Source organism: Nelumbo lutea, chromosome 4 (genome assembly GCF_056320005.1).
Source record: "Nelumbo lutea isolate HS-2025 chromosome 4, American lotus-T2T, whole genome shotgun sequence".
Taxonomy (NCBI): domain Eukaryota; kingdom Viridiplantae; phylum Streptophyta; class Magnoliopsida; order Proteales; family Nelumbonaceae; genus Nelumbo; species Nelumbo lutea.
Window position 1 is genome coordinate 20,035,551 of NC_142687.1, and position 68,873 is coordinate 20,104,423.

Genomic DNA, 68,873 nt, shown 5'->3' on the forward strand with positions numbered 1-68,873 from the left:
TCATCTTCCCCGATGTCAAATCCTGAAATACACACGAAGAAAAAAAAAAGTCACTGAACAATTCAAGGAATGAGTAATACTGCTAATGGAAAGTAAATTGATAGGTAATTTAAGAACATGCAACACATTAGAGAGGGTAAGACTAAGAGGAAGGGAGATGGTTCCTTGACCGGCTATGGTGGAATAAGACCCATCAGCCAGTCTCACCTTATCTCTCCCAAATAGGAGGTTACATGCCTGAATAAATTTGACTTACCAGTCATGTGGTTTGAGGCTCTAAAGTCAATTATCTAAGGGGAATCAGATGTATGAGATGACACATGGAATGCAGTGGCAATGTCACCTAATGTAGACATAAAGGAGGTAGAAGGAGTAGGGCCAAAATCCATCTGGCAAAGTGTCCTACCATATAATTCCAAGTGATCACGAAAGGAGTTGATGATCTTTTCCTTGGGGTCAGAACCAGAGTGTCACTCTTGGGGTACCATGGGACTTGTCTCTTGAGATGCCACATTTGTTAAGTTATATATCTTCTGACTCCGTTGGGTTGGCTTCTTACTCGGATTAGACTTCTTACTCAATTCCTGAGTCCATTTCAGCTTGTCATGAAGATCCCAACATGTCTCTAGTGTGCCTGGACTTTTGAAAGTGAGTGCACCAAAGTTTGTCTTTGTCATCCACTCTCTTCTGTGAATCTCCCTTTTTAAAAGAACCTCCAACATTTGAACTTGTACCCACTCAGACAGCTAGTGCAATCGGTTCCCCTTCTATACAATTCATCACACTTCTTCTGCTCTCTTCAGACTAAACTAGGGCATAAACTTCTTGGACTGAAGGTAGGTTCTTACTTCCTAAGATTTGTACCCTCATGGATTCATATGCAGGATTCAGCCCCAAAAGAAAGGAAAATATCCGTTGCTGGGAAACAAGTGATTTGTAGGCCTTTGCATCCTCATCACACTTCCAATTCACATTTTTAAAATAATCCAGTTCCTTCCAAATTGATGTCAAGTCTGAATAGTACACCGAGAGACTCCTCTCCCCTTGCTTGCAAGTGGAGGATTATGCTTGTAATTAATATATCTTTGCATAGTGTCTCTGTTTTGAATAGGTAGACTTTGCTTGTTCCCATACTTCACAAGCTATTTCAATCCACATAAAGGTTTTCCTTACTTGTGGCAGCATGGAAACCAAGAGTCATGGCATCACCATGCTATATTCTTGGTCCCATCTGTTATGTTCAGCACTACCAATCTTTGGTTCCTTGATTTTACCATTACCCAATTTTTCCTCTAGCAGTAATATAAAGTTTAATTCCCCTACATCATTCAAGATGGTTCAGTCGATTACAACCATGGGAAAACTCATATCCATCCCCTCACTCATTCCATTTTGACCTCCTGAAATTCCTGAAGTTGCAGAATTCTCAGAGAACATAATTCAAACACCTTTCAGACCTTACACACATCTTATGATCCCTCCTATCACCAAACAAACAGTCCTAGAAACACCAAGGATGAAGCCCACATGCACACACTACAATCTGGACACAATCTGACCACAAACTAGCCTAGATTGTCCGAAAAAGGCAAGATTTTAGGGTGATCTCAGAGCTGATCTGACTTAGCAGTCATACTCCACCAACTTCCAGACACCCCAAACACATCAACTGCTAGGAGGGGTCGTAAACCAGTATGGTTACACCACAAGGGTTAAAAGATCAGGTCATCCACGACCTATAGATCTGAATTCTCAGACATGGGATCACACAATCCATAAAAAAAAGAGGTTCGAACCTCACAGCTTCTCAGAAAGCATTCAGCGGTCTGGAGTCATATAGTTTCTTCTTGGTACACAACCAAGGAAAAGGAAAAAAACACTAAAAAAAATCTATACCAGTCGTAGGTCTAAACTTTTTTTATCTCAGTTGAAGAAGACAGCAGGTTGAAGCTTGTTCAATCTGCTCACAGGCCTAGCAGAACAGCTCTGATACCATATTAACAGCCGAACAGAGGAGAAGAGAGGTAGGAGAAGAGGAGAGAGATTTGGAGTATGCTACAGTGCCGCTACAGTGTTGGCGGCGCCAGCTTATATTAATATATATAGGGCGACCATAATTAGAAGGGAAAGGACCCTTATGCCCCTACTTAAGTTACAGCATAAAAAACAAAAAAAAAATGCTTTAATTTGTCCAAACGGACCCTAACTCAGCAGAATAAAACATAATAAATAAAGTTAACATTCCAACAACCTATTCGATTTTTTTATATTTATAATGTATATATTATAAATATATATACATAATGCATATAAATATATAATATAGAATTATAGATAATATATGATATATATTAAAATATATAATATACATAAAAATATATATACTAGTCAGTTCGGCTAACTGTTGATTTTTTCTAGGTTAACCGAAAACTGAACCGGTCCTTCGGTTTTCAAAAATACTGAACCGATCAGTTCGGTTTTCCAGTTTTTTAGTTTTTATGAGCACCCCTAGATTTAATCATAAAGTTGTGAAAACAAACACATACATATCCAAAGAATGGAAAGGAAAACTACTCAGTTTAACCGATGTCTAAATTTCAAATCCTAGATGTTCAACTCCCTTCAGTTCTTAAACACTTCTTGCTATTTAAGTCACGTGCTTTTGAAGACACATATGCTCTAGGCCTATCAATGATACACAAAAATCCAAGGCCCTCCGACATCCGATCCGATTATCTTGGATTCGGATGTTACAATCAACATTTGATTAATAATCGAATTCGGATTTGGATTTGACCCCATCCGATCCTATTAAAATTTGAATCTGATTACATTACAATATTTATTTATTTAATATATAATTTTTATATATTATATTTAAAATTATAAAATATATTTTATATAATATATTAAATATGAATTTATATATATAATAAATTCAGTATGTTATACTTATATTAATCTATTATATATAAAAGTTGAAAAGTAATTAAATCTTTTATTTTTGGTATTTTAAGAAATTAAAGCGGAGTTGAATTAAATCCGAATCTGGTCCAAGTCCGTTAGGATTTGAATTCAAATCCAATCGAATCAGATTCGAATCCGATTTTGCTGAATCCAATCCGAATCTGATCCAATTACAGCCCTAATATGCTCTCTAAATCTAGAAAAACTACTAGTTTCATGATTGCCTAAACCTCATACTTCACAAGTTTAACTCCCTCGTAGTTCTTTTTTTTTCTGTTTTTTGAACAGTAAAGGAAATTCTATTTAGTTAAATCATGAACATTACAACCAAATGTTGGAAGAACTTCCAACAACTATTATGTAATACAGAATGTGTCAATTACAACTTTTCCCAAAACAATTGCTGCTCATAAACCTAACTCCCTCATAATTCTTAAAAATTTAAGGCTACTTAGTCATGTTTGCTCTTTGAAGGTAAATATATCCTTTAGAGGTTTTAGAAAGGTTAGGTATGATACACTCTCTTGATAGCAAAATTTGGAATGAGGATACAGGACGCTCTATTTTTTTTCTTACCTTTCCTTATTTTAACAAAACAATAAGCTCTCTATTATCATAGACTTGGCAAAGTTATAGAAAAATCAAGTTTTGTGATCACAATTACATTTTCACTTCTTTATTGAACCTCAGTTGAATTAAACATAAGTTCTGCTCAGTGAATAAGTTACATGTGCATACCAACAGGGCAATTAAAGGAAAATCTATGAACATGCAGTCTTACAAAAGTTACATGTGCATACCAATGTTCAGAGATTTTTTAGAAAAAAAAGTGCTCTCTATCTATTCAAAAGTTAGCAATCAAGAGATGAGAACAAGTAAATGCATTATATACATATACCTATAAATTTTTTGAAGAAAGGTAAAGTATAATGAATTAATAGCAAATGAAGTTTCACTAGGTTTTGAAGTTCATACCTGATACACATTATTGTTGTCTAAGCAGAGGGACTTTAAGTATACAAGATTGCAAATTGATGACGGAAGATCATCAATTAAATTGCCTGTAAGCACAATTCAGAATCTTGAAGTTGAGGATAAAAAAAGAGGGCAAAAATATTAAAAGTCACAAGCATAACACCTACAGAAAACATCTGAAACCACTCATACCAGCAAGAGTTAATAGAACATTCGTTAAGTTAAAATATAATGATTCCATTGAAGCATTTCTTTTTCAAATACGATATGGTTCAATGAGAAAATGTAGACCAGGATTGGTATTTTAGGGGCTGTTTAGTTCCATAGCCATTTATCAGAAAAACGTTTTGTACGATTTTTCCCTTGAAAATCGGGACAAAATGTTTTTTATTGCTTTATGACGGCTAGGCACCATTAGGAGCCACATAATCTGAATAGGAAAAAACGCTTACCATTGAACATAAAAAATGATGTTTCCTCCAATGATGGCTCTCACACAACCCAAGAAAAACATTTTCTCAATAAATGAATTAACCAAACAAAATTTCAAACTTCATTGGGAGAAACACCTATGTGGCACTGAGTTGGTGCCAATTATCTGATAAACAGTAATGGAACCAAACACCATCTTAAAAATCTGATCAAACTGAATGATCAACCAGGTGAGGTTGTTAAGAGACATAATTATCAATCCAATCCATTAATTAAACTGTCCTTACATCAAAATCGGACAGAACCATTTGAACCATTTTCCATCTATGAAAATTTGGGAACAGCTCAGGTTTTTTTTCCACCAGTTCAGCACAACAGCTTAAAAGATGAGATGCAAGAAAAAATAAGAAGGTTTTTGTCACTTCTTTGTTTTCTCTCTTATGATCCATTAATTTCCTTTTTGAAGTGTGCATGCCATTTTCTATACAAAGAAGGGTATAGAAGACAAGAACAAGGGTATACAAAGGAAGGTGGAGGGTTTTTCCTTGATATCAAAGGGGAAGAGATGACACATGAGAGACAAAGACAAGAACAAGTTGGAGGGTTTTTCCTTGAGAAAGATGATAACAAGGTGGTGATCATTTCAAGTGTAAGTGAGAATGCAAGCATGTGCACATGCACGTGTGTGTGTGTGTGTGTGTGTGAGAGAGAGAGAGAGAGAGAGAGAAAGAGAGGGAGAGAGAACTAGCTTCTAAGAGATCCAGCAGCCTGCAGTGGACATGGTAGGCATTTAGCCTTTGATTGGTTGTGCAGAATTAAAGAAAAGGAGGTAATTTGCAAGAAAGAATTTACAAGAAGATAACTAAGAAGAAATTATAAGGTGCTGCAACGGTGGTTTTGTTGGAGGGTTGTAAGGTGCTTCTTTGGTGGGTCTGCGGGAAGATCTTTTAAAAGGAACTATAAGGTGTTGCACAAGTGAACGAACATATGCTTATGATGTATTGACTATCATTTAGATAAGACTGAGCTGGGTTGGTCAAACCATTTGGAAATAAAATGATCCAATGCTCAGTTTGGTTTTTAAAACATTGGCTGGGACAACTTAAAAGTCAAAACCAAATTTAATTCTCCAAATGCTGTACCAGTCAGCTGTCACACCAACAAATGCAATTAAAAGGCAAAAGCAAAGATTCCAGCCACTATAAGTCTCTCTCTCAGACACACACAAGCATGCAATTCTACAGAAGAACCCAAGCTATTTTAGAAAAACATATGCATATATTGTAGATTAATTAGGTTAAGTAAATATTTCAACAAATGAAATTCTAAATGAACAAGAACAATCAAAATAATCAATTGTTTTTCATTATGTCCACGTGCATCATGCATGCTATCTGAGAGCATAATGATATATGGAAGCTGAAAATACCATTGGCTTGTAATTCTTCTAAAGAGAAGCAACTCCCAATTGATTCTGGTAGGGACTTTAACTTGTTATTTGACACATTTAATAACAATAACTGCATTGTCAAAGAATCCACATTAGGTCCTGCAACATCATATTGAAAGCTAAGTTCATAGAAACTCAAAGAATGTGAATGACAGTATAGTTTGTCTCCTCTGTACACATGGCATCAAAATTAAAAAAATGGAACTGAACCAGGATTGAGAAGGAAGAAATGTTACCCAAAGTATACAATTGGAAAAATAAATAATGTAAAATGACAGCTAAAAACTCCTTCAAGACACATTCACTATGACTATACAATTGTACCCCAATTTTCTACTAAAAAACAATATATCAAGCAATGCTATTGTGGTGATCATAAACATAAGTTTATTCATGCGGCCACCTTAGTTTCATGTGTCTACCCAATGCAAACCTCTTCCACAGTTTTCAGTTCCTCCTCCAATTATGCAGTCAATCGAAATATTAAGGCTCGTTCAAATGGATGCCCAGAACAGCTAACACCTTAGTTGCTTCCCTTGCAAGTAATGGAGTAACCAGGGACCAACTTCGTTGGGTAACACCTGTTACCAGGACCAGGTATTGATGTAATTCTCATTTGTAGTCTTCTCTTTATCCCATCCGGAGATTGATTAGTCTATTTTAACATCAAGGTCAACCTCCTCCCTTTAGGGACATTCCAGTTACATATTTATCAATAAATATTTTTTCTTTTATTAGAATAGTTATAGTTTGAATTTTCTTCTTATTACATTATTGTTTCCATTAGAATTGTAACTTAAACCATAGCTAGATCCTAGCAATTTAGTCATTATCTTATCCCATTGACAATATTTAGACTAGTACTAAAACTCAGTCTGGTTTGATGTGCACATACAAGTAAATAAATATCAAAGTTATCAAAGAGAAGCTAAATATTCCAATCCAAAACAGTACAAATCATGCATATTATCAACGCATATTTCACAAGACCCAATTCACAAAAACATCAAAGCTACAAATATCCTCCAACTTTGAGTCCATTTTATGTCTCACTATAGGAAAAGGTAACGTGAGAAAGGTCATCCAGTGCAATTCACCAAGTGATCAACCTGGCCATTTGCATCAACTAAGCAATCCCGCATTATCAATTTAAGTGCATCGCCACCTCAGATACTGCATAGGTATTATCATGCTAGGGATTGACCCAGAGCCTTCTGGTATAATATGTTCCATCTCATTGACCACACTAAAATACAAGTTTAACATAAATAAAAAGTTCTAGAAGTTTCATTCATATGCCTTATTATGTGTTAGAATGGTATCATGAAATCTTAAACTAATAAAAGGGACTCCACAACCAATAAACACATTTAGAAAAAGACCTAAACTAACAAAGGATCTTCTAGTTTTTGTTCAGTGGAGAAGTTAAATTGTTGAAAGTCAAACAGAACAAGGAAATATTATTGGAAATGTTTTTAAAGGTGCTTGAGGTATACACATGGAGGCACACCCTGAGACGTATTCTGGAGGCATGGGTGCCTCTGAGCCAATATACCATTTGCCCATGCAGAGAGGAAGAAAGAAAAAAAAAAGGAAAAGAAAAGAAAAGGAGAACTCCTTCCTTCTCTTCCTCCTCCTCTTGAGGAGGCTTAGGCCTCCTTGTAACAGGAGGCTAACACTTCTTGCATTCTGTACTACACCTCATACCTCCAGATAGTGAAACACCTCACATCATGCCTCCATATTTTCAAACATTGATTATTAGTTAATGATTTATTCTAAACTAGAAACATAGACCAAAACAATTTAGGCAAATTCAAGTAAGCAACCATCTGAGATGAATGTAGCCTCAATGACAAAGAGTGCAGAGCAATTGGACATAACTTGTGGCTGACTAAACAATATATACTCACATTGCGCAAGCTACCTATGGTTCCAGGCAAGCAAGTTAGCAAATTCCCAGAGACAGATAATTGCTCAAGCCTCACCAGCAACCCTACTGGACAAAGAAAATTCATATATGGTCAGAAATAACAGCAATATCATAAATCATAAGAAGTAAAGGCCCTATTGAATAAGACTAGTTGTCAACTAGGAGAGAAGAAATGACCATATAAGACTGTCTTCATGAAAATATGCATTGAATGCACCAAATTACATTATACATGACAGCATAGTACTTATTTAGGGCAGAAAATTACACTCATCAGGCAATGTGGTAATTCGATTCTCATCAATAATGAGAAATTTTAGGTACTGGAGTTTCCCCAGGTTCTCTGGAAGTCGTTCAATAAGATTATCTGCTAATATCTGAAAACAAAGAGTTTTCTGTCAGGTTTTCAGGCCCCTTGTTTCATAATCCTGTCAAAAAATTCTGTGACAGAAATCCAGATCTTTCTTAAAGGGTCCAATACAGGTGTATCATATGCAAATGAATGAGCACATACAACAGGAGGGTATAAGAGATAGAAGTCCTATTTGGCCCCTGAGCCCACAGTATGGCACAATCATGGGATGGGACATTGGGCCAACAAGCTAGTAGTTGAAAGCAATGAAATTCCGGATTCAAAAAAGTTGAGCTCCAGTGATGTTCCTAGTGGTATTTATTTATCCTTTGGACATTAAAAAAAAAAAAAAAAAAAAAAGAGTGAAGCAAAGTGAAAGTCAACCATGGAAAACTCTATTAGTCAGACATCTAGTAAACTTAAGATAAACTTTGGACCTCAAACTCCCTTTGATAAACCCATCAAAAAGAAGAATCCAAGACTCCCACCCCTACACCACTTGACATGAATACTTTTTTATTGTATTTTACACATAAACATGAAATTGCTTGATTCTTACCAAGCGCTGCATGTTGGTTAATTTGATGATCGCCACAGGAATGTCAACTGCAGAAGTAAAACATCAGTTGCACTAGAAATAAGTCTTAGAAAAGCAAGATCACTCAAACAAAAGTATTTAATGTCAATCTCTATACTCTAATCATAGCATTGGGACCTATTTAATCTTGTAATGAGCCATCTATGTGAGTTACAAAACTATCATATATGGAACTTTGGGCAAAGAATAGCATTATCTATCTGCCTATATGGGTGTCTAAAAATGTATCTGTAGGTTTTCAAGACTGCTATTCAGTCTTGACCACTAAGAGATTTCAGGTTCGATGAGAAGAGAAAGTGAAGAAGTAGAAGAAAGAGTGGTGAAAGAGCAGTAGAACACAGATTTTGAGGAGAAGAACAGAATGTCAATATTCTACCGCTGCCACTTTAAGTTAATATATATAGGTTATGCTAGTTACATGAAAGGACATATCTGCCCTTGGTGTTTACATCATAACTGCTAACAAATAACAACCAATATAAAATTGAAACTAGAAATAACAGAATATCAAAATAACCACAGCTGTGACTAGATACATTCTACCCTACGGACAGAGTGGGACCACAGCTGTGGGGCCCACATCAATGTTCTCTACACTCCCCCTCAAGTTGGGAGTATATGTTCATCATTCTCAACTTGGATAGATCTGCCTCTAGCTTCTTTCTTGATACGGCTTTAGTGAGGATGTCTGCTAGTTGCATACTGGATGTGATGTAAGGGAGGCATACTTCTTGAGATGAGACCCTCTCTCGCACAAAATGGCAGTCAACTTCAATGTGTTTGGTTCTGTCATGCTGTACTGGATTATGTGCTATATTAATGGCAGCTTGATTATCACAGTACAACATCAGGGGCTTCTCATACTCAATACCCAACTCCTCAAGTAGAGATCTTAGCCATAGGATTTCAGCCACTCCATTGGCCATGGACCTATATTCTACTTCAGCACTTGACCGAGAGACAACACTTTGTTTCTTACTTCTCCAGGAGACAAGGTTTCCTCCCACAAGGGCACAATATCCTGAGGTAGACCTTCTATCATCAACACTCCCAGCCCAATCTGCATCAGTATAGACCTCCACCTTCATGTGATTGTTGTTCTTGAAAAGTATACCCCTACCCGGGCATCTCTTCAAGTAGGCTAAGATTCTTTCTGCCACAAGAAGATGTGTGGTTCTAGGAGAATGCATGTACTGGCTGACAACACTAACAGCATAAGTAATATCTGGCCGAGTGAGGCAGAGATATAGGAGCTTTCCTATTAATTGCTGGAACATAACTTTGTCTTCAAGAAGCTCCCCACTCTCGGCACTAATCCTGTGATTCTGTTCAACTGGTGTATCTGCAGGCTTGACACCTAACTTTCCAGTTTCTGCCAACAGGTCTAGGACATATTTCCTCTGAGATATAAAGATCCCTTGTTTGGATCTAGCAACCTCAATACCCAAAAAATACCGGAGTACACCAAGGTCCACCTCAAATTCTTGGTGAAGAAGCTGTTTAAGAGACTCAATCTCATGGCTATCATTCCCTGTGGCCACAATATCATCAACATATACGGCCAGTAGTGTCAAAGAGGACTCCACCCTCTTGATGAATAGGGTATGATCTGACTAGGCCTGTACATATCCAAACTTCACAAGTGCTAGTTTGAATCTATCGAACCAAGCCCTAAGTGACTGTTCAAACCATACAAAGCCTTGTTGAGCCAGCAGACCTTCTTACCTATTTCTGCATCATAGAATCCAAGAGGCAATCACATGTAAACTTCTTCCTGCAGATCTCCATTCAGAAAGTAATTTTTCACGTCCATTTGGTATAAAGGCCAAGTGTGACTTGCTGTAAGGGACAATAGAACTCGAATAGTAGTAATCTCGGCTACCGGTGCAAATGTCTCCAAATAATCTATGCCATAAGTCTATGTAAACCCTCTTGCAACTAACCGAGCTTTATACCTCTCAATAGATCCATCTGCATTATGCTTCACTGTAAATACCCAACTGGTTTCTTTCCTTTTGGCAAATCAACTACCTCCCAGGTGTTGTTTTTCAACAGGGCATCCATCTCAACTTGCATTGCATCTTTCCATTCAGGGACGGATAGGGCTTCTTGCACTGTTCTTGGAATAGGGACATTGGAAATGGAGCTAAGGTAGGACCTATAGGTAGGAGATAGGCGATCATAGGATAAAAAATGGGAAATACAGTGGGCTGTGGATGTGGTACAATGTCGTTTCCCTTTATGGACTGCAATTGGAAGGTCAAGATCATCTGTAGGGGAAGTCTTTATGGGCTCTGGGACTGAAGTATCTGGACCTGGAGCTGCAGATGAGATTTGAGTTAGTCTGAACTGCTGATGATCAGGATCAACCTACCTGCACCGCCTGTGATAAACCCTCAACTCCTGATCCCTCTAACCACCCTCACCATTGTAGCTTTCCCTCAACTCCTGATCCCTCTGACCACCCTCACCATTGTAGTTCTCATCACCCAATGGAATAGGTAAAGGAACTGCCCCACTCTCACTACCCTCCCCCTGAAGACAAGAACTCAAACCCCCACTCTCACTACTCTCCCCTTGAGGGGCAACCCGAGGATAATAGGGTGTCCCCTCAAAGAAAGTGACATCCATGGAGACAAACTTCCTCCTGGAGATAGGATCATAACAGCAATAACCCTTTTGAGTTTGTGCATAACCAAGGAAGATGCATTTGGAGGCTTTGGGTTCGAAATTGGAGGGATGGGGTCCGAGAAGCTGAACAAAGCAAGTGCAACCGAATGTCTTAAGGGGAATAGAAAACAAGTCCTCACGTGGGTGTAGAAGCGAAAAAGGAGATCACATATCAAGGACCCTGGAAGGGACCCGATTAATAAGGTATACTGCCGTGAGGATAGCATCCCCCCATAAGCGAATAGGGACATTGGAAGTAAACACGAGGCTTCTAGCCACTTCCAAAATGTGCATATTTTTCCTCTCGGCAACTCCATTCTGTTGAGGTGTATGAGGGCAAGAGCTCTGGTGGATAACCCCATGATGAAGAAGATAAGATGTCAATGATTTAGCAAAGCATTCCTTTGCATTATCAGATCTGAGAACTTTGATCTTGGCATCAAACTGGGTTAGGATCATTTGGTGAAAATTTTGGGTCAAGGAAGGTACCTCATCTCGTGAACGCATGAGATAAACCCAAGAAAAACGGGTATGGTCATCAACAAATAACAAAAAGCATCTGTACCCACCCATGGAAGGGATATGATATGGTCCCCAAACGTCAGTATGCACAATATCAAAAGAATTATCACTCCTTTTATTACTCAATAAATAAGGCTTTCTACAATGCTTAGCAAACTCACAACTTTCACACTGTAGCTGAGACAACTCAATAGACTCAAATAAAGTAGGAAACAAATTCTGTAAAGATCGAAAAGACAAATGACCTAATCGGTTATGCCAAAGCATAACCAGACTCACACTCTGAGAAACAAAAGACAACTTCTCTACTGACTCTCCCTGACGGAACCGCTCCCCGAGCAGATAGATCCCATTCGTCTCACAGCCAATCCCAATCACCTTCTGCGTCTCCAAGTCCTGAAAAACACATCGGTCAGGGAAGAAGGTTACTAAGCAGTTCATATGCTTGGTAATACTACTGACTGAAAGAAGGTTAGTATCAAGCTTAGGAACATGCAAAACAGATGATAGGGAGATAGTATCTGAAAGCTTGATGTCACCCTTCCCAGAAATAGAAACCAGGGAGCCATCAACAATAGATACCTTATCCCTAGCAGAAGACAAAGGGTAAGTAGTAAACAATGAAGGCAAGCTAGTCATGTGATCAGATGCACCTGAGTCTATTACCAACAAGGTTCAGCAGTACCTGGAGCTGAGGCATGATAGACTGAAGCTCGAGTACCTAAATGGGCGAAGGCAGATGTGACAGGGGCTGATGGAGACTGCGGTAGCTGAGCTGAATTTCCAACCTCCTTTTCTAGCTGTATTAGGGCAGCCCGAACTGCAGCTAAGGTCTCCAAAGATGTTCCTTTTGTGCCAACTGAGGATGCGGAATCAGTGTTCATGGCTACATGAGCAGTGCCCTTCTTGTTTCTTAACTTCGCAGGAACCAAGTGGGGATGCAGTTTCCAACATGTCTCTTTTGTATGTTTGGGTTTCTTACAATGTTCACATACTACATCCTTCTTGTCTTCCTTCCTCCTGTCCTTCTCTGAATCACCCCTTGATTTTGGTGTAGCCGCTACAAAGGCTGATGTGGGTTGCATCATAACCTTCCTTCTGGTCTCTTCACTGTGTACAAATGAGTAAGCCTGAGAGAGAGTCACACTGTCTCTAGTCAAAATCTTCTGCCTCACAATATCATATTCTGAGTTCAGTCCTGCCAGGAACTCAAACACTCTGTTTGTCTCGATGTGCTTTCTATGAGTCTGAGCATCTTTGGAACTCTTCCACTCAAGAGTCTCTAAGTGATCAATCTCATGCCACAGGGACTTCAAGGTAGAGAAGTAGACCGACACCGGTTTCTCTTCTTGTTTAAGGATGTTCACTTCACATTTCAATTCATATGCTCTGGCAACATTAAGGGGTTGGGAGTAAGTTTCTTTCATAACATCCCATATCTCCTTGGCTGTCTTTGCCCACAAATAATTCTGGCTAATATGAGGCTGCATAGAATTACACAGCCATGTCATAACCAAGTAGTTTTCTTGCATCCACTTGGTATATGTCGGGTCTCCCTTGGAAGGTTCTTTCATATCTCCCAGGAGGTACCCTAATTTACCTCTTCCACCAATAGCCTTCATGGCTGATTGGGCCCATTCCAAATAGTTTGGTCCATCAAACTTCACAGTCGTAATCTGACCACCCATCTCAAAAATACCACTATAACTAATGTTCCCAAGACTGCCTTCTGCCTGAATTTTAGACTCCATTTTTGTCAAGTCTCAAAACAGCACTTGAATCACCAATCACAATCAAAACAGTATAGGCATGATCTGTATTCTCAGTGTATGTGCACAAAACCGAAATAATTCTGATCTGAAGCCAACTAGCCAACACAGCAGTAGTTGTCCGTAGATCTCTAACTCCCTTAGAACTCTGAGAACATCTTTAAAAAAAAAACTGATATGCTAGGGAAAGTTAGGGTTTTAATCAGTCCTAAAAGGGAGCAATTCAGTTGCACAGTCCAAACTATATAGATGAGCTTGCAGTAGGGTTTTAATCAGTCCTGAAAGGAAGCAATTCAGTCGCACAGTCCAAACTGTATAGATGAGCTTGCAGTAGGGTTAATAAGAAACCCTAGAATCTAATCGGACCTACCAATAAACTTAAGAGTAGCTCTAGGTAGATCATAGGGTTCAGTCAAACAATAGGGCTTGCCGCAGATCACTTTCAAACCCTAGAGTAGAGAGAAACACAGTTCGGCCAGGGTTTGCTGTAAAACCCTAGTGCATCTAAGAGAGAAAGAACTAGAATGATTCAGCCTTCCCCTCCAGATAGGTCCAACCTATCTTCTCGGATAGAACTTCTCTTAAAAAGTAAACAACTTACAAGGAAAAAATAGTTCGCTGCCTTCTAGGGTTACCTAAACCCTAGTCTTCTCAGATCCTTCCTAACCACCAACACTCTGCAACCCTAGCAAGTTTCCAACAGCTGCTAGCACCTCTGGCAATCTCCAAGAATCAGTCTGCGAACTCCTCCTTTTCAGCTTTCAATCCTAGGGAATTCTCATGTGGTCGGCTGGTATTAGACTCACATGAAAAACCCTAACTTGGCTTTGATACCATGTAGGTTTTCAAGACTGCTATTCAGTCTTGACCACTAAGAGATTTCAGGTTCGATGAGAAGAGAAAGTGAAGAAGAAGTAGAGGAAAGAGTGGTGAAAGAGCAGTAGAACACAGATTTTTAGGAGAAGAACAGAATGTCAATATTCTGCCGCCACCACTTTAAGTTAATATATATAGGTTATGCTAGTTACATGAAAGGACATATCTGCCCTTGGTGTTTACATCATAACTGCTAACAAATAACAACCAATATAAAACTGAAACTAGAAATAACATAATAGCAAAATAACCACAGCTGTGACTAGATACATTCTACCCTACGGACAGAGTGGGACCACAGCTGTGGGGCCCACATCAATGTTCTCTACAGTGTCTGCATAAACTCTCTTTGTAGAAATAACTTAATCAATTTATTTTTGAATTATTTCTTGAGAATGCTTCAGTGCTCCACTAAATTTGATATGATGGTTGCATGCAAAACAACCACAGACACTAGATAAAAGTATACTTGGGAATATATTAATGGACCATCTAAGTGTTTCTCAAAAGTGTTTCCACAAACTTTGCACCTTTTACCTGGAAGGATCAAAATTACAAAAATAGAAAATACAGAGAAACAGAAATTTCATGCATTTAAGGTTTGCATAAGTAAATGCTCCAGACCAATCATTGCATGTTATGTACTGTTCTGTGGAAGATAGCCTGGCCAGCTAAAGCAAGAAACAAATGAAAGCAAGGGAAAGGACAAGAAAGTAAAAGAGAGATAAATAGATAAGAATATAATTTTACCTATTTTATTGTGTGTTACATCAAGAGTACGTACAGATTTCTCCAAGTCAAAAATTTCATTTGGTACTATCTGTACAATCGGAGGTTTCATGGTCAGTTTACCAATAAATGGATGGGAAAAGAGGAAAAGAAGTAGAAATGATTATCATCTTCGTGGTTCCCTTATAACTGACAACCAACCCAATTGTTCTAATATTTTTCATCACCATAACAAACAATTAAAAAAAAAGTTTCTGTTAGTGTGTCCAGAACAATGAGGCAAAACCAACCATAAAATATATTCTAAATCCTGAGGAGATTAATTTCACCCACAACACTGAGATAGATCTAATTAATTAAAATCTGAATACAGTACTCATAATACAGATGGTGTCATTTCTCCTCAGGCTTAGTTTGGTAAGAGTACAAATACAAATATGTACGGTGCAAAACCTTGTAATATTATATTTCTAAACCTTGTATTTGCACTGTACATATTTGTATTTATACTCTTCCCAAACTGAACCTCAGATATTAACAATTTTTACTACTAGCAACCCAAAATTTATTATAACATTTTTTCAGTTTAGTAAAATATAACACTATGCAAATGCTTTCACCAGAAAACAGCAAAGTACAATTTCTCTGAGAATAGAAGCAAGGTGGCTCAACTGAGAAGCAAAGCCAGAGAATCTGATATTAGCATGCCAACTACCTTCAAATGTGGCACACCAAATCATTTCAACAATGAGGCAGCAAACATTAAAGTTCTTCACTTGATCTCCAATAACCAACAGAACCACTTCCCCATCAACTGGAGAAAGAAAACTAATATTGAGTTGTGACAGCTTTATGTGAAAAGGGCCTCAAAACCAATAAATTGCACATCATTTTGAATCAATAGATTTGAGCATGTAATCGATCAAACTATTTTGCTCCATCTTGTTGATCTCTCCCATTACCCATACTATAGCTAAATGCAACTGAACTCGACGAGCTATCCTCATTCGAGACACTGCCAAGGCAGCACCAAAACCAAGAGCTAAACGCAAGTAATCTAATCCATGTGGTTTCTCTTGAGACATAGTGCAACTAAACTTAACCCAAGATTTACACGCCAGTAACATAACTACAATTCCATATTTCGTCCTAAGTAACGGGAATTGCAACACTTTCTGTCAAAAACGAAAATAAACAAAAACATTGAAACCAAGCGCTTCTGTTTGCAATACTGCGCTAGAAAGTTGGAGTATGGGTGTGACTGCTTCTTAGGGGAGGATAGAAAGGAGAGGGAGATGCAAGCTCAAAGACCATAAACACGATTAAATATAAAATGGACAATAAACACTAAGTTTTAAATTCAGCTCATAAATTAAACAGAAAACTGAAACCATAAGGGGATGACAATTCTATTAGTGGATAAAAATAGTGAACCAAAATTTACAATGGAGAAACAAGACGATCACTGCAATTGAAATTCAAGTATTACCAGACAGAAATTGTAGTCCAAAGTTCCAACAGTCTGGTCTTCACGATGAGGATGAGATAAGTAATAAAGTTCTCTAAAACACTAATTCATCAAATGCAACAAGCAAAACATAGAGAATGAAATAAACTAAACAAAAAAATTAACCGACAAACAGCTCGTATCAACCGATTTCTTTTCTTAATCGAAAAACAAGTTCAAATCTAAATTAAAAAAAAAAAAACAGTAAAAGTACGAGATACGAAACGAACAGAAATAAATCCGATAAAAAGGGTAGGTAAAGGCTACCTTCAATTTGGAATCTCTTAGAGCGACAATGCCCGTCGATCGCCATCTAGCGATCCTATTGGCAGTCGACTCCCCGCCTTTGCTGTTACAGCATCCCATCTTTCGAATTTTGATAGAAATAGAGGAATATTCAAATAAATAGTTTCGTTGATCGCTCAGAATCCTGAATCTCGCATAATCGAACCGGAGAGGAGGAATTCAGAATGGAATTGTTTGAAAGAGTCGTCGTCCTTGAAGACTCGCAGGCCGCAGGGGTAGCGCGTTGGATTCGATTTGCTGTGTGTTGTAGACTTCGAAATTCAGGCGAATAGCTCAGACAGAGAAACACCTTCGTGTTCGATTTAGGTGGTTTGGTACGTGTGAAGGAGCAGATCCCAATTCCGTGTAAAGTAGTAGTATGGACCGTAGTACACGCCAGCAGACCAGCACCTAGACTTGTTAACGGGCCAGGGTCGGGCGAATCCAGATCCGGATCCGGAAAACCGCACATCTCTATGGTCCCACTTTTATGGTGGTAGGGGTGGATTCAAGCCAAGCCAAGCCCGAGCTTGAGCTTGAGATTGGTTCGAGCTAGAATATTGAGTTCAAGCTCAACTCGAGTAAAAAACTCATAAGCTCGAGCTCGGCTCGGTTTGAGCTTGATTTGAGGAAAAATATTTTATAAAAATAAAAAATTATATATATAATTATTTTTTATTTGATATTAAAAAATCAAGAATTATAATAATTTTATTATATATATTATTTTTTATAATTTTATTATACAAATAAATAATATATATATATATATATATATATATATATATATATTCAAGCTCAGCTCGTTTTATTAATCAAGCCTATAAATTGGGCTCAAGCTCAGTTGAAACCAAGCCGAGGTCGAGCAGCTCATGAAAAGCTCGACTCGTTGCCACTCGTAATGGTGGGTTCTAGACTAATGATGAGACATGCAATGTCAGATGATGTTGGAAGGGTGTTGAAACAAACTATGTTGGTGGGAATCAAAAACATCTCCTTGCACCAACCTCACAGTCCCATCCCACTGTATATAGGGCATCTCAAAACACAAAATACAGAAGATGTTCCCAATGTGCGGCTGAAACCATTGTAACGTTAGTGTGAGAAACGCTCTATGGGGAGCACATCCAAACTCTCTTGGTGTTGGCAAGACTGTATCTGCTCCTCACATGACGCCTCACACCAACCTCACAAACACATCCGACTATGCATTAGGAATATCTTCCGTACTTATATATTATTATTTATAGAAAATATTTCCAATGCATGGTGAGGTATACCTGTGAGGTCATTGTGAGATGCCTTATGTGAGGAGCAGATCTCTCTCTCTCTTGGCGGGAGATCCCAACTCAGGTCAAGTGGGTTTTGCTGCGTCAAGTAAAATCGCTGCACACACCTGTGGGGGTCTAACTGAATATATCTCTATAAATTTAACAGACATGTAAAGGAAATATTCTCAATGCATAATTGGATGTCATATAAGCAGACTTTTTTCTTGAAAGAGATCTCAACAATCCAGACTCATGTGAGAATTGAGAAGAATACAAATACAAAAAGGTTGAGTATAAATGCAAATATATGCTAGTTTTTGTATGATATTTTCATACTATTTCCAAACGAATGTTACGTTGATTAACTTTTATAATGATAATTCCAAGATTGGAACCCATCTTCTATAAATTGATGAAATTTGAGTGCAAAAGTTTTCTCCAATTTTGAATACAAATGTTTTGGAATCTGTATTTGCTGTGATTTTCAATACATAGATTCATTATTATCAAACGCCTACAAAATTAAACCAACGCATGCACTCTTTCCATATAAAGCCTTACTAAAAACACAATATTTAAAATATAAATTTTAAGTATACTACCATAATAACACGACAATGCACATGTTTAACCGATGTTTCCAACCCGCGATTCGATCGTTCTGTCACCCGGTTAGAATTTTAGGTACAATTCAATGGTTGACTTTGTCAAGAATCATTTGACTTAGCTGATTCGACCATTAACTTATTCGACTCGGTGACCAGGTCATAGATTGTAAATTGAATATATGTAAAATTTCAGAGGTCATAACTTTGCACTCCGATGTCCGATTGAGTTGATTTTTTTTTTATTTTGGATAATTTTTTGAGATTTGTGTCCTAAGCTGTCATTTCATATGTATATATCTATATATATCTAAACTGTTCCACCCAGTCAATTGAACCAATAACCCACAACCCAAAGACAAAAACAATTCGGCCTCTAGATCAGTTTTTAAAATATTGTGTTTAACCATATATGATATATAGTATTTCAACTTAGCTTTTACAACTTGTATAAAATCAAAAGCAAAAATATGTGCTTTATATAGTATAGAGAGATACACATTTAAACGAAATTTAAGCAGATTATATGGGATTGGATAAAGGTGGATTCATATCTGTTGTAATTATAAATAAATTGAATTCGGATCATCCTCAATAGGACAAATCTAAAATAGAATCCGGATAAATAGATATGTTTTATAGCCCTACTACTTTCCTAGTTGGTCTCCACTAACTCATTCTGTTTACCAAAAACATAACACGTTCCTGACCCATACCTGGTTCTAAACTCTATCTTAAGTGCACTTTTCTTTCTTTTATTTTGATGTATTTCCAAAGTACATGTTTGAACAAAGTCTGAATTATGATCTGTTTCTCACAGTGTGCTCTTTATACTGATTTTACAGCATGTTTCAATTGCACATCAGGAACATTTTTCATACTTTTGTTTTATTATTCATAGGAGATATTCCTAATACACAACGGTATGTGTCTGTTGGTGTGAGGTGCGCTATGCAAGGAATAACTCCTAATTCGTTTGAACGGCCACTTAGTAGATCCTGGATCTGCAACTCCATTTGGTAGTGTTCAAGATGGCACAGCCCGTTTACATAGAATCTGGATTAGCTGCACTTGATGACTGTGTTAAGAGTTGTTTAACAAAAATATAATTCCCCACCTCACCTAGGGGTGATTATTTTCAGTCCAACCCAGAAATTTCAAGTTTGGGTCTACGTTTTGTATTCATGCATGGCCCACAAAATATATATATATATATATATATATATATATATATATATATATATATATATAATATTTATGTATATTTATACATGTATTTTACGTTAAATTGTATGTTGTATATATAAATATTAATATATTATAATATGACACAATTAATTCATATTTTATATAACATTTTGTATTATATAATGTATACAAGAATTTTTCTACACATATTATATATATAATATAAAATATTATATATTTAATGTATGCATATAAAAATTATAGGGCGAGCAAAACCAAGCTAGCTGCAAGGCTGTTGAAATCTAAACACCTAAAAACTTATGAGAATGATGGATATACTAGTGAAGATTGGCATAGGGCTGCAAATGGATCAGATATTATCCGATTTGAATTTCAATCCAATTCATTTAAATTGGATTTGAATATCTGCTTAGCCATAAATAGATTGAATCTGACATGAAATTATTCAAATTGGAATATTAATTGATCCGATCTATTATAATCTGATCCAATCTATTGAATACATAAACACAAAAGAATATTTTTTAATACTAAAGTTTTTCAGAATTAAATAAGATTTAGATATATAGATTTTTCTCTTTATAACACATTTATTGCTTTACACTTTATTTTGTAAATTTATGTTGATTTTGTACAGATTTATCATGTTCTGATTTAAACAAATTTAAATTTATTACCTAAGGGGGTGTTCCACAACATGGTCGGTTTTGTTTTTGAAAACAAAACAATTGCCACATCAACAAAAACAATGCAATTTTGTCAATGTGGAAGTTGTCTTTGTTTCCAAAAACAAAACCAACCATGTTATCGAATACCCCATAAATATATAAACAAACCAAATTCCAACCTATATTTAAGACTTACTACTAAATGTGGAGTCAAGGGCAATAAGGTAATTTTTAAACATCCGAGGCCAACAGGTCCAATCTGAGAGAAGAAATATGTTAGAGGCCCTAGGAGTTATCCCAAGGGCGAAGACTCCGACAGTCAAGTTAGTTGAGAGCTATGAGGGGTCGAACCAAGCAAGAGAGGAAACTTAGAGCTTATCTTCTAGTTGGGGGTGGCCAAGAGCCAAGTTCTTCACGAGCTACTCGAGCTCGGTTCGGCTCGGTTTCAACCGAGCTTCGATCCGAGTTCAAGCCCAATTTACAAGCTTGATTAATAAACAGGCTGAGCTCGAGCCGAGCCTAATATTAATAGAGTTTGGCTTGTGAGGCTCACGAGCTGAGCTTGAATATATATATAATAAAAATATTATATTTCTTAATTTTTTAAATATCAAATAAAAAATATTTTTATAAAACATTTTTTTCTCAAATTGAGCTCAAGCCGAACTGAGCTCAAACTTATGAGTTTTTTACTCAAGCTGAGTATACTACCTTGACGAACTGAACTCGAACCTCACACTATTTGGCTCGGCTCAGCTCGAATCCACCCCTGCTTCTAATGTGTGTTTACTTTAATATGAGAGCCCCTTTTTATAATTGGAGTTGCCTGAGGAAAAGAATAGTTGAGAATAGATAGCGGCATTGGCGGTGGTTGGTGATGGGTGGTTAGGATACATCCATTCGATGCCACTATTAAGATCTACAAATTGGCCAAATACTCCTACATCAAATACATCCAAAATGGAATTGAATTCATATCCCCGGAGATCAATTTCGAGAAGGAAGCCAAGAAAAGACATTGAATGGCTGAAGTCAATGAGGATAGCCATCATACTTGTATTATGTAACATCCATTCTTTGTATTACCCAAAAAATCTAAAGCCTGTGTTGCAGTCAACAGAGGACTCACACACAGAAAAGGGCTCCTTAGTGCCGTTCAAAAATTCTGAAATAAAGAGCCATTCGGAATGCTGGATCACCCCGTAAGCGACTTCTAAGAACCATCCAAATTCGATGATTGTGTTGAGGGCTAGATACAGTAAAGCAGGCCTAGTCAATGGGTTAGTGGCTAAGTGATAGGGCGCATAACACACCACTAATAATTCCTTTTTTCAAAGTCAGTAGAAATCGAATCTATATTTATGCTGTCGTAAATTGCGTTTGTTTGGCATTGTTGCCGTTGCTCTAAAAAATGGTGATACATCATCATTATGTTAAAAAAAAATGGTGTTCCAAGAAACGCCTATTTGTTTAGAACTGTTTTTTCATAGAAAACGGTATTTTTTAGAGCTCTTTAATTTTAAGAAACAGTATCCACCAGAGAAAGAAATGATATGTTAAACTGAAAGTGGCTAGGCTCTTAGAATAGAATGCATATTTCTTGGTAATGACAAATTTGTTCATTATTCACTTGCTAGAAGAGGGGAAGTTCAATTTACAAATTTTGCAATATCCATTTCAACTTCCTGGTAATGCATTTCAAACTGCAACACAAATTTTTCATTGAACTAGCAATGGAAGAAAAAGGTTGTACTGAATTTCATATGGAAGAATCAGGTGGTTGGGAGCCGGACTAGCGAGTTGGTCTGTGTGAACATTCCATGGATTTGATCACCTCAGCCTACCCAATGTGTTGAAGTCCATACTAATATTCAGGATGCTGTTTCCAACCCAAACCCAAACCAATCAATGATATCAGATTGATTATGTTGAGTACGATTGGGAGCAGTGACCAAATTCACAAACACATGCCAACTGGCTTGCTAGTAAAGTCTTTGACTGGTTATGACAATCCCTTTTCATGGAGTCTCACCTTCACCAGGATTAGGGTTTAGGGGTGACTAATAATCCATTTTGTGTAGACAATATCCATGTAAACGTATTTTGTAGGGGTGTAATATGGGTTGGGTTAAAGCATTTTTCAAATTTGAATGGGCCTTGACGCAAACCCTAGCGGGATGTAATTGAAATTCTTCAACTACTCCCACAACCACCTGAGTTGCACTCCTATTATTTTACAGTAATATATCAACATCATCATCATCTAAACTACATAAATGTTCTGTTCAGTACCATATTCATTATTAAATCATATGGTACTTAAATAATTTCTTATAACTTTCATATATATATATATATATATATATATTGTATAATAATACTTTACAGTTTTATTTTTTTAGGGCAAAGATACATCATCCTTTCTATTTTCTCTCTTCCATTTACTCGTAAGAAATAAGTATAAACAGCTGCATACATATAATCTTCCATATATGCAGATATCTAGATAGAAAACTACACATATAACAAATAAGAAATATCATTTGGGTCGGATCTGGTTAGCCTAGGCCCCAACCGAATGTTTTGAATCTAACTTCTCACTATGATATGATCATGTGGGTCCTAATTACGATGGTTTTCTTAAATTTTAGTTACAACTAATATTAACATGTTAGATAGCATATTTAAACAGGTTTTATCTCATAAAAATATGTAAAAGTTTGATTTTCAATTCACATAATGACATGTGCCCCTCTTCTTTTTTGAGTTATAGGGATCTACGATTTAGGTAGAATGATGATGATGATGCATTATACCATATATTACAAGGAAAAACACAACTTCCATTGGCATATGCCACATAGGACAAAGATGAATCTCCTGAAAGCAAAATGTGTGTGAATAGCATGAGAGTATGGCATCCAATTACACATAGGGTCATTTTTCTATGAATTTAACATATTAATATAGGAGATATTTTCGATATCCAGGTAGATATTGTATTCTCAGCGTGTTTGTATGCTGTTATTTATTTTATTTTTTTCTTTTCAAGCAAGCCAAGGCTCCACGGGACAAATAGATGGATTTATTCCTAGGGGTGTAAGTTGTGCAAGCTGGACCAAATTTAATGTCAACCCAGGCTCAAGCCTAAGCATTGCGCTTAAGGCCTGAGCTTGGACCAAGCCGGAGGTCAAGCTTGATATGTCCAACCCATGTTGGCCTATTAGGCTCAATGTATTCAAAAATTGCATGCACTTATTTAATATTGATAATTTATACCTTTTGATGGTGTACGATCTGGTTATTCTTAGTTGGACGGCAATCCGAACTTCAATTGGGCGGCGGATTGGATCAATCTGCAAAACAGTGGATCAAAGAACCTAGGGTAGCTAACTCGGCAAGGTCACTCCGAAGCTTAAGTCAGTACTTATACCGTGAATGTGAACTGAATGTTTGAGAGCTTAAGTGCTAGTGAGTAGAGTAATCACGCGTACCTTTGCCTTGAGTTTTCATGTCTTTATATACTGGAGTAGTTGTGGGCCTTACGAAAGAGCTCCGGGGTCTTTGAATTGCGGAGATAAGGTTTATTCCGTTTCTGAAGGAGAGTAATGGGTTGATAAGATTTATCGTTTACCTCCGATTCAGGCGGAGCCGAGACAAGTTCTCATCGTGATCTCGAGAAATTCAGGATCTGTTGGCTCATCGTGATCTCGAGAAATTCGAGATCTGTTGAGGAGGCCTTTGGAGTTGGTTATTTGGCGTTTCGGCTTATTAGCTCCGACTTGGCACTTCAATTCTTTAGTCCCGAACTGTATTGGGTGTCGAGGTGCCTCTACACCAAGGTGGTTTTCTGGGCCAAGATGGCTGAACACCTGAGCTCCGAATGTTATGAACTAGGCTTGTTTGGCTGAATTGTCACCCCTCAATCAAATCGCGCCTATGTGTCCCCTTCTTGCTAGGTCGTGTCAAATCACCCTTTAATAGTAATGAATACATACATGTGTGCATATAGTTATTCATAGTATATATAAGTATAAAGTGTATAACTAGGTTGGGATGAGGTCAGACTTGAACTACCTAAAGACTAGAAGCCCATCCTGAGAAATAGGAAAGCCTAGGATTTTGGGCCCATGCCTAATTGAAGAACTAAAAATCCAAGCACAGCCGTCCAAAATTGCAGTATGGGTCTCTCCGGGCTCGAGTTGGACCCACCCAAATTGCACTTGTAGGTGGATGGTCTGTGGTACTGAGGGGTGTCTTACTGAAAGATGGTAGATGGTGGTGGGATTGTTCTCTGTGTGGCAAAAACCAGGGAGCAAGGGAGTGGGAGAAAGCTAAGGTTTCAGGGTAACAAGAGTACAAGACTTACATAGGGCTTCAGTGATGCATGTTTGAGGAGCTTCTTCCGAAAAAGATGGAAGATCTCCCTCTTTGGAAAAGCAATCCCAAACTAATTGGGTCCTAAAACTAGTAAGTGGATTAAAGTTTTGCCACGTGTTCATGCCGATAAACCAATATCGAAGAACTCTTTTCTCTTGAAATCTGCAAGTGAGCACGAGTATAGCTACTCTCCTTCTAGAAGCTTAATTTCAGGCTGGTTGCTCATGGAAACTTCCCCGAGGGCCTCTGAGCCTCTCATTGCAAGTGGGCTGGTGCACAATTCCATGTACTTACAACACCCATATAGGCTCCCCAATGTTTGCAACATGTCTCAAGAGTCAACACCCTCCATCTGAGAAGCCATATCTCATAGATCAGCTAGGTCAAAATTTTGTTTGCGGAAAAAGATTGAAAATCCTATGGTTTATCTGGATTTTATTGAACAAGGGAAGTCAGAATAAAGATCTAAAATTCATTTCGAAATGATATGGTTGACAGTTAATCACTCGTGTGATTGTACTGACATTTGGCAATCAATGTGGAGCCATCAAATGGTAGCCCTAAGTCCTTCAAGCATGTGACAGGTGGCAAGTTATGTGATCCCCAGATCCATCCAGGGTCCTCTGTCCCTTGACCCAAGAGCTCAGACTTTGTGCGCGGGTTGTCCTCTTGAAATTTTTATGATTTGATACAACCATTATTTTAAAAAAGGCTTAAGCGTTGAGGTGTGGGGTATACAAGGTACACGCATTTTTATTCAAGGCTTAAACCTTACATAAAAAAGCCTCATAAGTTTATTATTATTATTATTATTATTATTATTATTATTATTGATGCAATCGGTTCTGGTCACGTACCTTTTTTTTTTTTTTTTGTTAAGTATTTCGTCATTTGACCTGCTCTCAGGAGAGGATGGTGGAGCTCCCTGGTGGTGAATTGTCTGGGGGAGGGCTATGCCGAGCCCCCTGATGGCGAATTGCCTGGGGGAGAGCTATGCTAAGCTCCCTGATGGCGAACTGCCTGGGGGAGAGCTATGCCAATTTCCCTAATGGCAAACTGCTTGGGGGAGAGCTATGCCGAGCTCCCTGATGGCAAACTACCTGGGGGAGAGCTATGTCGAGTTCCCTAATGGAGAACTACCTGGGGGAGAGCTATGTCGAGTTCCCTGATGGCGAACTGCCTGGGTGGACTCGTCATTTGCTCTGCTCCTAGGCGGCCTGTGACTCAGAGAATGGTGGAGCTCCTTGGTGGTGAGTTACCTTGGTGGACTCGTCATTTGCCTTGCTCCTAGGCGACCTGTGACTTAGAGAATGGTGGAGCTCCCTGGTGTAGCGCAACCCGACTGTCCTCCACATGAGGTGATCTTCTCTCCTTTGTAGGCGGTGGGAGTCAAGGGACCTGCGAGAACTCCATCTTTTCCTCCTCTTTGTAGGCGGCAGGAGCTGAGGGACCTGCGAGAACTGAAGCAGGGGACCTGGGGGAATTTACCCGACGGGGACTCTTCGACGTTTAAGTTAGCACTCCAATTGTAGAGAGCTTGAAGATGATATTAAAGAAATGAGAGAGCTTGTGAGCAGGGATTACCTCCATTTTTCTTTTTTTTTTTTTGTCTTTGGGGGTTGGATTCCTTATATAGTGGTGTCTTGTCAAATCAGGCGTAACAGCCTCTATCAAGCCAGGCATAACTGCCTCTGTCTCTCTATTGCAGCCGTTACTGCTAGAGCTAAAGTGGCGGGTGCAGGCAGCTGTTGTAGAGTACAACTCTGCAAGGCAAGGGACACTCTCAGGGCTGGCAGGCATGGCGCCGCCTGGCAAGAGACATGGGTGCAGGTCTCTGGATCTGTCAGGTACGGTTGTCAGACAGGAGATCTTCCTGCGATATGCCGAATTGCTCTTCTGTACCGAGCTACCCTGCAAGTGGTGAATTGCCTGGGGGGGGGGGGGGGGAGCTATGCCGAGCTCCCTGAGCTATGTTGAGCTACTTGTGGCAAGCTCTGTCGAGCTGCCTGTGGTGAGCTATGCCGAGCTGTCTGTGGCGAATTGTGGCAAGCTTTGCCGAGCTGCCTGTGGCGAGCTATGCCGAGCTGCCTGAGCTGCCCAGTTGTCAAGAGGCTGCACTTGGCTTGCATGAGGTGTTAGATGTCACAATTTCACTGGAGGGTCAAATCCACCCTCATCAATTATTATTATTATTATTATTATTATAGATTAAATCAATTAAGTTGTTTACTTTTTTCTAAATTGGTTTTTTACATGAAATATAAAATGTTTATAATTGTTAATTGATATTTTTTTCAATATTTAATGACACTCATCACTAATAACCCCCCTACCCAAAGTCGGTGATTTATGGGAATAGAATCTGTGTTAATGCTGAAACCAATCAGCTAACGTACCAATTGAGTCACCCCACGGTTGGTAATTGTTAATTGATTAGTTATTATTTCATTTAATATTTAAATACCAAAACTTTTTGCTTATAAACTTCTAGTTTATATATACGTATACTTTCTATCATTTTAATTTAATATATTATATATTATTTTTATCAATTTATAAACTTTAATTAATTTTTTCTTAAACTTTAAGTTCAAATTTAAAGCCTTGCAATGCCTTCAAATTTACACCTCACCTTTTTTAAGCCATTACACCTCAACCAAATCTTTAACCTTTTAAAACCTTGAATACTAAGCCATTACTCCTCAACAAAGCCTTTATCCTTTTAAAACCTTTGAATACAGCAAATTGTCTAGGGTGGTAACTTTGAGGGTAGATGAGATTATGAGAAAATGGACTTCTCAATGAGGGAAGATAACATTATAGACAGGAATAAAAGAATCATTAGAAAGGATGTCTTTTGTCTATTCCACTCACTACTATACTACGCGCAGTCGGTGCCAGACCTTCACCTGCTTGGATTGTTTGGAGACCCAGTTTGGTTTCCGTGGGCGTGGCCCCATGGATTTCAGTTCAACTTTTAATGCGACTATCAATGACGCGGTTGGAGCAGCAGAAAGGCTTTTCTTAGTGGTTTCCTGGGGCTGTCGTCCTCTTCCGTCCGTATTATGATTGGGTCAAGACCTAAAATCACCAAAAGTTTGGTCCCAGTGATGTTGAAATCTGAAACCGTCATCACTTTATTTTGTCTTTGAGCCTAACTCTGGTGAATTGAGTCGAGCCCAACAAAACTGAGTCAAAGTCTGGCAGCTAATGGGCAGATGCCGGTTATCTTTACTTCGGCCTAACCTAACACAAACGGCAAGGCAAATTGGCTGGGCTAATGTCATGGTCAAGGAGCAGGACTCCAGTCCCAGGCTGGCCAAGCGACGTGAATTGATGGTGAATTTCATCCTTTGGTGTTTTCTTACCGACTCAGCTAGATGAACAGACTAATCAACCACTGGTGGAAATTTCGTCATACAATGAGCAGTGGGAATTTGTCGGTGCAAACTGCAAAGCCAAGGGACTATATTTCTTAATATATTCTAGTCTAAGTGGAACAAAACCAGAGAAACCATAGAAGAACAACACATTGCCCCATTGCTCCATAAGGTAAGACTCACATTTTTGGGAGCAGCAGTTTTTCTTAATGCTTCCATGGTTTTATGCATGACACATTGGAAGCTTGAACATGGGGGAATCATTGGTCAGTGGTGGAAACAGCTGGAATGTTTGCGCTTTGGGCCAAACCTGCTAAAATATTGAAAATTTGAATGTATCCCTTCTCTAAAGTCTTCACTGTCAACTGTCAAGAAGAGAATCCACAGCAACATGAGCTGCCAACTCTTTCTTAGAAATTAAAAAGGGAAAAAAGTTAAGCTTAAAAAGAAACAATTCTGCTTAAGATGGGTTAAAGAGAACAAATAAACAACAATAGATGACGGATAGACAAATGATTTCTATTTTCTAAAGCCTCAATGAATTTATCTGTAACAGTTTATTATGACAAGTACACATTGACTCTAGTCATCCAGTAATGGCCAAGTAAAGCACTATCACATCATGGAATACATTGTAAGGAAAAACAGAAAGATTCTTTAGCTTCCTCAGGATGGAAGAATTAGTAACTTCTAGTTGACTAGTGTTCACAAGTAAGAAACAACATAAACCATGACTAATAGCAATAAGCAGAAAACTAAAAAAAAAAGAAAAATTTTAAAGAATCAAACTGTCTTCCTCAGTTTCAGTTTTAACAAAGAGCCGGCATGCGAAGCCCCATTTACGCTTCTCTTCTATGCCATAGCAGGCATGTCCTTGAGCCATGGATCCAAAGGCTTACCAATCGAATACACGATGAAACCGATCTCCCTCAACTTTTTGACATTCACAATGTTCCTTCCATCAAACACAAATGCAGGTTTTCTCATGTTATCATATATCCTCTGGTAATCAAGAGTCTTGAACTCATCCCACTCTGTCAGAATGCATATACCATGGGCATCCTTGGTTGCCACATATGCATCCCAAACCACACTCACTTGCTTCACAGCAGTGGGGCTCATAGGCTGAAGGTGAAGTGGGTGGTCCCAGTCAAACTTGTTCATTGAAAGGTCCCTCTGGATCTGATCCTCACTGACCTGAGGGTCATAAATGCTCACACGGGCTCCATCCCCCAACAGCCCTTTACACACATCGATGGCAGGGGTCTCCCTTGTGTCACCTGTATCCTTCTTGAATGCAAATCCAAGAACAGCAATCTTCTTTCCTGAGACTGTGTTGAACATGGAAGAGACAACCCGGTTCACAAAACGGTTCTTCTGGTAGTCATTCACCTTGATGACCTGTTTCCAGTAGTTTGCTACCTCAGGGAGGCCGTTGCATTCACAGATGTAAATCAGGTTGAGGATGTCCTTCTGGAAGCAGGACCCGCCAAAGCCAACACTGGCATTAAGGAACTTGGGCCCAATCCTAGAGTCCTTACCAACAGCATGGGATACCTGGGAAACATCAGCACCAGTTGCCTCGCAGAGTGCAGACATGGCATTGACAGATGAGATCCTCTGGGCCAGGAAGGCATTGGCGGCAAGTTTTGAAAGCTCAGCAGACCACAGGTTAGTAGCTATTATGCGGTCTTCAGGTACCCATTGGGCATACACATCCTTCAATGCCTGGATTGCTTTTCGGCCTCCAGGAGTCTCCCGGCCTCCAATGAGCACACGGTCAGGCTTGAGAAGGTCTTGGATTGCAGTTCCCTCAGCAAGGAACTCTGGGTTTGAAAGAATTTGGAAGTGGATCCCCTTGCTGTTGTGAGTCAGAATCTTTTCAATTGCCTCAGCTGTTTTTACTGGGACTGTTGATTTCTCAACTACAATTTTGTTGGACTTTGAGACATCGGCTATCATGCGTGCTGCACTCTCCCAGTAGGTCAGATCAGCAGCTTTGCCTGCTCCAAGGCCCCTTGTCTTGGTTGGGGTGTTGACTGAAACAAAAATGATATCTGCCTCGCTTACATGTTTTTCTACATCAGTGCTGAAGAAAAGATTCTTTCCTCTGCACTGCTTCACCACATCTTCGAGGCCTGGCTCGTAGATGGGGAGCTGGTCACTGTTCCAGGCATTGATACGAGGTACAGAGATGTCCACAACAGCCACTTCAATTGAAGGGCACTTGAGTGCTATTACAGCCATGGTAGGTCCACCGACATACCCAGCTCCGATACAACAGATCTTCACCATTTTCAGTTGTAACTAATAATCTGCAAAGATAGAAATGCACACATATCATGACAGGAAAGAAACATCTGAAAGGTCATGACTTCAAGACCTATATATATATGCCGGTGAGGGAGAAAAGCACAGAACCCCTGAAGTGTGTGGCAAAATGCAGAGATAGCATGTCAATTTTCTCCTATAGAAGTAATGTATAGTGAAAGAAGAATGTCGTTGACTCATTAAATAAAAACACAAATTGCTCAAAAAAAAATGTGTAATTTTTTTTTCAGAACAGTGTCTGTAATTTAAAACATCATCCGTCAATATTTTTCGTAAACAGCAGAAATCAGAATTATATTTCAAACCAGAAAATAGAAATGAAAACCTGTCTCGAGCAGGAGAGTGGACCGGAATGGCAAGGGGATGAGCCTTGGCGTATGATTTTAGTTCACAGAAATAAATAGAAACTTGACAAAATGAGAATTGAGAAACAATAACAATTCTGAAGCACAGGTAATCGATGGAACCGACAGACAAATACAAATAGCAAGAGTAACTTAAATAAGGGACCTGAACCAGTATATCCAGAATATGAAGAAACTGTTAAATTTGACAAAACATTTAGTTTCCTTGCATGAATTTCCAGCCAATCCTTAAAAAAATTGACTTGATTCCTAGTTCGTATTCAGTAAATGAAAGCCAACGGATAAATATGAGAACTGAGAAGCTTGAGTCAGTCCTAGCTATAGGATCCAACGAAGTGTAGATCTGTGCATTGTGAGGATATTCATTCCAACATACAAGAGATCTTCATTTTCAAATCATAAAAGACCCAATAGAAAGTGGGAAAACAGCAAGGAAATCTCTCAGAGGTCAATTCAGAACAAACGAAGCCAGAAATACAAATCAGGAAGAAGAGAACAGAACCCACTAAACCACCGAAAAATTCAAACAGATTATGAGATCAACATTTAGCTAGAATTCATTTATATGTTTTCCTCGAAGTTTGATGTTCAGATCAACATTACCTTCTTGCTCCCTCTGCTTCCTTCCAAAAGATCTAAAAAGAGAGAAAAAAATGAGAGGAATAGATAGATGGAAACAGTAGATCTCTAACGAGGAAGAGAGACTACGACTTCTCTTACAGGCAGACAAGAAGAGCGGGAGCTTCTTAAATACCCAAAACCCATCAAAGATTTACCCCAAAGATTAAACCCAGCAAAAAAAAGTCAGATTTAACAGCTGATCCAGTATGTTCAACACGCTTTCAAGCACACCTCATAGGCTTACACTAGCAAACAAGAGGGAAAATAAAAAAAAAAAAAGGTAATACTTTTTAACAGAAATCCATATTTTACATAAATTTTGCTTTTCAATAAAACCAATATGATAATTAATCGAAAAAAAAAGCATTTTGCCGAAAAAAGGAAAAAGAGAGGAAATTAAAATCCATTTTCTGAGTCCGACAAAACCCAGATCGCAAAAACAAATGGCTGACTTAACGCGTTTGAAACTCAAGTCAAGCATGCACCACAAACAATAAATACAACAAAAAAATATTTTAAAGCTCCTAACATTCCAGTTTCTAAAGAAAATTAAAGTCAATCCAATATAATTAGCAAAAATTTTCGCCTAAAATGAAAAAAAGAAAAAGAAGTAAATACACAAAACTAACAGATGAAGCATCAATTTTAGAGTAAGAAACAAGAATGCATTTCTTAATACATTCAAAAGAAAGAGAAAACAAAATTCAACCAGATAAGCGAAAATCCGGAACTATACTTTTAAAAGTACACATTTGCAGAGAATGCCAAAAAAAATATAATTCTCCGATGAAGGAAATCGAAAGAATCGCATCCAAGGAGCGGACTTCATGTGCATTAGGGTTTTAACCACGCAAGAGATTTTTACCATTTCCGGTAAAAATCAATGCTAATTAAACGAATTAAAGCAAAACTTGAGAAAGCAGAAAGAGCGTGACTGATGATGGCTAGTAGAGAGGCGTCGAGTGGGATTAAAGCTAATAAAAGTAGAAATGGTTAGAACACCAACTTTGAAGAAACAAAGCATGAAGATCAACGTGATTATGCCACCCAAATTTAATCAACCAGTGAAGACTGAAGAGTAAGCAAATGAAACATACGTGAAGATTACTACAGAAGTTCTTGCTTTTCCTTAAAATAATTAGTAGAAAAACGATACACAGAGATCACCTTTTCACCGAGGACCCACTAATCCAGGCTATCCAGCTCTCTCCCGCGAATGTTGTTGATTCCTAGGGTTTATCTTAACCTCTCTCTTTCCAAGGACAACACTCTGCGACTCCGAGGTTAAAAAAAAGCAATTAATTAATGAATTAATTAATCCGTTTTCTGTGAAAGCTTTGCTCCGATGGTGATTAACGTGTAACGTAATTATCATTAATGTCCTTGACATTTTGTTAATGACTGCAGGGTACCTTGAAATTCGAATGGATGTTCTGAGTTCTGACATCTGCAGGCTGGACTCTGCAGTGTGGGGGACGGGGGGGTTTTGGACTTTGGGGCATGGGCCCACCTCAATTTTTAATAAACGGGCCACTAGTAGCTCAGTAAAAGACAAAAGAACTCTCTTAAATTTTGATCGGGTCACATGAAGTGGGCCCTTTGAATTGGGCCAATGGGTTTAAGGCGGTCAGGTCAAAAGGATTTTCGGGTCCAAAATTGTGCCGATAAGAAAGGTGGGACTGGGACCCATTAAGGCCCAAATACGTGTGCCACATAACTGTAGTTATTGTACCATTGTTGTCTTTCGAAGATAATAGTTTTTGACCATCCGAAAACAATGCGTGCCCAAATCAGTGAATCGGCTTCCTCTGTGATTTGGAAAGTGGAAACTAGGAAAAAAAATGGTAAAATAATATCTGGGCAAGGGTATTTTGGTCATAAACCAAGTTGAATACCTTGAAAGATGATATGTGGTGGCAGTTTGGTAATTGGTCAGAGAACTTTGAATTAAATACTGAATTCAGACATTATTGGTATATATCATATATGGATACCTATGTGCAAGTGTTGCTACAAATGAATGTCAACGCGTATACTTAACCTATATGGCGTAGGTTAGGACTTTACCGAATATATTTTAGTGATGTTAGAATATAGGTATTCATTCATTGAATATAACTGCCACAAATGGAAAGCAATTAATGGTTCATATATTTACTTTTGGTACTCAGAAAAGATAGGGTTAGGTGTATTATTATAAGTAAGCATGTGCAGATGCAGAGGTAGGTAGTTTAATGAGGAAGAAGGAATGTCAATGGACTGGGCGGATTAATTGGGTCACTCAACCCTCTCCTCATCCCTTTCCCTTATGGGGATGGATTTGTTATGCCCTTGATTGAGTTAGGTTTAGGTTTTCTGTTTTCCTTTCTTTTTTATGGGTACAATGGATTAAGGGGTGGGTGATTGACAAGGGTGCAGGTCCATTAACCATATTAGAGAGAGCCTATAGTTACATGAGTTAGATCCAATGTCTCCATATTCGGAAGGATGTTCAGTGATCACCTCAGCTATCATTCATGGTTAGGGTTCATGTTGTAAATTTGTTAGCTCCTATGGTTGCGTTTGTTTGCAATATAAATACTGGACTGGTGTAAGATTATACTCCGGTCTGATTTTGTAGTCATTTGGATAGAGTGTAATTAAATATCGCAAATTGATGTAAAACTCACATATGTCAAGTTTTACATCGATAATTGAAAGAAAAAAAAAAAAAAAAAAAACTCTCCGGTCTAGTTAACGTCTCTATCTCCTTCCCAACACTTCTTTACACCTATAACACCATGAGCCTACCCTCTATCGCAGCCTGCAATCCCGTTAATGTTTGCTTCCTTTTCCTATGTTGCTCTTTCTATGAGCTGAATCAAGACTCCAAAATGAGCAGACCAAAAATCAATAGATGTTCACCTGTAAATGTAAATGCAGCAAGCAAAAACAATCAGACTAAACTTACAACGAGTTTTCTTTTCTTTGGAGATCAGTTGCAGATTGCCATCCTGAAACATGCCGCTTATAGCACTGAAAGACATTCTCTATGAATTCTCAATCAAGCTCTTCAAGAATAATGAAGAACAATAACACAGTTACTTAAAGGAAGTTGGTGATAGGGTTTTTTTAGTAAGAACTGAGAGCTTGAGCTGCTTCAATGCTTCGTGCCCTACTACCCTTCATGATCTCTATATTGGGCTTTCTTAGGGATTCTAATTTCTCCACTAGGGATTCAACTCCTTCCACCCGTGTTTGCTTTTTCTCTCATTCAACACAGAAGCTTTTCAGACCCTTCATCTAAAAGTGCAAGTCACCATTAGACCATCCCCGTCTTCTTCGTACTCGTCTCTTTCCTGTGACTCCGAACAATGCCTCCACCAGTTTGTCACCTTGTTGAAACATGTCTTCCTCCACCAGGTTACGTATGGAGATGGGTCTTACACCGTTGATGACTTTGTCATAGAAACCATAATGTTCAGCAACTTGAAGGCATTAACAATATCACTCTTGATGGGTCTATTCATCACTGCTGCTGGTTTGCTTGGTCTCAATAGGGGGGCCAAGTAACGTTTGACTTATCGCTTCTACCAAATGTGAAGAGTGCAAATGGGCCCAACAATTCGGTTCCTATTTACACTCTAGGAAAATGATCGGTGTATTCTTAGGAAATTTGGACACTATGATTGTAAATCAGTTAAACCACTCTTGACTATAGTATTCACTCAAGAAACCATGTAGGAGAACCTGTTTCATAAAAGGAGTATGCAAGTATTATTGGATTTGTATCTTAATGAATTGTAAAAGATTAGACATAGTTATAGCTATGGGAAAATTAAGTTAGCATACTCATAATCTTGGAAATGAACATTGGGAAGCTATAGTAAGATTATTAAAATATTTAAAAGAAACCATAAATTTTGGTTTAGATTACTCAAGTTTTCTCCTGATTTAGAAGGCTTTATTGATGCAAATTGGATTTCAGATTCAAATGATAGTACTTTCACGAGTGGGTATGTGCTTACTCTAGGTAGAGGAGCAGTATCATGGAAATCAGTAAAGCGGTCATGCAATACAAGTTCGACAATGGAAGCCGAGTTCATTGCACTAGAATTGGTGGGGTCCGAGGTAGAGTGGCTAAGGAACTGGCTTGCAAATATACCACTTTGGCCATGGCTGGTTCCGTCCATATCTCTCCATTGTGATAGCCAAGCAACAATAGCCAGAGCCAAGAACTAGACATATAATGGTAAAAGAAGGCACATCCACTTAAGGCATAACTTGGTAAGACAATACCTTAATGAAGATATAATCGCTCTAGATTTTGTAAGATCTAAAAAGAACCTTGCAAATTCGTTATCCAAACCATGGACTTCTAAGGTGATTTATGAGGCATCAATAAGAATGGGGCTGAAGCCCATTAAATAAGTCATTGGTGATGGATACCCAACCTATGTGAAAGGAGATCCCTGAAATTAGGTTGAATGGATAAAAATGAGTCACTAGATGACTTGGGAAAACACTATTGTTTGTGTCCCATTTCAGATGCTAAGGCAAGATAGTGCTCACTACAGTTTGAGGAGGTTGAGCACGAGGCTCTTAATTAGTTAGGAATAGTGTGTATAGTGCACACTAATAATTGACATTAGTGAGGGGGTGGACATGCGTGCGTGTACGTGTACGTGCGATGCATCGAATTAGTGTTTTGTTTTAATCGAATTAAACATTTTCAATTTAAAACGTGTCTCTTCGAAGTTGGTCGACCTAGTCTTTACACATCAATTTTTGATAGTCTTCTTCCTTGTCTTCTCTGTAAACTTCTAAGCATCATCTTTTGTGGTTCACGGAGGTCTGGTAAGTGAGTGCTCGCCTACCAGTGGCTTGTGGGTTGTTTTATCTTGCCAACCGATTTGCGATCACCCGACTGCACCATAGAGGACAAATGCAGTTTTAAGGATAATGACCCAGTGGCATGGCTCAACCCTCATTCTCCCTGCAATTCCCAGTTTCAAGATTTTGCAACATCAAACTCCTACAAGTTCCAATTTAGATAGCAATTACCGATAAGTTACATTCTACTTTCTTTATATTTTTACAACAATGTATATTTATACCGCTTCCAAACACAGGTAAGGCTCAGTTTGGAAGGAGTGCAAATACAAATGTTTAGGGTGCAAAACCTTATATTTTGTACGCATTTGTACTATACAATACTCTTTTCAAATTAAGCTTAATGAATTTGAATTTATGATACATATAGAGAATATTTATGACACATATAATGAGGAAGGATATGATACATTAGAATGGTAATTCGTGTGGCCATCCCCAAACCCATAATCCCCCCTAACCTTGGTGGAAGCATTAGATCTTTTTTTTCTTACACAACAGGAATAACCCGTCCCTCAAACCTATAAACCACCCCTTCACTTCAAGCAGGTCTTACCAACCAGCAGTGCTTGGCAATTTGCATTAGTCCAGTGTTGTGATGACATCTGCCCCATTATCTGCTTTAAAGCATGCATCTCTTTATTTGGAACCATATTACAGGACCAAGGTCAAAGTATCGGATCCTTCATTAGGCCAATTCACTCGGTGTCAATTTGGTGGTAAGAAATCCACTGTTCTGAGGAAGCACGGGTGGTTCATACTGTAAAAAGTAATGGACCCTAACTACTAATTAGCTAGGTGTAGCGTACAGCACCTGACCCCTATGGGATAAAACTGGATCACCAGCACCAAAATTAAAAAAAAAAAAAAGTTCAAAGTAATAATGTCGAAAAGAATATCTAAAAGCATATTCTAAGATAACTATCAGGATGCATGGATGCATTTAGGAAACACATGAATACAGTGAAATGATTTTAGAATTTTTTTTTTGATAAACAAAATGATTATTGATTAATACACATATGGACATGCAAGGAAAATTCATATAAATCTAAAATAACTATAAGGCTCGTTGGCTTTTTGGTAAATTACTTACTCGGGAATATATTTTGTGGGTAAATTAATCAATGATCATAAAAATTTATTATTAAAAGGAACATTTTATCCCAAGTGTTGGTAACTTTCCCCTAAGTGAAAAAATTATTTATCCATTTGAGAGACTAGGTATCACTAAGTGATGCTCAAAAAAATAAAATTTCTCTAATTCTACATTAATCTGAAAAAATAACATATTTTTCTTATTGATTAATAGGATCCCCACTCTCAAAATTCAGAAAAATAAATGCCCCCTAAATAAAATATAAATATATACAACATATTTCAAATAGTTTATGTAAAGACTAGGAAATGCTTTATTAGATAATGGAAATGGTAAAAGAATCTAATAAATACAATTTAAATGTTAAAACATAATTCATATTATTACAACAAATTGAAGCTAGATCAATAGAGAAGACTTTTGCCTATCATGCAAGTCATGTGGTTGAGATGTGACAAGAGTTAATACAACTCCAAACACCAATAATAAGCCATTTCAGTTATTAATGTATTGGACGTAGGGTGGGGACTGGGGACCTCTTCCTATAATTATTCATGGCTGTGTTTGGTGATGACCTGGTGGGTGGGTACGAATTTACTGATGGGTATTGGTTAACTTGAGAAATGGGAAATGCATCACTTCTGGTAGAAAAAAAAAAAAAGGATTAAAAAATTGGATTTAGTTGACTCACCAAATTGTAACTATCATGTATCATCGTTTAAAGTTGGTTTGTTTAATTGTCCTTCTATTTAATCAAATTCATTAATTTATTTTAATGTCCTCCCATGTCTAGCAAACCGCAACTCTGTTTCTTAACTGCCTTGGAACTTTTAATTCCTTCTGTATCCTTTTGAATTTGACAATTATTTTCTTTTTTAACATTATTAAAATTTATTTATCTTAATAAAATTGTTTTGATAGAGAAAGAAGAAATAGTACAAAAGCACAAGCATGTTCCAACTACTCTAGGATTGCAAACAGTTTCTATTTGTCTAAATTCAAATTCTAATCAACGGCAATTCAAATTCAATCCATAAAAAATTTATGATGTTGGAAGGATATAATATCAGAAATTTTTTATCATCAAACGTCTCATGAATTTTGATGCAAACCCATCTGATTGGTTATTATTTTTATGATGCCAGTTGATTGGTTATTAATAATATGTAACATTTTGATAATTCTGAGTTTAATTTAACAATGCTCCACTTACAATCAAGATTCAATTCGTATACTATATAAATTCAGATAAATTTCGATTCAAATCCATCCGATCCCTTTGTAGCCCTTGTGGGGTATACATAGTTCAAATTTAACTATCTCATAGGCTTGTTTATCACATGTACAAAATTCATATCGACTTAGTTTTCTTTTAATTTAATGTGTCAAAAATCTACGTGGCAAACTTTTTTGGAATTCAAAGAGATGGTGATGATAATGGTACGAGATCCTTGATAGAGTTCACTTCTGTTGGGATCATGATTCAAAGTTTCGATACAATACACCTGATACAGGGCGTATCGTATTGTATCTTTTGAAAAAGATATGGTCTGAAACACCTGTTTTTCCAGGTGTTTCGGACCCCCAATTTTTTTAATAATAAAAAGCATGTTAAAATCTTTTCAAAATATCAAAATATGAAAAAAAAAATAAAAAAAAAATAAAGTTTTAACCGTTTCTAAGTACCGATACATCGTATGAATACTTTGAACCTTGGTTGTGATCATGGTTATGGGACCCTTATAAAATATGGTCATGATACACTTTTGTTCTAGATTTAAAACTGGTTTTGACTTGTCGCTAATGTGTTCATGATTTTTTAGCAAATGGGCAAAGGAGTCTCGAACCCTATAATCCCAACCCACACAAAAGCAAGAATCAATAACATGTAGCCCACAATCCAAATCCAATACTTGGTTTCTTTTCACGATACGAGTCATGAGGAAAGGAAACTGATCTCCTACCCACAATAACTCTACCTACGCCTATCCACGCCTACCTTTATGCATTAGGAATATCTCTTCATGCATTACTTTGGTTCGTGGCTGAGGCTTCTTGCTCGAGAGTCGAGAGAACTAGGTTTTCAGATATAGGCATTTGCTTTAAATAGCTAAATGCTACCATCGTTTTAAAAAACGATCCGAAAGCGGAACCATTCTGACCACCAGCTTCTGGATTGACGGTTTGATTGTCTAGTTCGAATGGATGGTCCGTTTTGATAAAAAATTAAAAAATATATATATAAAATGGCCAAAAACTGTTAAATGGGTCAATAGATTGACGGTTTGACCACCTAGATTAATAGGTCATTGACTGATTCAATGGTTTTTGGCCAGAGACCGGGTTTAGGTAAAACGGAACTGGTTACCTGGACGGTTCTCAGGCCAAACGATCCAAACATCCAGGTCAACGACAGTTCGAAAACCATGCCTGCTACCATAAAATAATGACCCGTTGGGGAGGGCTAAGCTGAGCATGTAGTTAAGCTTCTTCAACAGCTTTTAAACCCTCAAAATAAGTTATTCAAAGAGACTGAACCTGATAGCCCTTCAAAAGATTGATTGACTGTTTGTGTCGGGCCCACCTTCAGAAGTCCAAAGCCGCTGCGCTTTAGTGCATGGTTTTTAAAAACGAATCGGTGATCGAACCGGTCAGGGGTCTGGTTACCGATTCGAATGGTCCGACCGTTTGACTCGAACAACTGGCCCGTTCTAACAAAAAAAATAAAAAAATAATGGAAAATGGTCAAAACTGTTCGAACGATTAACTAGCCAGTTCAGCGGTTTGCTGACCAAAATCAACGGTTTTTGGGGAAAAAGTGGTTTGGAGGAAAACGAAACCGGTCATATGACCTGTTCCTGGTTTTTCCGGTCCGACCATCCGGTCCAGTCCGGTTTTGAAAATAGTGCTTCAGTGTAATCTGAATTTGCTCCTTACATAATGCTCCTCACACCACACTCACACCATTTTTACTCGTGCACTGAAAACATCTCCTGTATTTAATGTTGCCACGGAAAGAGGTTGGTGTGAGGCGTGCCCTGTGAGGAACAAACCCGATTTTGTTTTGGTCCTCCCAAACAAACACTAAAAAGTAAGGCTTTTTTCTGATGTGAAAAATAGGCTATTGAGTTGGTTGTGGTTCAACATACTTTATGCATTTATGGAACCTTAGGATACTGGACCAATCATAATATGCCATGTCAGCATAATAAGCTAGCCATGTGTGCAGAAATGATGTGATCTACCAGAGTTCAAATCAACCCCCCACAACATCTCACAGCACATCCCCGCTGTGTATTGAGAATATCTCCCGATGTTAATACCAGAAATGATAATATCATCATCGGAAGATGTTCCAATACATGGCGGGGATGTGTTGTAGGACGTTGTGGGGGGCTGCTTTGATCTCGATCTACCAAGGCATCATGGTTGGTGGTTGGCCCAATATTACAAGAAAAAATTGTTGGATCTAAAATAAATAAATAAATATATGTAAATGATTTGAACGTGATTGGCCCAATATGCAGATGAAGGAATAATCCGCGTGCCCTTAAGTATATGGTAAGGAATGTGGGACCATTGGGTCATGAGTTAACTTAAATGGGCAGTTTGACAAGTCTTTTTAAGTAGATCTTTTGACAAATCAGTAGACAAGAAGACACACTAAACTTTTGGGGTTTTGTCTTTAAAGATCAAGATTGTTTGTTTTGTAGCATGGTCCATTGGGCTGTTAAAAATAGTTGCAAAAGATATTTTCGGCAATGGAAAGACTAAAAGCTTCCTTTGAAACTTCTTGATTTTTGGCTTTTCCGGTCTTCCTGCACACCACCTTAAATTTTTGGATTTTTTGGTTGTCATTCAACTTACTTTAAATAAAATATATGAAAAAATATAAGCCATCTTTTAATTCTATCCTACATTAAAATAGAAATTAACTCCCTTTTTTTAACAAAGGCTTTATTGATGAAAAAAATAATGATGGTCATGAAACCTAACCCTCAAAAGTAAGGGTCTCTTTGATTCGCAGTTGGAATCAAAACTGGAATTCAAAATAAAATGGTCTATTCCCACAATCTGTTTGTCTCAGATAGGAATGGGAATGAGAATTGAAATGAGTAGGAATGTAATTTCGTTCCGCTCAATCAAACAGTTGGAATCCAATTCCAGACCCCTATTCCTGCAAAAACGGGCCTAAATGAGGAGCAAATTGCTCTAAATAATAGCAAATAATAGGTTTAATTAAGAAAAAAGTACAAATATAAATATGTACTGTACAAATACATACAAAATACAAGATTTTACACTTTACATATATTTGTATTTGTACTCCTTCCAAACCGAGCCTTAATAACAAAAATTTAAGAATAATATCACGGGTGAAAACCTTTGTTTTTTCTTCTTGATCTTCGATTTTAGACAGTATTTTGGGCATTCTTAGATTTACGGTTCTTTTTCGTTTTTTCTATTGTCATCTACTACTCAATTTTTTTTTCCCTTTTGAATCATCATTTCACAACTACTTTATTTATTGTTTGATTCATGAACATCTGGGGAATTCCCTACCCTAGATTGGCGTGATATACCAAAGAGGTATTCCAATAAGTTATCTTACATAAAATCTCATCAGACCCTATCTTGTATATATGTCATATGAACAGCTATAATATAAAGCTTTCGATTATAACTATCAGTTACATTGTTTGTTGATCAAAAGAAGCTTCGACTGTAACTAAATAAATCTAACAAAGTAGAAAAGCAATAGCTAGAATTAATGCTAATTTTCCCTACTGATGGTGGCTCAGTCGGTAGGTTATCTGATTCGTCGGAGTGAGACCAGGGATCAAATTCCACTGCCACGAGGGGTTTGGGGGTTAAGGGAAAGGGGATGGGCTACCCCCTGTTGTGTAGCTCCATGAAGTGAAAAAAAAAAAAACTGACAGGACGGGGAGGAACAGTGGCTGTAAAGATGTGGGCAAGAATCTGGTAAGTGGCTTGAATTGGATGAACAGCGTCCCAGAAGACGATTTTGGTGCATGCCTGGAACACTGGGTGTGCAGCTAGGTGTGTAGCACCCATATTGTCGCACTAAGCAACTGGAGGTGATGTGGATGAAAAACCCAAATCTGCAAGGAGGGACTAGATCCATATGAAAAACCCAGATTTACAAATTTGTTCCAATTAAATTCATACTGGGATGGTACGGAACAAGATCCCAAGTGTTATTGTCCATGAAGGCATGGTATTTCTGTTGCATAGAGTGCTGCCAGTGTTGATGCTTGGCCGCACTAGAATAAGTGGCCGGTTCACATTGCTTCGGTGTGATGTCAGCAAAAAGGGCAGCCAGAATAGGATACCTGGTGGTAGCCATCGCAAGGGATGCTGTGGAGCTCATCGATCTGGTGACCATGGTATGAGTTTTCTATGGAGGCGGAGGTGCAGCGGGAGTGGTATGAAGAAGCTCTTGAATCAGTCTAGTTCGGCGAGGCGACTCAAAGGCAGATGATGGATCATCAGTGGGAGCAGACTCAACTGATAGAGTAGGAGCAGCAGGGGTCACCGGCGACACCAAGGGTTGTCGTTGGAGATCTGATGAAGGAGAGGAGATGTTTCCTGATGAGCAGTAGGGGTCACCGACGCCAACTGATGGTGAAGCTGCTACTCGTAGGTTCAGTGTACCTATAATTGGTCCAATGGGGGTACCTAAAGGAGAAGTGGTACGATCAGTACTGGAGTGGTTAATTGGGAAGAGTAGGATATCCAGAAACTGTGATTCATCAAATATGACATGTGGACTGATGTATTCACGTCCATTGGAAAGATACACCTATAACCCTTATGAGCAGCACTATATCCTAGAAAAATACACTGTTGTGACTGAAATTCAAATTTGTGGCGATTATACAGTCGCAGAAGAGGATAACAGGCACAACCAAAAATTTTGAGAAGTGTGTAATCTGGGGTTCTTTGAAATAGTAACTCATATGGGGAGCAACCGCAAAGTGTCTGAGCGGGAAGCCGCTTGATCAGATATATTGCCATATGTGTGGTGTCAGTCCAGAAGGAAAATAGGAGAGAAGTGGAAGCCAGTAGAGATAATGCAGACTCAACAATGTGTTGGTGTTTCCTCTCAACTGTACCATTTTGTTCCTGAGTGTGTGGGCATGCCAGACTATGATGAATTCCTTCAGAGTTGAGGTACCAAGAGAAAGAGCGAAATTCCCCTCCCCACTCAGATTGAAGGATTTTTATTTTTGTGGACAACAAACATTCTACATGCCGTTTGAAGCTTAGAAAAGCATCCATGACTTCAGATTTCTTTGTGAGTGGGTACAACCAAGTGAATTTTGAAAAACCATCCACAAAAAATAACATAATATCTGAAACATTTATTAGAAATAGTTGGGGTTGGTGCCCATACATTAGAATAAGCAACTTATAATGGATGTGTTGCAGTAAATTGTGAAACTAGAAAATGTTGTCTATGACTCTTGCCCATCTGGAACAACTCATACACAATACTACTAGTATGACTTTGACAAGGTAAACCAAATTGTGAGATAATCTGACTCACTACTCTGAACGCAACATGACCTAGCCGTTGATGCCATCTTGAAAAGGTAGTGCATTCTCCAACTAAGGCAGTTGCTTTATTGTTGACTTGAGTCCCTTTAGGAAATTGATAAACTCCATCTTTACTCGTTCCTCTGATGAGAACTCTCCCCATATAATCCTTCACAAGAAAGAAATCACGATGGACTTCAAGGTAAACATCATTGTCTTTGGTAAATTTGCTCATAGAAAGAAAATTCTTGGTGATGTGAGGACCATGATAAATGGAATTGAGAGCAAATGTATGATTATTATGTGTCAATGACGAAGATTCGAAATGTAAAATTCACAAACCTGATCTGAACCCATGTACTCGGACCGATTCTGCAGATTGTCTACATCTGGAGTTAAATGATGAGTGGCGCCTGAATCTAGATACCATGTGGGATCAACCTCATTCCCAACACTTGTGTGATATGCAACAATGTCTGAAGGAGTCTGTCGTTCTCCCTGATATGATAAGTCATAGCGACTCCTACAGGTAAGAGCACCATGGTTTGGTTTCTTGCAAACCTGGCAGATGATTTCAGAAAATTTTCCTTTCCCACAGCCCCCACCGTTATTTCTGTTGCCATTATGTTGGTTAGGATAACCTCTAAGGTTGTGGCCACCGCCGTGACCTCTGCCATTGCTGGGAGCAAAACTAACCCCTCGATTTGTATTTTTTGAGTTCCAATTATTTTTATTTTTGCCATATGCGACAAAATTTGCAGAAGGGGATTATTAGCGATGGGTTGGTTGTATTGTTCCAATCATGCCTCATGATTTAAGATAAGTCGCAGTATATCATTAATAGTAAGAAAATCAAAATCAGTCCTATTGGTGATCATAGTGACTATGGACTCATACCGGTCCCCAGTCCAGAAAGAATGGAGAGAATAAGATTTTCTTTGCCTACCAGTTCAGAAATAGCTGCTAGGCTGTCGGCAATTACCTTGGCTCTCTTGACATACTCGGTTATCGATTATGACCCTTTCTTGATACTCTACAGCTATCGCTTTAGATGAAGAGTTCTCGACCTTGAGATCGCGGAGTAGGTTGCAGATAGGGCCTTCCAGACTTTGGCTGATGTGGTCAAATTGATCACTTCTCTCACCACACTCTCAGTGAGAGAAGAAATGATCCACCCGAGAACATCTTAATCCAACTGCACCCAGTTATCATACTCTGGGTTCATCACTCTCTGTCCATCAAGACCATCAATGTGGGTTGGAGGATCTTGCATTGTTCCTTCTACGAGACCAAGCAATTTGTGAGTTCTGAGGACTGGAATCATCTACGCCCTCCAACGTTAGTAGTTGTCGTGACTCAGATTGATGGGAAGCGAATGGGAGATGTTGGGGACGCTGATCACTTATGTTCCCAACACAGAACTCAAGAACTAATTGGAGCTTCCTATGTTTGAGCTCGCTGCCGAGTGCACACCATAGTGAGCCATGGCTCTGATACCAAGTTAAATAACCATTCAACCTAAAAGCTTAAGCTGTTAGGTGAGGTCCTTGAATAGGTTGATATCACTCATTCATTTTCAGTCAAGATAGTAGCTCATAGCAGCACTCACCATATTTCCTAGGGTTGGTGATCATGTCTAGTAATGGATTGTAGATGTCGACGTATGCAAACGGGAACCAGGGAGCGTATCTTGCAACCTCAACACAAGAGCCTGTAGCTTGGCATTATACACCTGGGAGTCTTGATTTTCTTTAGCATTACAAGCCCTCTGCAGTAGATGGCCCCCTGGCATCGGCAGTATACTTCCTGTCGTATGTTGCACCGATAGACACCAGATCGGCAACAACCCTAATATTGAGAACCTATGTGCTCCCATGCTGTAAAGTCTCTAAATTAACACAAGTTAACCAATTCATATCATATATGTCGGAGGAGGATGAATATTATGAAAAGGTTGAGACAGAGAAATAGATATTGAATGTATCTTGTCACTTACCATAATGAAGGACTCCAAGTTTTGGAGTAGAAAATCATGATATGCTGGAAGAGAGAACTGACCCCTTCTCATGGGTAGATCGTAGAAGTTAAATATCATGTCATTAGTTCCGGCACCGGTAGCAAACAAAGCGTCTTCTGCTATAAGATTGGCAGCCTCCCTCCCAACGGTACTCTACATCCAAGCCAAGCATTGCTTGAAGTAGAGCAATTGGGTCGACATGTGAGCCACATTGAAGATGGTCGTTGTCAAGTCGTCTATTCCTATGCTAGTTGATGCAAAGCTAATGCCAGTGAGCAAGTCAAGATTGGTCACCCGGGGATCTAAGTAGGCTGGTAAGAGGTCCTTGATTCCTATTAGAGTTTGGCTTGCCTGTTAGATTGATAACAATCAAGGAAAAGAGAGAAGAGAGAAAAAGATAAAGAAGAAAAGTAAAAGAGAGGACAAGGAGGAAAAGGTATGGTTCGAACGAGAGAAAAATCAACCCTCCCATTCGGCTAGATCTGTTTTGTATTACTAAAAATTATATGGAAAAGTCACATGTGCCCCTACTTAAGTTGGGGATAGACCTGTTCATGGGCCGGGTAGCCTGATGGACCGGCCCGCGCCCCGGTTGAGCTTGGTCATGTAATTAGGCCCGCGGGCCTGACCTCGGGCCTAACACACTAAGCCCGATTATGTTTCGGACGGGCTCAGGATTTGTAAAAAAAGCCCGACTCGAGCCCGACCCGACTCAGTATTATATATTTTATAAAGTAAATAATATGTATTTTATATATTATGTAAAATATATAAATAATATAATATTTATGAAAATATATTTATAATTTAATATATACATTTTTATTCTTTTCTTTATAATTTCTCTCTCTCTCTCTATTCAGACACTTTAGCAATAGTAACAGTATGGGCTAATTTTTGGGCTCAGGCCCAGGCCCGGGCATCGGGCTTTTTATGAGGGTCGGGCTCGGGCCCAAGTTGTAGGCCCGATGGTTGGGTCGGGCCTTAGAAAAATCTGTTAATATAGAGTGAAAGCCTGGCCCGACCCAGCCCATGAACAAGTCTAGTTAGGGACATTAGATCTAACATAAACTTACAGATCAACACCTAAACATAAGCACAAAGACAAAAGTACCCCTACATACTCAACACTAATACTCCCCCTCAAGCTGGAGAGTATATATTAGGGGTGTCCACAGTTCGGTTAACCGACCATGGCCCCATTTTGTAAACCGAACCGATGGTACTGGTTTTTTCATTTCACCAAACCAAAATCAAACCGGTACCGGTTAACCGGTCTGCCAGTTTCGATTTTTGACTGTTTCGGCTCTTCATTTTTTTGGTTTTTTATATTTATAATATATATTATATAAATATATGTATAATATTATATTATAAATAATAAATGATATATAATATATTATAAATATTTTAAAAATATATAATATATTTGTAAATAGATTATTATAAATATAATATAAGTATATATTATATATAATGAATATATATTTATATAAAATACATAGAAAATATGTGATGCATATTAAAAATATATATAAAACATACATATAAATATATATACCGGTCGGTTCGATTAACCGTCAATTTTTTTTATAGGTTAACCAAAAACCGAACCGGTCCTTCGATTTTTCAAAAAATTCTGAACCGACTGGTTTGATTAACCACATTTTGCGGTTCAGTTTTCTCGGTTCGGTTCGGTTTTTCAGTTTTTCATGGACACCCCTAGTATATATCATATAAGTCCAGGTTGTTACATATGTAGTCCACTCTACCCCGACTCAATCCTTTAGTAAACAAATTTGCCCACCGGTTCCCTATGTTGACATATGTAGTGTCTATCACTCCACTCAATACCTTCTCTCTAACAAAGTGACAGTCAACCTCTATGTGCTTGGTTCTCTCATGAAACACTGAATTAGAGGAAATATGAACTGCAACTTGATTGTCACGGTAGACCTTCATTGGAGTATCAATAGTGTATCCCATCTCCTATAGAAGGTTCCTTAGCCACACTATTTCACAAGTAGTATGTGTTATAGCTCTATAATCTGCCTTTGCACTGCTTCTTGCCACAACTGTCTGCTTCTTGCTTTTCCATGTCACCAGATTACCCCCAAGAAAAGTGCAATAGCCTGTGGTAGATCTCCTATCAGATACAAAACCAACCCAATCAGCATCAATATATCCTTCTATTCAAGTTTTCCACCATTTTTGTATATCAAACTACGATCAAGAACCCCCTTTAAATACGTTACAATCCTTAGAATCGCATCCCAATGTGGAACCAGAAGTTTCTGTATGAACTGACTTACTGCACTAACTGCGAATGAAATGTCTGGTCGTAGGTTCTTTACAAAGGTATTATGAGGCCGGGGAAGATGAACAGTGTTTTTCTCCCATTGTCTACCTTACAATCCTTAGAATCGCATCCCAATGTAGAACCAGAAGTTTCTGTATGAACTGACTTACCACACTAACTGCGAATGAAATGTCTGGCTGTAAGTTCTTTACAAAGGTATTATGAGGCCGGGGAAGATGAACAGTGTTTTTCTCCCATTGTCCTTATTACAAAGGTATTATCAGAGGATTAAAAAAAGGATAAATCTCTTAAACTATACTTACTATCCACAAAATTAACAAATTATACGCTTAATGTTTGGATATGTCATGCGGTACGCTTAAGTTTTTTCTGAGAAGGAAATAAAATGTCGAATTTACCTTCCACTATTCATCAAAATTTCAAAATAAAACCCAAGTGACTTTGTAAGTGGATTCATACGCAATTTCTGGTGTTAAATCCCATCCAGATGCCACCGTTGCTGTTCTTCCACACCGTAGGTTCTTTACAAAAAAATGTACAGACCTCGGCTCTCAGCTTTGTGCAAAGTACCCATCCTCTCCCACCGCCACCAGCTTTCATATTCATTTCCTCTGCCATGACAAATAGCAGCTTTCACAAAAATTTGTACAGACCTCGGCTCTCAGCTTTGTGCAAAGTACCCATCCTCTCCCACCGCCACCAGCTTTCACATTCATCGCCTCTGCCATGACAAATAGCAGCTTTCACATTCGTGCTCTCTCTCTCTTTGGAAAGCTTCTACTCTTATATTGTCTGAAAAGATTCCTTATCAACCATCATCCATCTTCACATTTTTTTCTACTTCTTTTAACTGACTCAAGAAGCAATATGCTCCAGAGCTCTCTTACCAATCCGCTCCAGAGCTCACACGCCCTGTTCATGGACCAGGCTCGGGCTTGGCCTTCGGAAAAATTTGAATGGAAGTCAGGCCCAAACCCGGCCTGTGATGAGGTCCTTGTGCGGCTGGATTATGGTATAATGCTGTAGTCCCGTCTGCTCTCCCGCCGGTTTCTCCCCTAACAACTCTTCGTCTCTTCTATTCCCCTTCCTTTACCCTCTTCTCTCCCCACCGGTCACCGTCAACCTCTACCACCATTAGCCTGCATTGTCGTCTTCCAATACGAGCTACGCCGAAGTCGTCCTTGCAACCAACTGGCGCGTCTCTCTCTCTCTCGGTATCTCCTGTTTTGCTGGTTTTCTTCTGCAACAACCCCACCATCAGAGAGAAGCCGTACAGAAGATATCTTTAGCCAAGTTTCCGATACCTCAGCTTTCTCTTTATGTTATTTGACAAGTTTCCCTTAGCTTGAGCCACATTAATTGCAACCCAATGTCTTTTGATTCTACATTACGTCAGAAAGTAGATATTACAGGGTTTGAGATTTTGCTTTAAGAAAGGAAATCGACAAGACTAGTTGTACCTAATTCAATTCATTTACATCTCCACACTCCAGTATTCCACCCACAGCCTTTTCACGAAGAGGAAAGATGCCGGGCTTCACCAAAATGTTGATTCACCAGCGGCATCTGCGTCACCTATCAAACGTCGTCGAGTATATTGATGGAGGCCCATCCCAAGGCCCATCTCACCCCTAGGGCGGCAGCTCCTAGGATAAGTTCAAGAGTCCAAGATAAGTCAAGAAAGGATAATTCAAGATTCATCTAGATTTAATCCAAGACTTCAAGACTTATCAAGAATCCAAGATTATCAAGACTCTTCCAAGATTAGCAAGAACTCAAGACTCCAATCAAGATCCGACAAATACTCCAAGAAGCATCAAGAAATCCAAAACTCCCAGATTCATGCATAAGGAGAGCCAGGGAGATCGGACGGTGGAAGATCAAGCCCAAGAAATCCAAGAGGGTTCGACCTTATCAAGACAGCCCAAGAGGATCAAGATCAAGATCAAGATTCATGTTCTTTCCTAGTCCTTTTACAATTTCCAAATGTATTATAAATACTGTTATTTTCCCAAAGTTATTAATCAATTCATACTTCAGATTTTCAGAATTTCATCAAGTTCTCTTCTTCCTATTTTCGCCACCTTTTCTCTCTCCTAGAGAAATCGGTGTTTTTCGCCCGGTGCTAGCGAACGCCCGGTGCTTGCATAGCCAGTTCCGGTTCTCATTGCTTCCACGCTGCGTCAGGTGGTATCAGAGCAGGGAATTCGCCCAGTCATATCCAACCCAGACGGTAGCAGTCACAACCCACCCCGTGACGGAGATCAGGGGTTCCCAGCTGTTTGGAGAGCAATCGAAGAGCAGCGTACAACCACACGTAACATCGAACGGCAGTTGGCAGAGGTGACTGAACAACTGCAAACCTTGTTATGGGAGGTTGTCCCACGAATCTGGGAAAATCCACAGCAGATCGCAGGAGACGACCACGACAGACCACCCGTCGCTACTGCGTCCCGACGTCCAGTTCTTGACGACGACAGTGATGACGATTTCGAATTTTGTGGTGCTCCATCTCTTCCCGGCAACGACAGAAACGGTAGAAATTGGCACAATCAAGGTAATTTCAACCCCCGTAGGAATAATGATGAATTTAAACTCAAGGTAGATATTCCTACTTTTAGTGGAGATCTTGGTATAGAGGGACTTCTGGATTTGATCACAGAAGTCGATAGGTTCTTTGATTACATGGAAATACCAGAGGAACAAAGGGTAAAATTAGTAGCTTTTCGATTAAAGGGAGGCGCATTTGTTTGGTGGGAACGGATGAGAGAGACCCGGAAGAGAGAAGGAAGGGGTCCTGTTCGAACTTGGAGGCGCATGAAACAATTAATCAGAGGTAGATTTTTACCTCCTGACTATGAACAATATATGTTTGAATCTTATCAGAGGTGTGCGCAGGGTTCTCGTAGTGTTAATGAATATACATCTGAATTTTTGAGATTAGCTGAAAGAAATAAATTATCTGAAAGTGATAACCAGCAGGCAGCCCGTTATCTAAGTGGTTTAAGACCGTCTATCAGAGATAAAATTGGTGTACAGATGGTTCTTAGTGTGCAGGAAGCAAGGAACCTAGCCTTGAAAGCAGAATTAATGTTCCAGGACAAGGCACGCAGTGATAATTATCGCCGGTACAGCGGGAGGGACAACAGACCGGCAACTGTCGGCAGGAACAAATCAGTTCCGGCAGTACAACCTTCTCACCCGACAAGTACAAGTAACGCTGGTAAGGCTACTACAGGAGGACATACTCGAGGTAATCCTTCCAACCCTCCTAAACCCAGTAACCCTTATGCAAGGCCTGCTCCTATTAAATGCTTTAAATGTAATGAGGTTGGACATAGATCCAGTGACTGTCCCAGGAGGAAGGCAGTTAATATGGTAGAAAGGGAAGAGGAAGAAGATATTGAGGAAGAAGTATATTGTGGACCTGATGGGGAGAATGAAGAGTGTCCATATGAACATGAGGAGTATACTTGTGTGGTAAGAAAATTAATGTTGTCCCAGAAAAATAAGGATACTTCTCAAAGGCACAGATTATTTCGTACCAGATGTACTGCCAAGGGAAAATTATTTAATTTAATTATTGACAGTGGTAGCCAGGAAAATATTATTTGCAGGGATGTCATCCAACAATTATAGTTGATTCCTGAAAAACATCCCAACACATACACAATTGGGTGGATCAAGGAAGGAGGCAGCGTACGAGTGGAAGAATGCTGCAAGGTACCTTTTTCAATTGGTAAGTACTCTGATGAAGCATATTGTGATATTGTAGATATGGATGCTTGCCATATTTTGCTAGGGAGGCCTTGGCAATTTGATACAGATGCAAGGCACATGGGTAGGAAGAATACCTACCAACTTGAAAAAGAATGTACACGTTATACTTTGTTATCCATAGCAGAAAAAAGTATTACAAATACTCCAAAGGCACATGAGAAAAATTTCCTTACCATCACCCATCATCATGCTGAATTTGTTAAAGAACGTAAGGATACTCATGAGATACATTTGTTAGTAGTAAAAGGAAAAGATGTTAATGATGAAAATACAATTCCAACTGAAATACAGGGACTACTAGATGAATTTAATGATGTAGTTCCAGAGGAGTTACCAAATGAACTCCCTCCCATGAGAGATATACAACACCATATTGGTTTTGTTCCAGGTGCTAGTCTACCTAACCTCCCACATTACAGGATGAGTCCTAAGGAGAATGAAATTTTACAAGAAAAGGTAGAAGAATTATTGAAAAAGGGACACATTCAAATCAGCATGAGTCCTTGTGCAGTACCTGCCTTATTAACACCTAAGAATGATGGCAGTTGGAGAATGTGTGTCGACAGCAGGGCCATTAACAAGATCACTATTGGGTACAAATTTCCCATTCCTAGGCTAGACAACATGCTGGACCAACTAAGCGGAGCTGTAGTTTTCTCAAAAATAGATCTCAGGAGTGGATATCCTCAAATCAGGATCCGTCCCAGAGATGAATGGAAGACAGCCTTCAAGACTAGAGATGGCTTGTTCGAGTGGTTGGTCATGCCCTTTGGACTAACCAACGCACCCAGCACTTTCATGAGGCTGATGAACCGAGTATTGCGCCCCTTCATTGGTAAATTTGTGGTAGTCTATTTTGATGATATTTTCATATACAATAAATCTATCACTGAGCATGTGGGACATATTAGGGAGGTCCTGAAAACATTGAGGGAAAATAAATTATATGCTAATTTGAATAAATGCATCTTTATGATTGATAATTTATTATTCCTGGGATTTATTATAAGCAAGGATGGTGTGAAAGTAGATGAGGAAAAGGTGAAAGCCATTAGGGAGTGGCCGACCCCATCCACTGTCACAGATGTCAGGCGATTTCATGGGTTGGCAACCTCCTATAGGCGTTTTATTAAGAATTTTAGTAGTATCATGGCTCCCATTACTGAATGCTTGAAAAATGGGAAATTTCAATGGGGAGAAGAACAAGAGCAAAGTTTTGCTCTCATAAAAGAAAAGTTATGTACTGCTCATGTTCTTGCCTTACCAGATTTCAATAAATTATTTGAAGTTGAATGTGACGCCAGTGGAGTTGGCATAGGGGCTGTATTGTCCCAAGAGAAAAGACCTATTGCTTTCTTTAGTGAAAAATTATGTGAAGGCAGGAGAAAGTGGTCTACTTATGACAAGGAGTTTTATGCTGTGATAAGAGCCTTGAAAACATGGGAACACTATTTAATTGCAAAAGAATTTGTTCTCTATACTAACCACCAGGCCCTAAAATATCTTAGTGGGCAAAAGCAATTAAGAAGTGATTTACATGCCAGATGGTCTGCTTTCCTAGACAAGTTCCTATATAAAATTGTGTATAAGACAGGACAGCAAAATAAAGTGGCTGATGCACTTAGTAGGCGTGTAGCTCTCATCAAGACCCTCAGCGTTGAGATTGTGGGTTTTGAATGCCTAAAAGACATATGCCCAAGATGAAGACTTCCAACAGGTATGGGAGAAATGTGTGAATAAGCAGTCAACAGAAGACTTTTTTATTTATGACGGGTTCCTTATGAAAGGGGAACAGTTGTGTATCCCTTGCACCTCCCTCCGCGAAAAGATCATCAGGGATTTGCATGGGGGTGGACTAGCAAGACACTTGGGAAGGGACAAAACAATAGAAGCCGTTAAGGGGCGATATTACTGGTCGAAATTGAGAAGGGACGTGTCTACCATCGTAAGCAGGTGCTATGTTTGTCAGACAACTAAGGGACAAACCCAGAACACAATTCTCTACATGCCCCTACCCGTTCCTACTGCTATATGGGAAGACTTGTCCATGGATTTTGTGCTAAGCTTACCAAAGACCCAGAGGAACATGGATTCCGTCTTCGTGGTGGTTGATAGGTTTTCAAAAATGGATCACTTTCTCCCATGCAAGAAAACAGCAGATGCATCCGCAACAGCCAAATTATTTTTCAGGGAGATTGTTCGCTTACATGGGGTACCCAAGACCATCACTTCAGATCGTGACACACGGTTCCTCAGTCACTTTTGGATGACCCTGTGGAGGTTGTTTGATTCATCACTTAATTTCAGCAGTACAGCCCATCCGCAGATAGATGGACAAACAGAAGTGGTAAATCGAACCTTAGGGAATTTAATTCGCAGCATATGCCGGGAACAGCCAAAATAGTGGGATTTCGCCATAGCCCAAGCTGAGTTCGCCTATAACAATGCAGTGCATAGTTCTACAGGCAGATCCCCATTCTCCATTGTGTACATGAAGGTCCCTAACCATGCGCTGGATCTAGTGAAACTACCCAAAGTACCCAGCGCCAGTACCTCAACAGAGCAGATGGCAGAACAAATCCAGTTCGTCCAAAACGCCGTGAAGTAGAAGCTAGAGCAATCCAACGCCAAGTACAAGATGGCCGCAGACAAACACCGCCGACCTCAAGTGTTTGATGTAGGTGATGAGGTTATGGCCTTCTTAAGGAAGGAAAGAATTCCCGTAGGTACCTACAACAAGTTGAAGCCTCGGAAGTATGGTCCATACAAGATCGTGAAGAAGATTAATGATAATGCCTATATAGTGGACTTACCAGATCATATGGGTATATCCAAGACCTTCAACTTTGCTGACCTTCACCGGTACCTGCCAGAGATAACACTTGCCTATCCTCGTCACGACTCGGGGTCGAGTTCTCTCCAAGTGGGGGAGAATGATGGAGGCCCATCCCAAGGCCCATCTCACCCCTAGGGGCGGCAGCTCCTAGGATAAGGTCAAGAGTCCAAGATAAGTCAAGAAAGGATAATTCAAGATCCATCAAGACTTAATCCAAGACTCCAAGACTTATCAAGAATCCAAGATTATCAAGACTCTTCTAAGATTAGCAAGAACTCAAGACTCCAATCAAGATCCAACAAAGACTCCAAGAAGCATCAAGAAATCCAAGACTCCCAGATTCATGCATAAGGAGAGCCAGGGAGATCGGACGGTGGAAGATCAAGCCCAAGAAATCCAAGAGGGTTCAACCTTATCAAGACAGCCCAAGAGGATCAAGATTCATGTTCTTTCCTAGTCCTTTTACAATTTCCAAATGTATTATAAATACTGTTATTTTCCCAAAGTTATTAATCAATTCATACTTCAGATTTTCAGAATTTCTTCAAGTTCTCTTCTTCCTATTTTCGCCACCTTTTCTCTCTCCTAGAGAAATCGGTGTTTTTCGCTAGGTGCTAGCGAACGCCCGGTGCTTGCATAGCCAGCTCCGGTTCTCATTGCTTCCACGTTGCGTCATATATAGTTTCTCTCTAATGTCGGCCCCGGCTTCATACTTTCTCTCAGATGTTGGGACACAGAATCAGGAAAGGAACTGAAAGCAAGTTCTTCATCCCTTCCGTTCGCTCTCCCATGTTTCGTCCATAGTTTCTCTCTGATGTCGGCCCTACTTCATATTCTCATTAAATAAGGAAAAAACGTATATATTCAAATCAAAAATGTTCTTCCACTGCTCTGATTGATCGGGTCAATAAAGTGGAGTTTTATGATGCAGATCATGCGACAGTGATATCAAAATCACTGTCGTTGCTGCAACTTCCAACAGTGCCGATGAACAATAAAGGTATTTTAGGAATTTTAAAATGATTATCCCTTACATGATATCATATGTGAATGGAGTGTAACTAAAAATTATCTGTAAGGGAGGTTTTAGACAATTGTCAGAAAATTAAGTATACTATAAGACAATATCTAAACAGTAAGGGAGTAATTTAAGAAATTTATCGTAAAAAATATTACAACAGGGATTTCAAAGGGATCTTTATCTTACGGTCATAATACATGGTGTCTTTGTCGCAAAACAAAGTAAAGGAGGTGTTTGTAATTTACCCGAAATTGTTTCCTAACCAATTAATGCTTACATGCAACAACCGTGAACTGTCACAGATTTTATGGAATGGAGAATCCTAAACTGACATGACTCCGGATCTGCTACAAATTAAGCGTGTACAATGCGCTACATAAACCCAATCACGATCAAACACATTAGCCATCCATAACATTACCTTGGCACTGGCAACTTGCTCCATTGCTTGTTTTCTCATGATTGGGTGAAGTAACCCTTACTACGTACAAATAGTTTGCATTGCATGACCAATAAACAGCATACAATAGCCTACAAAATCCACTCAGAAGTGAAAACATATGTAAGCTTGCTGAGTGTCCATTTCTGAATGGGTTTCCTCATTGTTTTCAAAACTGGATCGGAAAAACCGAGAACAGTCAGTTGACCGGTTTTGTTTTCCCTTAAAATCAGATTTTTTCCAAAAACTATTGATTTTGGTCAACAAACTGTTGATCTGGGCGATTAATTATTCAAACCATTTGAATGGTTTTGACTGTTTTTTATTTTTTTATTAAAATGGGTCGAACCATTCAATCCGAGAAACGAACCCCTAACCGGTTCATTCTCCATATCGGTTTTAAAAACCTTGAGTTTCCTAACCCATTTTACAAAGATCAGATTTGCTCTTCATAGATCGTGCCATTCACACCAACCTCACAGCACTTGGAATTATGTACACATTTGGAATATATCCCAATGCATAACTGCATGTGCTGTGAGGTATGCTCTTCTATAAAGAGGAAATCCAAAATTCAATTATCTTGTCATCATCAGATGCACCCATCAAGATCTTGTGAAAGAGTTCAGATCTGGTACCAACACATTGGAAACATCTCATGAATGACAAGGGAGTTTCCAATGTACAGTTAGAATGGCCTATTGGGACAGTGTTGGAAGCATTGTGTTGGTGAGATATCCCTATGCCTTGTGGAAACCATTTGATTTTAATCTTATATCAGGGTCAAGAGAATATATATTAGGTCAGACAATTAGAGTATATGTGGGGCAGATTAGGTCGATGGTAACACAATCAACCCCAAAGCTTCATATTGGTTTGGGCTAAGGTTGGTCCAATTTCTCTAATCCTTTTTCGTCAAACATTCTTATTTCATCGACTCAAGGGTTGGGGTAAATTCAATTTTGACATTATTATATGTAAAAATACATGGGTATGATGTTTTTTAAAAATTATCTTTAAATATAAAATTTGTTGTCGTACATATAAATACATACATACTATTCTATTGTTGTTGTTGTTGTTGTTATTATGGGACGTAGTTCATCCCCCAAACCCTTAATCCTACTAATTCGGATTCAGGCAGAAGAAGACCTTACTGCTTGGCAAACTTCAACCCTCAGCCGAACTTGAACCTGACCCAACCCAATTTTTCAGGTCTGGTTCAGGTTAATCCAACCCAAGTTACAGGCATAATCATGAAAAAGGGGGGGCTCCACTAGAATCTCCAACCCTTTCACATGCGTGTTCAAAGGTGAGGGTAAGCATGTCAAAAAGTTGCCAGGCAGCTCCAGTGGAACCATCAGTTTGGAGGGGTGGTGACTGGCTGTCCCTTGGCATCTAAGCCACCTGTATCTTGAAGATATCGTACCAAGTTGGGTGAAAATTTCAGGTGCTCAACCGTGGGGCAATGTTGATTACTGATTACGACGTGGGTAGTTGCTGTTAAATACCAGCTCCATTAGTGCTCTTGTCTTGAAAGCAAGAACCTTTTGATAACTCGGTATGTTGCGAATTTCTTGGTGACTAAAAGAATCCAGAATCGACTTCACCTTTCACCTGGGCAGCTTACGAGTCATGGCTGAACTCGGATTCAGTCTTGTTTACAGATACTTGCAGCTGCGTATTAGGAATATTATCCCATAAATAAAAATATACAATTATAAAGATATTCTCATTATATGATTGTAAGTGTTTATGAATATGGTGTAAATACGGTTTTGTGAGGATTGAATCCCATCACGTCATACTGGCCTTTCAATTTTGTCACTAGTGCCAAGCCAAAGATGCAATTTGAGTTGCAGAAAACTTTTGTGTTTGTTTGGTAATCAGAATGATTTGCAAGGGTGGTGATCTCAATCGAATATGCGAAGCAGCCCATTCAAATAAAACTTGCAAGATATATAATTTGGCTAATCTAGCCTTCGAAAGAAGTGCGTTGGTTCCGGCTATTTCTTTTTTTTTTTTTAATATCTTGTGAAGGGCTATGCAACGGGGTAGTCCATCCCCCCACCCATACGGTTGAACCGGTGAACTAGTTAACCGAGTAATCTTTCTGAGTCCTGCTTCTTTTTATGGTTTTTACTAGTTAATCGAACCAGTCAGGTGTCCTGTTTCTGGGTCAAACGGTTTAACCGCTCGAACCAAGCAGACAGTCCATTCTGACAAAAAAAATTAAATTAAAAAAATAAAAAACTGGCCAAACAGTTAAACAGTTTAAATGGTTCGACCACCCAGGTCAACGGTTTGTTGATCAAATCAACAGTTTTTAAGGAAATAACGCTTTTGGGGTAAAACAGAACCAATCACCTGACCGATTCCCGATTTTCTGATCCGACCATCCGGTCAGGTCAGGTTTTGAAAACCATGACTCGAACAGTTGAACTATTTAGCTACACGTAAACTGTAAAACCAGTGACAATGAGCTTTCATATTTTTGTTGCCATCCACATCCAGGTCCGACAAGTTTCCTTTTTCATTTTTCATTCCACGACCACGTATAGTGATCTGCGTCATGTGCTATTGGCCACAAACAAAACCATAATAGTCGGCAACAGGCAGATTCTTTTCCCTTCTTTTGTGCTCTTTTCTACCTCCTAAAACAGTCTTCCTCAGTTCCCCTCACCCTCACGTTTGATGTTCTATTTTTCTTTCTGAGGAAATTAGGGCTGCAATGAGTTAAACTTAAATCCGATTCAATCCAACTCGTTTAAGTCATAGTTAGACATGGATCACAGGATCAGATCTGAAAGTATGATCCATTTATTTATTAATTGGATCGGATTCAGATTTTGTTTGATCCAATCTGGGTCTCATCCTATACATCATCATCCAAGCCTTATCCAACATACATAGAGGTGCAAAGTATCATCTATTTATTAAAATTCTTTTGAATTAAGTAGTAATTGGGGTTTATATAAACTAGTTTTTCTGCTTATAGCATATGATTTTTGTTTTATATTACATATCTCTAGATATCCGTGTTAGGATTATGCGTTGAATTAGGACTCCGTTCAGTATATATCTTTTTTATATAATATCTTCTTATCATTTCCTTATCATGTATAGTTCAGATAGGAAAGATATGTTTGAGTCCCTATAAACTTAGGAATTCTAGTTGTCATAAGTTTAGGAGATTCGATGGGTATATAATCATGTATATTTTTTTGAATTCTTAATGAATAAGATAGAAAGAATCAACCAGAAAAGCTCTGGTTTTACATGGTATCAGAGCCATGATGATTGCTAGTTGATCGAGTCAATTGCGCTTGCTCTCAGTCTTGGGTCTTATTCAATTCTCACCACACCAACGGCTGAAAGTTGCAAGAGAGTGAAGATATTGGTCATCAAAAGGAACCACTTGGGCACCAAAGGCTTGCCGTTGTCCAAGAAGTTGCTGAGAACAGTTCCCTCTGCTTGATTGTCGAACACCCAGTAGTCGGAGATGCCAACGCTGAAGAAGGTGACGATCACCATCGCGTAGCAGACAGACAGTCCCTTGAACATCTTGCCCTTCACCAGAGGTGCCAACAGGAGCGAGAGGTCTGCGTTCCAAGACCTCTGGAGATTAGTGGCGGTAGCAACGTTGTTCGGCACCGGCAAAAGACAAACTTGGCACTCCAGATTCAGTTCAGCACTCCATTTTTCGCAGAGTTCTTCGGTCCTCTTCTCCTTCTACAAAAATTCTGTTCGGCCGAAACTGAATGGTTCTTCTTGTGCGAGTAACAGAGAACTCAGGGGTTCATTCTCGATAAGAACATTCTGATTTCTTCTCCGGCAAGTCAACGTTTTGCGGCAGGGAGATCCAGAGATCGGTCCTTTGTCTTTTGTGGCGATTCTACCACCGATTGTGGGCTTTCGGACACAATATCGGCATGGTTGAAATCAAAGAAAAAGGAACAGGGGTAGGAGGAAAAAGTCATGGTGGCCAAGTCAAGGCCAATACAGTCAAAATCTCTACGCAAGGCAATGTATCTCAAAAAGAATCAATTGATGCAACCAAGATTGGGTTAAATGGATTGAGTAGTGAATAGTGGAACATGTTACTCAACATTTTGAGCACACAGAAAGAGGGGAGTCAACGACTAAGTGGTAAGCAAAAATTGTCAAAGTGGATAATAGACACGGGGGCCTCTCATCATATGACAGGAAGCCTCACGTCGATGAGAGACAAAGAATGTCATTCCATGCTCTATCGAGCTACCAGATGGGAAAGCGACAATAGCAGAGAAAGAAGGCACAGTTGCACTGGACGAACATCTGAAACTGACTAGTGTTTTATATGTGCCTAGTTTGAATTGCAATTTACTTTCTGTACCGTAAATGATTGAGGAATCGAATTGTATTGTCCAGTTCACTAATAGATTTTGTGTGATATAGGACTGCACTACGAAGATGCTGATTGGAGCGAGTGAGCAGCAAGAGGGACTCTATTATTTCCAGAGCATTGCATCAGCAAAAGCAATGAAGACTACAGAGAGCAGGACATGTGATATTTGGCATCAAAGGTCAGGGCATCCTTCTTATAAAATTGTGAAGTTGCTGCCTTTTATTAGTACTAAGAATAATAATGATGACAATATTAAGGGTTGTGATGTATTTTTCGAGCTAAACAATGTCGAGAAAAATTTGTTTCTAGTAATAATAAAGCATCCGATATTTTTGAGTTAACTCATTGTGATTTGTGGGATCCTTATAGAACCACGGATTCTTGTGGTGCTCATTATTTCTTGACCTTATTATACGACTTTTCTAGAGGCGTTTGGATTTATCTTCTGGTTGATAAGATAGAAGAAGGACGAGTTCTTCGAAATTTTTTTGTTATGGTTCAAAGGCAATTTAACAAACCTATAAAGGTGATCCGTACTAATAATGGGATTGAGTTTGTCTGCTTGGATAGTTATTTTGTTGAACATGGTATTATTCATCAAACCACTTGTGTCGGAACCTCTCAACAAAACGGGAGGGTTGAACGCAAGCACCGCCACATACTCAATGTTGCTCGAGCCTTGCGCTTTTAAGCTAGCTTGCCTATTGATTTTTGGGGGGAATGTGTCTTGACCGCATGTTATTTGATTAATCAGACACCGTCCATTCTGTTGAAGGGAAAGACTCCCTATAAAAATGTGCGAGCTTTTGGTTGCTTAGCATATGCTCACAATCATGGACATGGAGGGGATAAATTTGTCAATCGAAGCAGACAGTGTGTTTTTGTTGGGTATCCTTTTGAAAAGAAATGATGGAGCTTGTATTATTTAGAGTTTGACACGTTCCTTGCATCAAGAGATGTCACTTTTTTAGAGCATGAATTCCCATATGCATGCAAGGAGGATGCACAGCCAAACAAAGCACAAGGCCAATTTAATTGTGGAATAGGTGGGACAGATGAGGTGCCATCCACTTATTTACCTGGACAAGCAAATGGCGAGATGGAGATTGACCAGCGAGGTGAACTCGTTGAAGAAGGAATCCGTGTAGAAGAAGGAACCTGTGTAGACCCGAATGCAAATGTTGATGAACTCATGCATTCTTGTGACGCCACCACATAAAATGTAAGCGAAGACAGTCCTGACGTAAGGGGGTGGCGATATTGAGCAACAGCAGCACTCTGAATTTCATTTGGGACGTGGGCATCGACAGAAACAACAGTCCACAAGGTTGAGAGATTATGTACTTCACACCACATAGCGATTGAGTCCCTCTCCGCGTTTCTTTGCAAGCTCACTCGGTCAATCACATTCCGCAAGTAGTCCTTATCCCATAGATAATTATGTGAACTGTAACAATTTTTCTTCTTGACATCGTGCTTTCTTGGCAGCTATTACTGCAGGAATTGAACCTATTTCTTTTGCCGATGTCGTAAAGGATGAAAAATTGAGGGATGCGATGTAGAAAGAAATACAGGCACTTGAAAATAATCAAACATGGACTGTGGAGCCTTTGCCATCAAGAAAACGAGCAATAGGATGCAAATGGGTGTATCGGGTCAAGTATAATGTTGATGGGATAGTGGAAAGATACAAATCCCGTCTCGTGATTTTCGGGAACAAGCAGGTTGAGGGAATTAATTATAATGAAACTTTTGCCCCAGTTGCAAAAATGGTTCTGTCCATACCTTCCTTGCAGTCGTAGCAGCTACAAATTGGGAGCTTCATCAAATTGACGTACATAACGCATTCTTGCATGGTGACATTCATGAGGAAGTCTACATGCGAATGCCTCCTGGTTTTCGGTCAGATAAACCAGGTATGGTGTGTCGGTTGTGAAAATCTCTATATGGCCTGAAACAAACGTCGAGATGTTGGTTTGCTAAATTAGTCGCAACCTTGAAGACATATGGATTTCAGTAATCATGTTCAGATTACTCCCTCTTCACCTTTCGTCGAGACAAGGTGCATGTGCTTGTCCTCATGTATGTGAACGACATTATCGTGTCAGGTAATGATCGTATGTCAATTCAAGTCTTCAAGAAATATTTGAGTGACTGCTTTCATTTGAAAGACTTGGGACCATTGAAGTATTTTTTAGGCATTGAAGTTGCCCAAAACTCAATAGGAATTTTTCTGTCTCAACGTAAGTATGCTTTGGATATTACCTCTGAAGTTAGATTACTTGGTGCAAAACCTGCTCATTTTCCTCTGGAGCAGAATCACAATCTCGCCTTGACAGATGGGCCTCTTTTATCTGATCTTGAGCGATACAGGCGCTTGGTGGGCAGGCTTATTTATCTCTCAGCAACTTATCCAGAGTTGTCTTATTGTGTGCATGTTCTGTCACAATTTATGCAGCAACCGCAATAAAGACATTGGGAGACTACATTGCGGGTGGTGCGCTACTTGAAAGGAAATTCTGGTCAAGGAATTCTCTTGCGTTCAGACTGTGACATACAGTTATATGCATGGTGTGATTCAGACTAGGCGAGCTGTCCTTTGTCCCGACGTTCTCTGTCTGGATGGTTTATTCTGCTTGGAAAATCGTTTATTTCCTAGAAAACTAAGAAACAACACACTGTGGCTCGTTCTTCAGCAGAAGTTGAGTATCGTTCTATGGCCACTGCCACGTGTGAATTAAAATGGCTGAAATGATTGTTATTGGCTCTTGGCATTACGCATTCAAACCCAATGCGATTATATTGTGATAGTCAGGCAGCCTTGCATATTACAGCAAACCCAATGTTTCATGAGCGTACGAAACATATTGAAGTTGATTGCCATTTTGTGCATGATGAGATTCAAAATGGTTTCATTCGTCCTGCTTATGTGTCGATTACCGTTCTGACTGACATTTTTACAAAGGCACTGGGTCACAGAGAATTTGAGTACTTTCTTCGCAAGTTGGGCATTTACAATCTGCATGCTCCAACTTGAGGGGGGTGTTAGGATTATGCACTGAATTAGGACTCCGTTCAGTGTATATCTTCTTTGTATAATATCTTCTTATCCTTTCCTTATTATGTATAGTTAAGATAGGAAAGATATGTTTGAGTCCCTATAAACTTAGGAATTGTAGTTGCCATAAGCTTAGGATATTCGATGGGAATATAACCATGTATATTTTTTGAATTCTCATGAACAAGATGGAAAGAATCAACCGGAAAAGCTCTGGTTTTACAATCGGATCAAATTGAGATCACTCCCGAACTCTTACCGGATTTGGATTCAGACATACCCCTATCTGATCCGTTGCAACCTAATAGTATGTATGTATGTATGAATTGACACTTAGGAACTAGGAAGTACTATGCATTTTATATATTGGAAAAGAGAATCAAGGGGCTCCAAGAAGACACGAATGATTGATTGAGGCATTTCAAGCTGCCTCACCTTGGATATATTATTAAGAAAACAGATTAAACAGAAAAAAAAAAAAAAAAAAACCGATAGGTAACTAGGCCAAGTACAGAAACACATTGATTCAAATAATCCATTAATAATTGATTAAGTATCAGTATTACATTAACCAAAAAACTATAAAGCAAAACACAAAGCCGATTACCTCCACTATAACATGATAAATGACTTCATTTGGCAAAAGAAAGAAGCATAGGAATCCACGACTAGAACAGAAAACAAAATCCCTTGTTCTTTTGTTTTAGATCTCTATTTTGAGTTCTGAAAGAATCAAACAGCCTCTCCCAGATTTCAGTGCTAAACGCCACAACACCAATCAGAAGTGATACCTTTGTTTATGTTTCTCTCTTATGCCACAGCAGGCATGTCCTTGAGCCATGGATCAAGGGGCTTGCCAATCGAATAAACAATGAAACCAATCTCCCTAAGCTTGTCCACATTCACAATGTTCCTTCCATCAAACACAAATGCAGGTTTCTGCATGTTATTATATATCCTCTGATAATCAAGTGTCTTGAATTCATCCCACTCTGTCAGAATGCATACACCATGGGCATCCTTTGTTGCCTCGTATGCATCCCAAACAACGCTCACTTGCTTCACAGAGGTGGGACTCGTGGGCTGGAGATGAAGTGGGTGATCCCAGTCAAACTTCTTCATTGTGAGATCCCTCTGGATCTGATCCTCACTCACCTGTGGGTCATAGATGCTCAAGCGTGCCTTGTCACCCAATAACCCCTTGCAAACATCAATAGCAGGGGTTTCTCTTGTGTCGCCAGTGTCCTTCTTGAATGCAAATCCAAGAATAGCTATCTTCTTACCAGAAACTGTATTGAACATGGAGGAGACAACCCGGTTAACAAAACGGTTCTTCTGGTAGTCATTGATGTCAATCACCTGTTTCCAGTAATTTGCTACTTCAGTGAGGCCATTGCACTCACAGATGTAAACCAGGTTGAGGATATCCTTCTGGAAGCAGGATCCGCCAAAACCCACACTGGCATTGAGGAACTTGGGTCCAATCCTTGTGTCTTTACCAACAGCATGAGACACCTGGGAAACATCTGCACCAGTTGCCTCACAGAGTGCTGACATGGCATTGACAGATGAGATCCTCTGGGCCAGGAAGGCATTCGCCGCGAGCTTGGAAAGTTCTGCAGACCACAGGTTGGTTGTTATGATTCGATCTTCAGGCACCCATTGGGCATAGACATCCTTCAACACCTGGATTGCTTTCTGCCCTTCTGGGGTTTCCCTACCTCCGATGAGCACTCGGTCGGGCTTGAGAAGATCTTGGATTGCAGTACCCTCAGCAAGGAACTCTGGGTTTGAAAGAATTTGGAAGTTGATGCCCTTGCTGTTATGGGTCAGAATCTTTTCAATTGCCTCAGCCGTTTTGACTGGGACTGTTGACTTTTCAACCACAATCTTGTCGGATTTCACAACATCAGCTATCATGCGTGCTGCACTCTCCCAGTAGGTCAGGTCTGCAGCTTTGCCTGCACCAAGGCCCCGAGTTTTGGTTGGGGTGTTGACAGAAACAAAAATTATATCTGCCTCAAACACATGTTGCTCTACATCAGTGCTGAAGAAAAGGTTCCTTCCTCTGCACTGCTTCACCACGTCTTCAAGGTCGGGCTCATAGATGGGGAGCTGATCACTGTTCCAGGCTGTGATCCGAGGAACAGAAATGTCCACAACAACCACTTCAACTGAAGGACACTTCAGTGCGATCACAGCCATGGTAGGTCCCCCGACATACCCAGCTCCAATACAACAGATCTTCACCATTTTTCCTGGTTATCTGTGACCTGCAAGAAGGAAAGCCCACATATCATGAAACACCAAACATTTAATTAGACAAGAACTCCAAGATCTGTAACTCTGTATAAATTAGTTGAAAGAAGTATATGCACAAATAGCTAGTCACAAACATTACAATCCAGCATATGCACAAATAGCTAGTGTTCACTATTATTATGTGCTAATGAATCCTAAACAATATATATATATATATATATATATATATATATTGATGTCGAACAGTTGATAAATGCATTACTATCCAAAAGAATTGTTTATAACTCAGTAGGTCCTCCGTAAACTACTTTCCATAGATAACAGCTAGAGGAATTCCACTTCAAATAAGGGGAGGATGTGAGGAAGAAAAACAAAACCCAATTTGAAGGCAAGTGAACTTGATAGTGAAGAAGGGAGCTTAACGATTGGCCTCAATGCAGAGAAATATAGGATACAGAATATTTGTGTTGTCATAAACGAAAATTTGGATCTGACAACCAACATAAACAGTTGATACTAGCTTGATCTATGGATCTAAAGAGTAGATCGGGAATCTGAAGGAGAAGCTCAACATACATGCAATTCTGTATCTAGGTATTGCGGGCAATTAACATGTAGAGTAATTCCTTTTCAAATAAGGGGAGGGTGTGAGGAAGAGAAGGAAACTCCGATTGAAGGCAAGTGAACTAGAAGGTGAGGAGTGGAGCTTAACAACTGGATCCGACAGCAAACCTAAACAGTTGATACTAACCTGAACTATGGATCTAAAGATTACATCGGGAGGAAGTGCCAAAACACATGCGCTCTGTATCTAGGTATTCGGGGAAATTCTTCCATTAAGAAAGAAAAGAAAAGAAAAAATAGAGGAACTTAATTCCTATACTAAATGCTGGTAATGAAACCCAAGATCATAACTGAGAAACTGGAATTGGGCGAGAGTAATTGTGCAAAAAGCAACAGATCTATACATTTCAAACTGATAGTTCAACATCCATTACATAGATCCCCATTCTAAACCACAAAATACCCAAAAAAGAAACAAGTATAGAAATCTCTTAGTGATAATTCAAACCAAACAGATCAGCAAAAACTGAACCAACAAAAGTCTAACAAATTCCTATCCGAATAGAACATTAAGCACAGTTTAGGAAGTAGAAAAAAGCAACCCGGTAACCAAAACCGACGGAGTGCAGACAGATGATGAAAACTAGACTAAAATTGATATGTTTTCCTTAGAAGTCAAGAGGTCCAGATTAAGATTACCTTCAAATTAACTGTATCAGTATTCCTCCAAAAGAAGGCAAGAAAGAAAATAGAACAAGACTGTAAGAGAAGAAAGAGAAGACTGAAGAGAAGTGGAAACAGTAGATCTGTGTAAGGAGGGCGACCTGGAGAAGAGACCACAGCTTCTTAGAGAGACCACAGCTGCTTCTGCTAAGAAATAGGACGGCTGGACACTTTAAATACGCAAAACTTGGGTCTTAGCCCGCTGAGATTTCTCAGAAACCAAGCAATGTCAGATTTTACCGCTTAATTGGAATAGTACAAATAAAATAAAATAATAATTACGGGAAACACTTAAATATAAAATTTCACTTCACTTTTCTCCCTCATACATGGGAAAAATGAGAAAAGGAGTGGTGTTAGCTTCTTCTCCACCCTTAGATTGACGAAGTTTTCCTACCTCAAGCTCTGCTCTGTACACGTGCAAAAAGGGAGGAAAAGAAATATGTTTGACAAGAGCGAATGGACATCAGATGTAATAAATAGTTTATAATGATCGTAATTGGAAAGAAAAGAAATAAGTCTGCAGTGATTACTGATTAGTGATTAAAAGCGGCTAAAATGTAATTTGTAAATCAGATATTCAGATTCCGAGTTATTTATGAGCTATTCAAATTCGGGTTCACTTGAATTTTAAGTTGAGTTCAAGCCTAATTTACAAGTTCGTTTATTAATCCAATCAAGTTCGAGCCTAATAAAATTTGGCTTTTGAGACTTGCGAGTTAATTTGAATAGCTATATAATAATAATAATAATAATATAATAGAAAATAATATATATAATAATAATATTTTTATTTTTATATATAATAATAACTAATTATTATATTTTTTAATTTTTAAAATATCAAATAATATATATATATTTTATAAAACATTTTTTTAAATCGAACTCAAACTTAGAAACTTTTGACTCGAGCCGAATTCAAACTTAAGGTTGCAGCTCAAACTGAGATGGAACTAAAGCCTCATACTACTTTAACGAGCCAAGCATGAATAACTAACTATTTGGTTCGATTTGACTTAAATCCACCCCTGAGTAG

The 68,873-nt window shown here is 38.9% G+C and overlaps 5 protein-coding genes across 12 annotated transcripts in view; all 5 read right to left on the minus strand.

Moving 5' to 3' along the window:
* LOC148854437 (Leucine-rich repeat (LRR) family protein) overlaps positions 1–17,423 on the minus strand; it is a 38,907-nt gene extending 21,484 nt beyond the window's left edge. For 3 of the 5 annotated variants that reach the window (XR_016113195.1, XR_016113194.1, XM_088985798.1), the window contains exons 1-8: positions 17,048–17,423; positions 15,295–15,364; positions 8,669–8,715; positions 8,026–8,134; positions 7,738–7,823; positions 5,804–5,894; positions 3,943–4,028; positions 1–22 (exon numbers count right to left, since the gene is read on the minus strand). The exon at positions 1–22 is cut by the window's left edge. Coding sequence is in view for 3 of the 5 variants with exons in the window: in XM_088985798.1 (XP_088841924.1) it covers positions 1–22; positions 3,943–4,028; positions 5,804–5,894; positions 7,738–7,823; positions 8,026–8,134; positions 8,669–8,715; positions 15,295–15,364; positions 17,048–17,146 (610 nt within the window). In the remaining 2 variants the exon portion in view is untranslated. The remainder of the gene's footprint in view (positions 23–3,942; positions 4,029–5,803; positions 5,895–7,737; positions 7,824–8,025; positions 8,135–8,668; positions 8,716–15,294; positions 15,365–17,047) is intronic. The other 2 variants (XM_088985799.1, XM_088985800.1) reach the window with 2 other exon arrangements.
* LOC148854438 (uncharacterized) lies at positions 12,153–13,778 on the minus strand. Its single transcript, XM_088985797.1, has 2 exons — positions 12,585–13,778; positions 12,153–12,295 (listed from the first exon to the last, which is right to left on the minus strand). The coding sequence occupies exons 1-2, from the start codon at positions 13,648–13,650 to the stop codon at positions 12,258–12,260; spliced, it is 1,104 nt and encodes a 367-aa protein (XP_088841923.1). The 5' UTR covers positions 13,651–13,778; the 3' UTR covers positions 12,153–12,257.
* Positions 17,424–29,094: 11,671 nt separating the features above from the next.
* Positions 29,095–33,195, minus strand: LOC148854439 (UDP-glucose 6-dehydrogenase 3). Of its 2 annotated transcripts, none has more exons than XM_088983589.1 (2): positions 33,063–33,195; positions 29,095–30,893 (listed from the first exon to the last, which is right to left on the minus strand). In XM_088983589.1, exon 2 carries the CDS (start codon positions 30,871–30,873, stop codon positions 29,431–29,433), a length of 1,443 nt encoding a protein of 480 aa, XP_088839715.1. In that variant the 5' UTR covers positions 30,874–30,893; positions 33,063–33,195; the 3' UTR covers positions 29,095–29,430. The 2 variants fall into 2 exon arrangements, with proteins under 2 accessions (XP_088839715.1, XP_088839714.1); XM_088983588.1 differs by having other exon boundaries at positions 31,878–33,100.
* A 12,868-nt stretch (positions 33,196–46,063) lies between these two features.
* LOC148854440 (GDSL esterase/lipase At2g40250-like) lies at positions 46,064–60,374 on the minus strand. The gene is made up of 3 exons (XM_088984837.1): positions 60,201–60,374; positions 46,424–46,597; positions 46,064–46,315 (listed from the first exon to the last, which is right to left on the minus strand). Exons 1-3 carry the CDS (start codon positions 60,372–60,374, stop codon positions 46,064–46,066), a joined length of 600 nt encoding a protein of 199 aa, XP_088840963.1.
* Positions 60,375–64,794: 4,420 nt separating this feature from the next.
* LOC148854441 (UDP-glucose 6-dehydrogenase 1) lies at positions 64,795–68,281 on the minus strand. Of its 3 annotated transcripts, XM_088983592.1 has the most exons (3): positions 68,164–68,281; positions 67,936–68,036; positions 64,795–66,558 (listed from the first exon to the last, which is right to left on the minus strand). In XM_088983592.1, the coding sequence occupies exon 3, from the start codon at positions 66,536–66,538 to the stop codon at positions 65,096–65,098; it is 1,443 nt and encodes a 480-aa protein (XP_088839718.1). In that variant the 5' UTR covers positions 66,539–66,558; positions 67,936–68,036; positions 68,164–68,281; the 3' UTR covers positions 64,795–65,095. The 3 variants fall into 3 exon arrangements, with proteins under 3 accessions (XP_088839718.1, XP_088839717.1, XP_088839716.1); XM_088983591.1 differs by lacking the exon at positions 68,164–68,281 and having other exon boundaries at positions 67,936–68,049; XM_088983590.1 differs by lacking the exon at positions 68,164–68,281 and having other exon boundaries at positions 67,811–68,036.
* Between the last annotated feature and the right edge of the window lie 592 nt (positions 68,282–68,873).

Bases quoted from the DNA above. Each gene is read 5' to 3' on its own strand.
- LOC148854438 (XM_088985797.1), bottom strand. From the start codon at position 13,650: ATGGAGTCTAAAATTCAGGCAGAAGGCAGTCTTGGGAACATTAGTTAT. The intron at 12,296-12,584 runs GTACTGCTGAAC...TGTGTTTTTCAG, and splicing joins CTATCATGCCTCAGCTCCAG to GACTTGGAGACGCAGAAGGT.
- LOC148854439 (XM_088983589.1), bottom strand. From the start codon at position 30,873: ATGGTGAAGATCTGTTGTATCGGAGCTGGGTATGTCGGTGGACCTACC.
- LOC148854440 (XM_088984837.1), bottom strand. From the start codon at position 60,374: ATGGTGATCGTCACCTTCTTCAGCGTTGGCATCTCCGACTACTGGGTG. The intron at 46,598-60,200 runs GTGAGAATTGAA...GCTTGGATGTAG, and splicing joins AACTTTCAGCCGTTGGTGTG to AGTACCGTTGGGAGGGAGGC. The intron at 46,316-46,423 runs GTAAGTGACAAG...GTGTTAATTTAG, and splicing joins ACTTGGAGTCCTTCATTATG to AGACTTTACAGCATGGGAGC.
- LOC148854441 (XM_088983592.1), bottom strand. From the start codon at position 66,538: ATGGTGAAGATCTGTTGTATTGGAGCTGGGTATGTCGGGGGACCTACC.